Consider the following 72,089-nt stretch of genomic DNA (forward strand, 5'->3'; position numbering starts at 1 on the left):
TGCCATCATCTGTTCTAGCTAATCTCAACAAGGAAAAGTATGGGGAAACTCAGATATCTGCAGCTTTCAGAAATTGGTTTATCTGTTGCCAGGCTAACTGAATTATTTATCAATGACTCAGCACATCTCTGATGTGAAGCCATATCACACGAATTTGAAAGAAGTTTTTATTTATTTCTGCAGCCAGGAAACAAACCCAATTAAAATTAACAATTTGGAAAGATTTTTGTTTCTGAAAGTAATGAATAATTTCTTCAATATAAAAATTCAGTCTCTGCATTTTGTGAACCACTTTCTACTTGGACTCTAATGCATTTTCAGTATTCACCTTTTCACATGTTAAATGGCATGAATGGCTATTAAATGCCCATGTGTCATAAATAAAATCTCCAGAGATATTAGAATAGAAAATAAAGCAGAGTGGAAAATAGCTGAAGCCACACTTTCTCTTTCCTAACAGAACCTCAGTTTTGTTTAGGTATGTACTTCACTTACTGCTCCAGAGGGAGTTCCTATTTGCCAAAGGAATAAGGGCATAGAATTTCTCTTGGTTATTCTTGATCCACAAAGGTCATATGACCTAGTCATGTGACTAATCAGAATAAATTTTATTCCATGTTTTGAAGAGAAGTTGCTCTGTTTGTTTTACTAAACAAGAAAATAAGTATACACAGTTGCTGTTGGCATTCTCTTGGAAAGAAGTTGTTGTTAAAGAAAGCAAAGAGATGGATATTCTATTATATCATGGAATCACTGCTGTTTCTATACTTGACCCTGCACTATCTCTAGTCTTCCTGGTATGCAAGAAAATATATTTCCTTACTGTCTAGGAAAGTTTAACTTAATATCTCTTATCAAAAATATTCTTCTAAATAACATGGAAGTATGTCATTCTTTCCAGTTTGGCCTTGACTCATAGTAAAATATTTTGTTGCTGGACTGAGTTTTAGGCTAGAATAGGATACTCAAAGTTAATGGTTCTTGTCTACATTGTAAACAACAGAAAATAAGTGCCCACATTTTGGTTTGTATAGTGTAATCCAATTCACAAAGCGTTTACCAAACCATCTCAAGGAATGTCAGAATTTAGCATTGTTTCTAGCTGAGACTCCCGAATCCTCTAAATTATGGAACACCTCAGGACTGAAAAAAAACCTTCAAGTATTAAAATGTCAAAGCACATACACATACACACACACACACACACACACACACACACACACAAAATACACAGAGGCAAAGAATTATGAACTGAACCAAAGATAATTGGACTAAAGTACAGTAATTTTAGAATATTGAGATTCAAGAAGTAATTTGTATTATTTCTACTCTCTGACTATTGGATGATCATAGATGGTGGTGGCCTTATTGAAGTTTTCTGTACTGTTAGGGAATTGTGATTTAATTTCATTGCACAGCATGAGATACTGATGAAAAACAGAATGGAGATTATTTCTCTTAAGTGTGAGAAATAGGAAAAATATGACCTGTAATTAAACTATCATCAATACAGAGATAATTTTACAAAGTGAACTTCACCTTCACAAATTAGGAAAATGATAATCATTGATAAATAGTTGAAGATTCAGACTACGGTGAGATGATCAGAAGAAAGGAAGATGGAAAAGAAACAAAGTCCTAAAGAAAAAAAAAAAGCACAATATTTCTTATCTGTGTAACAGAATATCAAGATTACTATTGAATCCATAAGAAGGGTTCCATTATGACACGATGACGTAAGAGGCTTCCAGAATTCACCTCCTCTAATGAATACATAGAATCTACAGCTACACACAGAGTAAATCTCTCTAAAAGAAATCCAGAAACTGGCTGAGCAACTCCTACATACTGGGTGAAAAAGAAAATACCCACATCACAGGGTGAGCGATTTTCTTCACTTCTTTTGTCACATCTATATCCCTTTCACATCCAGATTCTTGAAATACTCCCTAAGGGGTCTTTTGCTCTCTTCTGCCTTCCAGTTCTTCCATTTCCACTATTTTACGTTGTTTTATTTTAACACTCTCCTAGCACAGTAATTTTTCTATTCTCTCATCCTTTCTGCATTTAAGAGTTTAGTTTGGTTTGGTTTTTGCCTTCACCCATTACTTTCTCTCCAAACAAGAAATGACCTACTATTTTCCTGCAGGCCAAGTCTATCTTAAGACTTTGTCCACATCATACTTTAAGATGAACAGAATGTAATACTACTAAGCAATTCAAAGTAATAAACTATCAATAAATGTAAATTATATCTAAACATTTGGAAGAATGACAGCCTTAAGTTAAAAAACTAACAGAGGCGCCTGGGTGGCTCAGTCGGTTGAGCATTCAACTTCAGCTCAGGTGATGATCTCGCAGTTTGTGAGTTTGAGCCCCATGTTGGGCTGTCAGCCTGTCACCGCAGAGCCCACTTCAGATCCTCTGTCCCTCTCTCTCTCTGCCCCTCCCTTGCTCATACTCTGTCTCTCAAAAAATAAATAAAACATTAAAAAAAACTAACAAAAGTTGGGTCAACTGGCTGTCTCAGGAAAGCATGTGACTCTTGGTCGCAGCGTTGTGAGCTCAAGCCCCACAATGGGTGTGGACCTTCCTTAAAAAAAAAAAAGACTTGGGGCACCTGGGTAGCTCAGTCAGTTAAGCATCTGACTCTTGATTTCAGCTCAGGTCTTGATCTCAGGATCGTAAGTTCAAGACCTACGTTGGGCTTAGTGCTAGACGTGAAAACTACTTTAAAAAAAAAAAGAACCATTAAAAAAATGTTTTAAGAGCTTTATCAAACAATTGCAGAGTGAAGACCTTATTGGATTCTGATTCAAGGTACCAAAATGAAAAGAATAAAATGTGAAAGAAAAACTAACAGAAGTTTTTATAAATTAATGTTTAAGCAATGTTTTGAAATGGCTGCCAACATTTTCAACTTAGAAATCTGTGTTTCTGTCTTTTTATAGATATCGGGAAGACCAGGGGGCACCTGGGTGGCTCAGTAGGTTTAGTGTCCGACTTCAGCTCAGGTCACGATCTTGCAGCTTATGAGTTCAAGCCCTGCATCACTGACAGCCCAGAGCCTGGAGCCTGTTTCCAATTCTGTTTCTTCCTCTTTCTCTGCCCCTCTCCTGCTTGTTCTCTGTTTCTCTCTCTGCAAAATATATAAACATTAAAATTAAAAAAAAAAAAAAGAAAATGGGAAGACCTGGAAACATTGAATCCACATTTTCAAATAAGCCTAGCCTTTGGGCTTAGGACCCAGTAAACTTTTACAACTTCAGTTGCACAGAGACCCCATCACTCTCCAATGTGTCTTGCATACAACCAGTTTCATCCATTTATGTTTTCTCTGCAGGCACATAGGTACTTGAGTTCATGACTGTGGTCATATCCTTTCCACCCATTTAGTGCTTTTTGTTTGTTTGGTCCTTTGGTCCAAATTCTAGTTCTTATTCTTGATGTGATTATTTTCATTGTATTTGGGCAAACTGGGAGTATCCTAAGATTACACATACATATCAATGGCATAATCACAATCTCACTGAAATGTCAAACCTAAAAATTTACCTGATACAAAAGGCAGTGGACCTAAGTAGAGACAGGTCATTACCATTCACCCAGAGACCCTGGAACTAATCACCTTTTATAAACATACAAAGATGTAATGAAATAATAAAAATACAGAATGCCTACAAATAATGCAGGCACTACTTTATGAATGATTAACCTTTCCTGGTTTTTTTTCCTCAGTTTAAATTTATTAAGATATCAAATCCTAAAATATGTATCATTGAAATCTCTGAGTATATCTTATTCCACAGTGGTATTTTTTCCCAAAAAGCTTGTCATTAAACACAGAGCACGTAAATAATTTTATTAATGATAATTCCTGCTAGTTTTTTTTTATTTCAAGTTTTTTAACGTTTATTTATTTATGTTAAGAGAGAGAGAGAAGGAAGGAGAAAAGGGGCAGACAGAGAGGGAGAGAGAATATCCCAAGCAGGCACCATGCTGTCAGTGCAGCATGAACTCGTGAACTATGAGATCATGACCTGAGCCAAAATCAAGAGTCAGATGTTTAACCGACTGAGCCACCCAAGTGCCCCTATTTCAAGTTTACATTTAAATTCTAGTTTATTAACATATATGGTAAAATTTATTTCAGGCATAGTTTAGTGATTCATCATTTAATTATAATACCTAGCGCTCATCACAATAAATACCCTCCTTAATACCCATCATCCAAGTACCATTCCCTGCCCACTTCCCTCCATCAACCTCAGTTTGTTCTCCATAGTTAAGAGTCTTTTATGGTTTGCATCCCTCTCTTTTTTTCACCTTCCCATATGCTCATCTGTTTGTTTCTTAAATTCCACATAAGAGCGAAATCATATGGTATTTGTCTTTCTCTGACTTATTTTGCTTAGCGTAATACACTCTAGCTCCATCCACATTATTGCAAATGACAAGATTTCATTATTTTTGACAGCTGAGTAATATTCCATTACTTCTTTACCCATTCATCAGTCAATGGACATTTGGGCTCTTTACATAATTTGGCTATTGTTGATAGTGCTGCTGTAAACATCAAGGTTCACATGCCCCTTTAAATCAGTATTTTTGTATCCTTTGAGTAAATACCTAGTAGTAAAACTTCTGGGTTGTAGGATAGTTCTCTTTTTAACCTTTCAAAGAACCTCCACAATGTTTCCCAGAGTGGCTGCACCGGTTTGCATTCCCACCAACAGTGTAAGAGGGTTCCCCTTTCTCCACATCCTCGCCAACACATGTTGTTCCTTGTGTTAATTTTAGCCTTTCTGACAGGTGTGAGGTGGTATCTCATTATGGTTTTGATTTGTATTTCCTTGATGATGAATGATGTTGAGCACATTTTCATGTGTTTATTAGCCATCCAAATGTCTTTGGAAAAAAGTCTGTTCATGTCTTCTGCCCATTTCTTAACTGGATTTTTATTTTTTGGGTGTTGAGTTTGATAAATTCTTTATATCTTTTGGAAACTGACCTTTTGTCTCATACGTTATTTGCAAATACCTTCTCCCATTCCATTGGTTGCCTTTTAGTGTTGTTGATTTTTTCCTTTGCTGTGCAGAAGCTTTTTATCTTGAAGTCCCAGTAGTTCATGTTTGCTTTGTTCCCTTGCCTCAGGAGACATGTCTAGTAAGAAGTTGCTGTGGCTGAGGTCAAAGAGATTGATGCCTATGTTCTCCTCTAAGATTTTTTTTTATTATTTTAATGTTTATTTATTTTTGAGAGAGAGAGACAGAGCGTGAGTGGGGGAGGGGCAGAGAGAGGGGGAGACACAGAGTCCAAAGCAGGCACCAGGCTCCGAGCTGTCAGCACACAGCGTGACGCAGGGCTCAAACTCAGAAACCAGGAGATCATGACATGAGCCTAAGTCGGGCGCTTAACCAACTGAGCCACCCAGGCGTCCCTCCTCCAGGATTTTGATGGTTTCCGGTCTCACATTGATCCATTTTTAGTTTATTTTGGTGTATAATGTAAGAAAGTGGTCCAGTTTCATTTTTCTGCATGTTGCTCCAGTTTTCTCAGCACCATTTGTTCGAGATTGTGTTTTTTCCATTGGATATTCTTTTATGTTTTGTCAAGTAATAGTTGACCATATAGTTGTGCATCCATTTCTGGGTTTTCCATTCTGTTCCATTGATCTATGTGTCTGTTTTTGTTCCAGTGCCATACTGTCTTGATAATTGCCACTTTGTAATATCACTTGAAGTCTGGAATTGTGATGCTTCCAGCTTTGCTTTTCTTTTTCAAGATAGCTTTGGCTATTCGGGATCTTTTGTGGTTCCATACAAAACTTAGGATTGTTTGTTCTAGCTCTGTGAAAAATGATGGTGATATTTTGATAGGGATTGCATTAAGTGTGTAGATTGCTTTGGGCAGTATAGACATTTTAACAATGTTTGTTCTTCCAATCCATGATTATGAAATGTTTTTCCATTTCTTTGTGTCCTCTTCAATTTCTTTCATAAGTGTTCTATGGTTTTCAGAGTAAAGATCTTTTTACCTCTTATTCCTAGGTATCTTACTGTTTTGGGTGCAGTTGTAAATGCGATCGATTTCTTGATTTCTCTGTCTTTCTGCTGTTTCATTATTGGTGTATAGAAATGCAACCAATTTCTGTGCATGGATTTTATATTCTGTAACTTTGCTGAATTTATATTTCAGTTCTACTAATTGTTTGGTGTAGTCTTTCGGGTTTTCTACATAGAGTATTGTGTTATCTGTGAATAGTGAAAGCTTTACTTCTTCTTTGCTGATTTGGCTTCCTTTTATTTCTTTTTGTTGTCTGATGGCCGAGGCTAGGACTTCCAGTATTATGTTAACAACAATGGTTAGAATGGACATCCCTATCTTGTTCCTGACAATAGAGGTAAAGCTCTCAGTGTTTCCCCGTTGAGTATGATATTAGCTGTGGATCTTTAAAAATCGCCTTTATGATGTTGAGGTATGTTCCTCCTTATCCATACTTTGTTGAGGGTTTTTATCAAGAATGGATGCTGATGTGCTGGGTGGCTCACTTGGTTAAGTGTCTACTCCTGATTTTGGCTCAGGTCATGATCTCACAGTTCGTGAGTTCAAACCCCAAACTGGGAGCATGCTGGCAGTGCAGAGCCTGCTTGGGATTCTCTCTCCCCATTCTCTCTGCCCTCCCCCCAAATAAAGCAATAAATTGAAATATATGGATGCTGTATTTTGTCAAATGCTTTTTCTGCATCTATTCACAGGATCATATGGTTCTTATCATTTCTTTTATTAATGTTGATTGATTTGCAAATATTGAACCAGCCCTACAGCCCAGGAATAAATCCCACTTGATCATGGTGAATAATTCTTCTAATGTATTCTTGGATTTGATTTGCTAGTATCTTGTTGAGACTATTGCATCCATGTTCATCATGGATATTGGCCTATAATTCTCCTGTTTAGTGGGGTCTTTGTCTGGTTTTGCAATCAAGGTAATGCTGGCCTCGTAGAAGGAGTTTGGAAGTTTTCTTTCCATTTCTATTTTTTGGAACAGTTTAGGAAAAATAGGTATTAACTCTTCTTTAAACGTGGTAGAATTCCCCTGGGAAGCCATCTGGCCCTGGACAGGTGCGTGGGAAATTTGTTGGGAAATTTTTCATTACTGATTGAATTTCTTTGCTGGGTATGGGTCTGTTCAAATTTTCTGTTTATTCCTGTTTTGATTTTGGTAGTTTGTATGTTTCTAGGAATTCATCCATTTCTTGCAGATTATCCAATTTGTTGGTATAAAATTTTCCATAATATTCTCTTATAATTCTTTGTATTTCTGTGGTGTTGGTTGTGATCTCTCCTCTTTCATTCATGGTTTTATTTATTTGGGTCCTTTCTCTTTTCTTGTGGATAAGTCTGGTTAGGGGGTTATCAATTTTATTAATTCTTTCAAAGAACCAGCTCTTTGTTTCATTGATCTGTTTTACTGGAGTTTTTGTTTGTTTATTTGTTTGTTTCCATATCATTTATTTCTGGTCTAATCTTTATTATTTCCCTTCTGCTGGCCTTAGGTTTTATTTGTTATTCCTTTCCTAGATCCTTTCAGTGTACGTTTAGGATGTGTATTTGAGACTTCTCTTGCTTCTTGAGATAGGCTTGTATTTCTATACACTGCTCTCTGTCAGTGCAGAGCCCGACACAGGGCTCCATCTCACAAACCGTGAAATCATGACCTGAGCTGAAACCAAGAGTCAGATCCTTAACCAAATGAGCCACCCAGGTACCCTCATAATTTTATCTTCTATATCACTGATTTGTTCCTCTGCTTCTTTCATCTTTGTTGTCATTGCATCCAGTCAGTTTTGCATCTGGGTTATAGCATTTTTTATTTTGGCCTGGCTAGTTTTTAGTTCTTTTATCTCTGCAGTATGGGGTTCTCTAGTGCCTTTTATGCTTTTCTCAAGCCCCACTAGTATCTTTATGATTGTTGTTTTGCATTATGGTTCATGCATATTACTTATATCTGTTTTGATTAGATCCCTGGCCATGACCTCTTCCTGTGCTTTCTTTTGGGGTGAATTCCTCCGTTTTGTCATTTTGTCTAGGTCACTGTCTTTTTGTGTGTTAGCATAGCCTGTTTTACTTCCTGCTCCTGAGAGTAATGGCTGTATTAAGAAGAGGTCCTACACTGTCCAGGGCCTGGTGCTTCAGGAAGTGTTTCAAAGTGTACACTCTGCTGTTGTGTTTTGGTTGCTCTTTCCCTCAGGTCAGTCATCTGCAGTTTCTCCTTGCCTACAGTGAGGAGTGTTTGGACCTTGTCCACTGTGTGGCAAGTTTTAACTAGGTATGTTTTTGTCTGTTTGTTAAAAGAGGATAAATATGATTTCCCTTAAAGCTGAAGGTTTGCAATACTGTATGATCAGTAGATTTGGTATGCGTGAGGGGTTTGTGCTAGTCTTCTGGGGGAGGGGCCTGCTGTGCTGATTCTCAGGCCAACTTGCCCTAGTAAAGATACACCTGTAGGGCGCAGGGAGGCAGGACTTGGTGTAAGTGGGTCCAGCCTCCACTTGGTGGTGCTGTGCTACTCACTGAAGGGTGTTGGTGCTGATGGGCCAGAAAATGGTGTTCCCCAGCTCTCTTGTCCACAGAGAAAGGAGTTCGCATCTGCTGTTGTCCAGAAAGCTGTCACAGAAGAGTGAACAGTCTCCCCTCTTGTGTCTCTGGCTTCCATCAGATCTCTGCCTTTACCCTGTGTCTGGGCTGTCTGCCTGCCAGACAGCACAGAACTCCTGTGTTTTATCTCAAGCACTCAGCTGAGTTTCAAAACTCTGAATTTTAGGGACCCGGTATGGTGTGGACCCTCACTGATCCTCTGGGGAAGGGTCTTGCCATGCTGCAGCTGGTGTCATTTAGTTCCAGAAAGGCAGTTGCATGATTGCACAGGGGTTGGAGTTTACGGTAAAGCACAGCAAAAAGCTGGCACCAAGGTTTGCTGCCCTCATCAGGTGTCTCTGTTCCTATGCTAATGAATAGGACAGCACATTGGTACAGGCCAGCTCTTTTGTCCCCTGATAGGCCATGCCACCTCTCCCAAATGTGCTCCAAGAAGGGGAGCTGTCTGTCCCAGTGTGACCCAGGGGATCCTCAGACCACACTGGCTGCCCCCAGGCCTCTGCCCTCCTTCCCCACAGAAGCACCACTATGCCCACCAGGCCCTGGCAGTAGCACGACTTTTAAAACTTGAGACTTTCAGTGCTACTGCTTATAAAAATTTGCAATAATCAGCTGCTCTCATTCTCCCAGTCAGTGGTTTTGGGGAAGTGTTTCTCTTGTGAAGTCTCTGTTTCTCTCTCCATCTCTCTCTCTCCTCTCTCTCTCTGAGATCAAGGCCCCCTCCCCTCTGCAGCACCTGGGATTCTTTTCTTCCAGGAATCATGTCTCCTCATTTCCTACCTTCTAAAAAATGGCTTATTTTCTCCCCCTGTTTCTGCAGCTTGTTCTCTCAGCATTCAGATTGATTTCTTGGGTGTTCAGAATGATTTGGTCTTTATCTAGCTGTGTTCCAGGGACAAGGCAAGCCTAGGGTCCCCCTACTGCTCCACCATCTTAACTCCTCTTTGATTTCCTGCAAGGTTAAAGTTACTCTATTTTTAAGGTTACCTGAACATTTCACAAGTCACAAAAATATTTTTAAGATTCTTTAATAGAAAAGTGACTGAAATAGATTGGATCAAAATAAGCTTCACCTTTCATCAGAGACTAGGCATGAGATATTTCCATTCAGATGGAGGATTTTTTTTTTTTTGGCTTATATTCACCTGATGAGTGAGATATGAAAATCAGATTTCTAGCTTAGCTAGGGAATTCTATTTTAGAAACCATATTCCTCTCATTTCTATTCAGTAGCACATGGAGTGAAAACAGAAACACTGCAATTAAGTAATCATCCAGTTTCCTCATAAGAACACAGTATGTTTCAGATGATATCAAGAAGACATGATATGCAATCCATAGGACTTAGAAACATAACATACCAGCATAATGTTTTGAAACCCATTGTCAACAATATTTACTAGGCATGGCAAAAGAGGGTGGGTGGTAAGAATTACTGAAAAGGTCTGGTAGCAAACACCTGTAGATTGCAATTTGAAAATAAATTTTCTTGTCATTAAAGAGAAATGAATTTTAAGTAAGCATGTCATTTGCTTAAACATTTCCATTGATTCACTCTTCTGGGTTGCTAGCCAAGAGGTTCTCATTGCACTGTGCATTGTAGCATCTACAGGGCAGAATATAATCATTTGCATTACTAAATTAGAGAGAAAATACTAATTAAATTAAGGTGAATTTCTGCTTCTCACACTAGTAGTAAACAGAGAGACGTCTGATTTGGCCAGGTATTCTAAGCCCAAAGAGAGGTGACTAACAATGATACACTTTTCTTAGACACACTTGGAAGGTTCAGATAAATTTAAACTCTGAGTCATCTTGGGGAAATGAATTAGGGTGAGGAGGGAAAAGAGAAAGTAGGGTGACATTGCAATCAGTTGTGCAATGGTGTTTACAAATGTTGGCCTGAATTTAGAGGTTTTGGAAACAGAGTTAAATTATACCAGGCCAGTGCCCTGAATGGCTCTGTGCAGTGAGGCACTTGTCAAGTTCCAGAATGATGCTTCCAAAGCATTCATGGCTTTTCCTACTGAACTAGGTCAGCGGTGTTTGGATATTAAGTTTGGTCTTCATGGATATTAAGCATCCTAAAGTAATATTTGATTTCTCTCTCCATGACATAGTCAAGGGAGTAATAAATTTGAGAATCTGAAGTATCCAGATTATTTTCTGACTTTTCTGAATTTAATAGAATACAGTCAGATACATTTTTACAGCTTTATCTCTAATGCAATTAAAGATAGTGATTTGAAACCTGCAAATAATGAGCATCTACTATACTTTGTGATTTATATTAATTATCTGATATAATCCTCACTATGTCTCTATGAGATAAGGTTTATTCCTATTATATTTCTTACTGTAAAAATGAGGAATTGGAGAGTTTAATTTATTCACAGTCAGTATGCTAGTAAGTGCATGATTGGGATGATTTAAATTCTGACCTGTCCTACTTCAGAGTATTTTAAAACATATATTGTAACACATTGCTGCTGGGACACTGATCAGCCATTTTTTAAATAAAAAAATTACAATAGAACAAGGCAGTGTAGAAAGTATTAGACAGGAACACAGGTAGCAACAATTTTTGAAACTTTTCTTTCAGATGTGTATGTATGTGTGCAGCATGTGTGTAATGATCTAAAATAAAAATGCATTACTTGCTGTATCACAGTAAAAAAGAAGTTTAAAAAATACTGCAGTCTACATTCTCAAATCAAAATAATCCGTGGTAATTATAATATGTAAAAAAAGAAACCCCCTAAAATAAAGTACCGTAACTGGAAGATCTGATTGGTAACTTCCTCAGCTTTACAGGCTGTGTGGGCTGCTTTTCATTTTCTCTTTCACTAGATGTATAGGCATATATCTCTCAGATGACTCTCTGGTTTCTGCAGTTCAGAGCCTGACCAACTACTGTGTGGCACTTAAATGTACACAAGGTCTCATTTGATACCAAGTAACACTGAGTTAGAGCTTATACAAATATTAGAGAGAGAATGCAGAATTTAAATATCTTTCCCAAAGTCACCTAACTAGTACAAGACAGAAATAAGAATCAGTTATAGACCCTGTGATGGCCTCTTCTGTCACTTCCATTAGGTGGCATATGGCAGGTGTTCCATGTACACACATTTTTCAGGCTCAGAGCAGAAAAAAAAAAGGAGTGCTTAAGGAGTGTGTGAGTCTTTAGTGCATCACTAGTGCTGATAACATGTGATGGCTTTTCACACTAGTAATAAATATATGTCCTTCTTGATCTGACAACACCAACAAAATAAATCGGCATAATCATTTAATTTAAAATGTATTAAGCAACAATTCTGGAGCCACAAAATTACCAGTTTTTCAGAGAATGAAGAATCTTTCAATAATCTTGACCTTAGTGGGAAGTAGGAAGGGGGGGGCAATGAAATTGGATGTATTGTAAATAAATACTAACTGACAGATAAGGAAACTTAATTCAGCAGTAATATATGATAATGAGGAGCTTTAATAGTTTATTACTCTTTATAAATATTCTCTCCATCTCAGCTATATGAAACATGATTTGTAAATGTAAGGATAATTTGATTTGGGTGTTCATTTAATTGATTGACCCAAATCCACACACAGGGAAATCAATTGTTTTGTAACTATATGTCTGTTTACTAATCTAGTCAATTTGAGTACAGGCCATGTGAAAGACAATACACAGGGTGATGCATAGTTTAATGCTAAATATGTTATAGGCACATATGTAAAAATAATCCAAATGTATATTTATACAGAATGTATTTGTTTAACTGGCTAAAATATAATTAGATATACAAACAAGAAATAAATGTGAAAAAATATCATAGCCACTGTGTTTAGGAAACTATAAGTGAGACAGGCATAAAATAATGTAATTAGCTATAACTCACAAATTCACAAGTGCTTTTGACATGGCTTTTCTAAGAGTAGTAATATAGCATTTAGCTACTACCAGCTTCGTTTCTATTTCTAGGAGCTAGTAACCAGGAGATGGAATGCTACAGGGTTATTGTTGGCAAAAGACCAGGTATTTCAGATGTCTGTACTCACTAGCAGGGCATGAGTTTTATGAGGATAAAAGAGTTGAGAAATTAGTCTCTTCTCTGAGAAAACACTAAATGGCGGATGACGCTGGTGCTGCAGAAGGCCCTGGAGGGCCCTGAAAGGCCACCTGGGCTTCAGCAGAGACGTCGGCAGTGGCATCTGCGACCCAGTCCAGCTATGGTCTGGATCGAGGTTCCCCAGGGCAAGGTTCAGGACAAAGAGTGGGTCCCCATCACCAAGCTGGGCCACCTGGTCAAGGACATGAAGATCAAGTCCACTGGAGGAGATCTCTCTCTTTTCCCTGCTGATCAGGGACTCTGAGATCATTGACTTTTTCCTGGGGGCATCCCTGAAAACCGAGGTTTTGAAGATTATGCCCGTGCAAAAGCAGACCCACGCTGGCTGGTGGACCAGGTTTAAGGCATTTGTTGCCATGTGAGATTACAAGGGACAGGTTGGTCTGGGTGTTAAGTGCTCCAAAAAGATAGCCATTTCCATCCCTGAGGCCATCCTCCTGGCAATCATCATCCCCATCATCCCCATGCAGTGAGTCTCCTGGGGGAACAAGATCAGGGCAAGGCCCACACTGTCCCATGCAAGGTGACCAGCCGCTGTGGCTCTGTGCTGGTGTACCTCATTGCTGCCCCCAGAGGCACTGCCCAAGAAGCTACTGATGATGGCCAGAAATGACACCTGCTACACCTCAATCAGAGGCTGCATTGCCATGGGGAGTAACTTCACCAAGGCTACTTTTGATGCCATTTCCAAGACCTATAGTTATCTCACCTCCCACCTCTGGAAAGAGACTGTTCACCAAGTCTCTCAATGATGAATTCACTGACCATCTTGTAAGGTCCCTGGCTCCAGCTGTGGTCCCTGCATAGTTTTATATGAGAAGAATAAAGTGAATTAAAACCCGTTTTTTAAAAAGTTGGGAAATTATGACTCTATGTTTTATATAAACTCATATCATAGTTGCAATAATTTATCACCAAGCATCTCGTAATGCAGCTGTAATGTAAGAGAAGACACCTGGATTTAGAGTCAGAAGACTACATTGAAATAAAAGAACTAAAATTTACTAGCTGAGTAACCTTGAAAATTAATTAGGCTTCAATTTCTTCCACTGAAAATTGTAGATGGTAATTCTTTTTTTACGGGAAGTTGTAATGGTAATTTGAGGTTGAATCATATAAAATTGCTGATATTTGATCATTTTTATCTACAAAAATGATAATTTCATTTGGATCAACCTAGTAGTAAGAGTTACACATTTATTGAATCTTCTGTCTTATAGGCACTTTGCTGTTTGACATGTTATAGTAGATTATAATAACTTCATTTTTTTTACCCCTCGCTCTATTCGGGCCCTTTGCAATAATCCATTTTTAGTGTCCTCCCATCACTAGTGGGCTTATCTACCCTGTCCCTTGAGTCTGGGCTCAACAACTTGACTTATTTTTGTCAATGGAATGTTAGCATGGGTGAGTGAATGCAGGGGTTTGAAGTGAACTTCAGCAGTGGGGCTTGTCTTCTCTTGCCATGTGAATATGTCCAGGATAGACCACTAGAGAATAAAACACATCTAGACAGAGTTAAGGACTTCCAGTCATTCCAGCCTAGGCCATCCTAGATCAACTGACATACAGCCCACTCCCACACCTGTTCAGACCAGGCATGATTAGTATAGCCAACCTCTAGCCAACCTCCAGCTATAAACTTTCAGTTATAAACCCCAGAAGATTTATATCAGTACACCTATTATTGTGGCAATAACTAACAGATACAAATGATTCATTTTATTCACACAACAAATCTTTACGCACTATTATCATCCTCAGTGGACAAAAGAAAACACTGTGACCCAGAGAAAAGTTCAGTAAACTGCCCAGGCTCAGAACACTGAACACAGTAAATAACAGAGGAGAGGTTTGAAATTAGGGAGTCTGGCTTCAGAGGCCATATTCTAACCAGTATACTGAATGGCTTTGTTCTTGTGAAGATGAAATGAGATTATTTTTTTTTCAAAGTGCTTTGTCAATGCTAAAGCACACTAAAAATATAAGTCATTATTATGAAGCTGCAACTCCTTTTCAAAGATGCTGTAAAATTTCAACTAAGTTTTTTCTTTGTCTCATAAAAAAAGAAACCCCAGGCAAGCACAAGATGATTTAAAATGCACTGTTCTTTCATATGCCAGTTACACAGGGAAAACTGATAAATGGTGAAATTTAACATGCCACCTTCCTTCCGAATCGGTGATAGACCGCTGCTATTTGCTAGGCAACTACCAAGTAAACAGAAAAATAAAGCTATGGTTTTCTTGGCAAGTGTCATTAAAAATAGATTAAGTTTACAGTAAATGCAATCTGTAGCATAGATCATACAAAAAACCTGAAGGGGAAATGAAGGCATTAATAACATATTTCTTAATTTTATGAAGCGTTACACACATCAGTCCACTGAACCAAAGTAACCTAGGGAAATAGCAGTGAAACAGGCATTTATTCCTCAGCTTCAAGGAGGCATGCAAACACAAATGGTGCAAAACAAGAAGCTGATTATTCCTGGAAATTGGAATAAACATAAAAAAGAAAAGTCTGGAGATGCTAATAGGCATTAAGTTTATGAGGTGTGACTTTATTTACATGGAAGATTCTCTATGGGCATGAATTTTTAAAATTCCATTTGATTTTTCATTTTTATATATGTCAACCCCCAAATTATTATTTTCTTCAAAAAATACAACTAGAATGTTATACTGGGTGAAATGAATAATGGGGAGAACTGAAGAGAAATAGGAAGAGGGACATCTTGATTTGGGAGGCTTTTGTCTGCAAGAGTCTTTTTTTTAATAAAACACAGAAATGACACTTTTAAAAAGAAAGAAAGAAAATGTGAACTTGGAAGAACAGAGAAGAAAAAAGGAAAAAGAACCAAAAAAATAGATTAAACATAACAGGAAAAGAGAGTTCTCCAGAAAGCATAACTAAAGACTTAAATGATTTATACAAAGCCTATTGCTTTATCAACGTCTCCAAAAAAATCCTAGGCTTGATTTAGCCATTTCCTATTTTAACCATTTGTTTCTCTGATAATTGTCACCTGTTTTTCTCTGTCCTCTGAAATAGGAAAGAGGAAAGAGGGAGAACACTCAGAAGAGTTTTGCTCTTGAGTGTCCTTCTCTGGTGTTCAGTTTTCAACACAAACTATTCAGTCATTCATTCATTCACTTCTACATTAACTAACAAACATCTACTGAGAGAAATGATAAGTCCTCATTAAGGGACGGGCATATACAAAGTAGGCTGAGAGAAAAGTCACCCTGCTTAATATGGATTTGGATAGCACTTTTTTCCTCCTAATCCCTACACCTTCGTGACCTCCCATTTCAAGTGAAGTTCTGAGTCTCTTCATAATGTACTTGATCAGATGATGTCACTTTGTATAATTCCTGCTGAATTTTACCTTATTGTCATTGCTTCAGTGTCCTAGCCTGTCAATAATTTTCAATCCTGACAGTTTAAACATACAATGCTATATGCCAATTTTTATGTATTCTTAAAAGTCATTGACAAAATTTCCCACAGGCCAAATGACTAAAGAAAAAAAAAGCCTGAAAAAATTGGCACTCTATTACATGGCTGCTGGGCATATAAATTGATACTACTGCTTTGGAAAACTGCTTGATTATTAAGTTGAACATGTGAATCCTTAATAACCCATCAATTATATTCCAAATAATAAGTACACAACAGAAGTGTGTGCACAGTTTATCAAGGGATCTGGACAAGAATAATCATACCGTCAATATTTGTAATAGTCCACCCTGAGAGCAAACTATATGTCCAGCCACAGTAGACTGGATAAATAAATTGTGGCATCTTCATATAAAGGAATACTATAAGGCAGTGAGACGGGCAAACTCAGTTTACCTGCAACATGGATAAATATCAAGGACATATGTCGAACGAACTAAGACAGAAACAAAACAACTACTGTGTATGCCCATTTTCCTGAATTCAAAAAGCAGACTAAATAAAAACTGTAATGTATCAGATGAATAGTTATGTAGTCAAGCTATTTAAAAAAAAAAAAAAGGAAACAAGGAAATGATTATCTCTAGGGTGAGGGAAAGTGGGAAGAAAGTGATGAAAGAAGCATGACAATTTCTGGCTTTTGATCTTGGTTATGGTTATATGGATGTTCACTCCGTGATAAATTACTGAGCTCTGCATATGTATTTGTACACTTTTGCATGTGTTTTCTTTCACAATAAAAACAGATTTAAAAACAACCAAACAATATTAATTAGAACATCATGTATGGAAGCACCCTGATTATCTTCTGTTTTATCTAAATTCCTTTAGCCTAAGCTACCATTAAACATTGTGCTTTTTTTTTAAATCGTTGCTTATAGAGACCATATCTTTCAAATAAACTACTTAAAGTCTTATCTAATACTTTCACCATTATTATTTTGTGAATAAGGACATATTAGCTTGGAATTGCTAGGCTGGAAATATATCTCAGAAGATAGATAGATAAGTCTCCTAAAATTAAAGACACTGAAAAATAATAACTAGGATATATGGCAACTCTTCTTAAATCTCCAATATTTTAATCATAAGTAAGAGCTAATTCTGAGGTGAAAGTCTTTTAATCACTTACAAATAAGTAATAACCATATTTCCTTAATCCTAAAACATATTTCCTCACACCTATGAAATCAGAGTGCATCTTATAATCAACTGCATCCTCAGTCTTTGTCAGCCTCGATCAAAATTAAGGTCTTCCAGAGAGAATTTTCATTTGCTTTTGCCAGCCAACTTGAGGCACTAACCCATCTGAGACCATTTTAAATTAAATTCTCTGCTTGAGGTTTCTTGGACCACACTGAAAGTGTGAATTCAGATCTCAAACTTGCGCGAGTAGTGACCAGTTGTTCAAATTTGCCACCCAGTGATGAGGTTGAAATGTTACGGTTCTTTTGCTGTACCTTTCTCTGTGGCCACTCTATTGAAATGTTTAGTTTTATACTGAAGCTATAGCCTTTGGTGACCCAGTTTTAGTTGGAGGACTCCTGTTAGACCACCTTTCCACCCATTCCCGGTTTTTCCTTTCTTATTGGTACCTACAATCTTACAATCAGTGATGTCTTAGATTATACAAGATACAGGTCACAAGTAGAGATTTGCTTTGTTTTCCGCAAGAAAATATTTAGCCTATGACTGGACAGGAAAATTCAGACTGATTCTTACATATATCATTTTGTTTAACCATGTATTCATTTTGGTCAAAATCTTGCTATATACTCTATATTGTAAAGTATTAGGTTGTAAAAAAAAATCAGCGAACTTACTTTGAGAACTGCAAATATTCCACAATATACTGCAGAATTATTGTTTCTATGTGAAATGCTTTGTGTTCCCTACTTGAATCAAAAGACCTGTGAATTCTCAGATTATACCTTTAGTAATGTCCCATTGCCTTGTACAATATTGGGCCAATACTAAAAACACAATAAAACTTACTGAATATTTGAAGGACTAAAAACAAATATGCAGTTTGCGCCAAACAAAGAAAACTTCTGTAAATAGGGTTATCTGTGTGTATGTGCACGCAAATGCAAAGGAAAGGTCAACATCTGGGCACAGAAGCAAACAGAGCTTCTTGGTTGGTCTTCATTATGAAAATATTTTGGCCTTGCCAGGATTAGATATTATGGAAGAGCGCTTGGGAGGGTATTGAGAATCCTATCTACAATGCTTGCTCCAACAGATTCAATTCACAGCGTTAGCAGGTAATAAAAGAAGCCTCTGGACCATGTAAGGGATTGCCCAGGCATAGCTAGGTGTACTGGCCATTTTATGTATTAATGCCAATCTCAAATAAATCACTTTTCTGGTCTGCTGTGGGAGGAAAGGATATTTCTGTTAGTAAGTGAATGGAGGATTACTGACTTGCTGACCTTTCCTGACTGTGATAAAAGACGACTTCTTTCCTTTCAGCAATACTTTAAAAATGGAAATTGCTCTTTTAAATGTACGATGTGAGAATGAAGGAGGGAGCCCACTATTATTCCATAAATAGATGGTGGCAGAGGGCACCCCTTGGGAAAGGGAGAAATTCTCATTAGGGCTATTCTTCTGAGAGTTGTCAGTATGCATGCGTTTGCATTTAAAGACTGGAAAAAGGAGGAAGCAAGTCCTGACCTGATGTATTTTTAAGACTCTATTCTTATTCCTGCAGCATTTAAATATAGTTTGTAAAATACAGCACTCCTAACTGCCTTGTGCTATGTTTGTTATGTGGATTCTTATGTCATTCTCCTGATGAAGGAGTCAGGAATGTAAAATGATTTTGCCTTGCATTATTAGATCCAAATAAAAATGGAAAATAACAAGGCATGCATTTTCCCTTGACCCAGGAAATGGGACAGTTGCCTGGTATTTCAAAAACAAATGGCTTTTGCTGTTCAGACCACAGGAAAAAAGACTGTGCTAAAGGATTGGACTTTTTGTTAAATGTGTTTGAGGATCTTTCGAAGGCCTGAGAAATTTAAACAAATGAGAAAATGATGATGTAGAGTATTTTGTGATACCAGATACTAAAACAACTAAAATGACCCAGAGAAAGTCCTGCCATATCCCTGAAGTCTTCTATGAATTTAGTCTTGAGGGTCCCCTTTTGCATTAGTACCCTTTGTCAGTACCATTCTTTTGTCTCATGTTCTGCATGCATGTGGGCTTCTCCAGATAATTTGAAGATACTGTTCACAGAAAGAAGGGATCATGTATTAGACCGGTGAATGCTTCTGGTTCTGACTCAGTTCGTCTTAAGGGCATGAGGCCATCTGCTGTCATCCAGACTCATAGAAAAAAATGTCCATCACAGCTGAAATTTACATCAATCAATAGAACTTAATTTTGAAATTAAATAGGAGAAAAAAAAACTCTCTAAGTAGATAACTTAGTCCCTGAACGACAGCTGTGAAGATGAGAGATAATTTGCCTATAGTATGTTGCACCAAGAACTAAAATATCATCCTAGTATGTCATTTAAACAGCTAAATATTTTTTATCTCATTGCATGAAGGAACAAGCCTCCTCTTGAAGGTGTATCTATATCATAGTGCATCTGATATTGAAATACATATTTCATCAGTGGATTTTCATGAACAAGAATATTCTTCTTCTTAAAATACACACACAGAGACAGGGATTTGCATTTAGGAGGACACAATAGCAAGAATGAGGGAGGTTTTACTCTCCATCCCTTGTTTAATCCTAGGTTGAGTTGGGAACATCAATGTGAGAGAGACTAGTCTTTGACCTTGGGTTTAGTTGTCTGTGCTTGTATATAACTACTTTTTCATGTGTGGAGCCACTTTGTAGCCAAAGGGTGATCCAAGAATAACTGTAACCATTAAGATGACTTGCTTACGCAGCAATTAATGGGTTTGCTGCAACATGCTTGATTCTACTTGAGCTTGATTTACCTGAGCCCACAGCAGCACTATAGTGAGGGTAATGGAAACCTTGGTTGATGTTATTGTGTGTGCGGTATTACTCTGAAATCCTCAAGATAAGCCATAAGTGCAAAGAAATAGGCAAAGTCAGCAAGACTGACATTCATGGAGAACACATGTGAATCTGGAGTTGTGAGGTGCAACAGCCCTTATGGGCTAATGGTGATTACCAATGCATTCTGGATGTAAGATGGAGGAGAAATTACCATGAGTGGCTTCAGAGATTCCAGGCTTTCATGCCATCTGATAATTTATCGGTCTTTCACTCTCAGCATATGACTTTGATCCTGGAAAAAAATATATACTGAGAAGAGAGAGTTCACATTAAAATATTTTCCCTGAGCTACATTGTACTGTGAATAAGACATTGTACTGTGAATGACACAACTGGAAGCAAATTTTGACAGGGAAATAGAGTGTTGGGCACCCTGGGTTGGGATGGGAAGTGTGTAAAGAAATCTTCATGTACTTCCCAATTCTTCTTTGGACATTTAGCACAACTCGAATATTGAACCCTCTAATAAAGGGTGCTTTGTCTAAAAGAAGTTCTATTGTTTCCAACTAAAACTGATTTAATCAAAACAGGAAATTATTGGAAGGGCACAGGAGTATTTCATGGAACACAAGTCAGCTTGATCTCACTAGGAACTGGTACTCCTTCATATCTCTGTGTCTTACATGGTCCTTTTTGACTGTTTCTCTCTGCGTATCTACTTCTTTCCTTTATTCTCTGTAGTTTTTCTTTGCATCCCTGCACACACCCCAAAACCCCATGGTTTATGCATTTTATTACTAGCTACATGCAGAGACCAATTCCAAATTAATGGGCAAGAGAAACAGAGGAGTCTAGCTTAAGGCAGGAACCATCTCTGCTGTAATTACCTCTGACCAGGGGGGCAGGGTCATGTGGTGCAAATACGGCCGCCTCCCAAGTCCACTATTGTTCTCAGAAAAATCATTATGGGTGGAGCATAGATTCCAAAGCTAATCAATTACACCAACCTGTCAGGCTTCTACTGTCATATCTACACAGACTTATACCACACAGTTATGACTAAATAGTAAAACTTGGAAGATCAAACTGTTTGATCTCCTTTTCTTATAGATAATTTTCCCCAATACTTACTCTTTGTATTTCCATTAAATTGTAAATCTAAAAATGTACCACTTCCCAAATAGATAATATGCAAACCATCCTAAGCATCTAAATGCATGAAATTTGTACATGTTTATACTAAGAAATCAAAACCAGGCTTAGTTTAGGAAAACAGCATGTTTTCCTAACATGTTACACATGTTTTCACCATCCAAATAGCACAATAGTCAAAGAAATCTGAGGCCAAACAGTGTTTTTGGTTTGAATGGGCATGAGAAGTCTTAATTGTTGCCTCAACTTCTAGAGCATTTCTAATTCAAAAATGTTATGCAATCACTGGCAGCAAGAGGTTGCTGTGTTTAGGATCATACTTGAGCTTCCTAAAGCTCAAATACCTGGCTAACTATATGCTAATGACTTTTGATACACATAGGGGAAAAAATAATTTTATACATGCCTGAAAAAAATGGGAGAAAGTAACTCACAGTATTCCATATCTTGAAAATTGGCTAGAAGGGTATGTGCTAAATATTAAGGTTTGCACAGAAATATTCTGAGAATAGATTTCCCGAAATTCTGCTTCATTAAGCAGCATTTAAAAATATCAAGGTCTTCAGAAAATTTAACTGGAAATTTTATGTGAAATACATAAGGATTTCTATATTATGTCAAATTTATGCCAAAGTTGTTCCAACAGTGAACAGCATTCACAGTTGAATGAGAAACATAATTTTCATGATCATGAATGTTAAAAGTTTTATCATTTAGGGAAGCAAAATTTCCCACCCCAAAATGTGTCTTTTGGCATGTGGATTACTTTAGGCTCATTGTTTTTAAGAAATAGAACACTCAAGTTGTTTTCTTCTTTGACTCCCCCATAACTGCCTAAAAGGATTTAGAGGATATGCTTCAGGAGAGAGCTGTCCCCATACATAACTACAGTATAATATGAACTAGGTGTGGTGGACAGGGAGGAACCATAGCAAGTCCTGTTTCATCAGATTGTCCCATTGTTTCTGGATGGCTCAGCAAATATTTGTTTACCAAACATTTACTTTCTCATCTTCCTGTGAACTTCCTTCCTTCCCTTTGTATCCCCAGACCCCTACCCACTTTTCCTTAGCTCTCGAGGGCATATAAGCCTCAATTGCCTGACTGCCTCTGGTGTCATAGTCTTTTAGAGTCCCCATATGTACGTAATGAAATTTGATTTTCTCCTGTTTATCTGTCTCATGTCAATTTAATTCTTAAGACCAGGCAGGGCGGGGGACAAACCTTGAATGGTAGAGGAAAATTTTCCTTCCCAACAATTGCAATTTCTCACTTTGCTTCTTTCAGACACATCACTATGCAAATACTTAACATACTTGTAATAGCTAGATAATGTTTATTAGAATCACCTAAATATTAAAAATTGGAAAACTTGTTCTTGATGTCAGGAGTTGCCACACTACCAGTGAGCAGTGATATGGCCACAAAGGGGGACTTACTTTCCAAAAACACTTTGATATAGAAGTTTGTCTAGGAGAGGTTGCCAAGCATGAGCGCATTATGTCTTTTCAGTTAACATATGGTACCAAAGACCAGCAAAGTAGTGTTTCTTCTCCATTTAACCCTTAAAAATTTAACTCCCCATTCATAATAATCTTAAATCTGTTCAGACTTGAAACAATATCTTTGAACTCTTCTTGTGAACCACATTTTCATAAAAAAAATTAAATAGGCTGTGTGATATTTCTTATTTTACCTTTATAATGATAAATTCAAAGCAACCAAGGGGCACTCTTAAGTACCATCATCACATCTATGTAATGTGTAATTATATACAAATTAGTATATATATGTTTAGATACTATTTTCTTCATTAATTCTTGTCACATGCAGAAATGGAAGTATTCAAGGTTTTTGCTGGTTTGATGACATGATTTTCCACGTACCTGTTCCAAGTTTCTTTTATAATCATTATTCCTATGAAGTCATTCAACTTGGAAATCATTTCTTGCCAAAACTGAGTTTCTCTGGTGAACCACTCAACACGGCTTTAGTTTTATAAAGAACACCATTCTTTGTGTGCTGTTAATCTTGGCTTAGAAACACCACATATTATTCTTCCCACTTGAACAGTTCAGCTCCTGTTCTCTTAGTTATACTTTGGAACCATTAGACTTACTGCTGGAATATAAATGTATGAGTCACCCAGCTGGTGACTCTTTGAAAACAGATTTTCCAAGTATAGATATATGGACTCTCTCTTCATAGCAACATTCAGTTGTTCAAAATCTGAGGACTTCCCAGTCTGAAGACCTAACTCATGCAAGAAAAATAGTTGGCATTTTGTTAGGTGGCATTTTGTTACTTAGTGTGATTTTAACTTTGGCATTAAGTAGCTATGATACCATGTTCCAATAGTTGACATAGATGTTATTCAATAAGTTAGAGCTTCCTGTGAAAATGCTAAGCACATAATTCTAATTTTGATGTGCTCTTTTAATCTCATTTACAAATGCACTCCTGAAAAGCTGTTAGCAGAAGGTCATGAGAATTTGGTAAACCAGAAATCCAGGTATTTGGTGGATCATTCTACAGAATAGAAAGTAATTTCACTACCAATTTATTTTCTAACCTGAATGACTTGAAAACCTTCAAAATGGGACACCGTGTTGACATAGGATGGGCCTGATTTAATAAAAGAAACTGCTAACAGGCTATATGGCCATTATGGCAAAGCAAATTGAAATTACTTTCCTGTTTCATGTACACAATGAAATCCCTGAAGGCAAAGGATATTCCCTTGTCAAATCAGAATGAAGTTATGTCTCCATGTCTTCCAAATTCAGAGAAAGTGGGTCATGGATAATTACCAGGCAGGACATGTTTGTAAACATGTTTTGCTCAGGAGAATTCTGTATACAAATGAAAATAATTTATATTGAAATTTTAATCCATCAAATGAATGATGCTACTCCATCAAATTAGAATAAGGCCATTGAAAGGCAAATTTCCAAGATGATAGAAAATTTGTGAAAATGTTAGAATTTATAGTTGTTAAATATGTATAGTTTTGGAAGTTTGATATTAAATATAGCATAGGCTCGCAGATGATTTACAATATTTTTTGGCAGGAAAAAATACTGAGAACCTTTCAAAATTTAAGGGTTCATATGACACATGAAAGGATATCCTAACAAATATATGTAATTCATGTTCAAACTGATTTTATCAACACAAGAATGTTTATTCAATTATATGTGGTTCTATTTCTATCCTCAAGAAAAATTTCTGGCAATCATACAAGTGAATTTTATCACTTAATTTAAATTTCTTTCCAAGCACACTCACCATTTATATGTAAAGCTGATGCAAAATTTTGACTTTATGAACTCCTTCACATACACATGTGCATGTGCACTGAAAATTCAAAGTGCTTCTCTAATTAAAAATTAGAAATAGTGCAGGAAAGGCTGTTTTAACATACATTGCAAATGCTGAAAATGAAACAAAACCCAAAATAGAATTATCAACCCCTTGCTACTCCTGTTTCTAACTGTGTCAGTAGAGGCGGAAAAAGGATAGCCTACTCTGTTATCTCCTCCCAGTGCATTTCAAAACAAAGTTTCAAGTCAACATTCTTTCTTTTATTGTTCATATAACTCACCTGCAGAGGACAGAAAAGAATCTTGGGAGAGAATATGAAAACAACTAGTTTTAAAAAGTCTTACATAAATAAACATGTCATATTATGTTCTGTTTTTGAAAAAGTATATGTTATAAAGGAAAATGTGAACTGAAGACATGTAATTTAGGAACCTGTTAATGGGTCTACACAGTAGAGAAGACACAGGTCACACCACATCAGTGAAACCACTTTTATTTTTATTTTTTCCACGTAGATAACTTCATGTCAGCTACAAAAACCATGAAATGAAGAACCATTCGTGAAACTGCAAACTCAAAACCACTGGAGTGATAAACAGGTTTCCCCCAGAGGACTGTTAGAAAAAATAACCAGAATACCATGGATTCATATTTAAGTAGTAAACATGTCATATATTTAAAAATAATAAATATAGAACAGCAGTAGAGAAACTATAGCATCAACAGCATGAAGTATAATTTTATTAAGACAGATGAAATTTCTAGGCACAGTTTTAGGCATTAAAGAGGACACAGAGGCATAGGTTAGTGTGCGCTGCTCTGTACAAAAATACAGTCTGAATAAATTACATTGCTAGCCATACAATTAGACGTCACTTACCAGTCAGTTCATTGCATGTTTAATAATATACAGGTACATGCTAATCCATATATATCATTTATATTTCAAACACATAGGTCTCTCTATATTTGTCTTTTAAAATTTACATGTTGAACTTACAAAAAGCTAAATAGTTGTGCAAGAAATCCAAATAACTAGCCCTGCTGAGTACTTTATGCTCTATGTGTGTATGTGTATATATCTAAGATAAACAATGGATTTGTAGTTAACAGTTTTGCTTGTAAGAAAACATCAAACAAACCTAAAGCTGCAACGACATAATGTAGGTGAAAATTCACTTGTGTTTATTCTGATAGACAAAACAGTATTTTGGATGATCAACACCTTTCATGTTGTACTGAGCCTGTTAGCAATGAAATACTTTTAAATATTAGTGACAGTAGAAATATAGCATAGGGCTCTTCACTGGGAAGGGGGAAAAAGTCATATAAGAAATCTACTTTTCAGTGAACTGCAAATACGTGTGCCTATAACGTATTCTGTCATTTTCCAGCCTGTCATATTGACAGACAATGAAAACTTGCTAAGACTGGAGATGTGATATTGGTCTAACAGCACACTGCATCCTCTACTAGAACCAAGAAAAGTGCCTCATTGATGTCAGCACCAAAGTACTGTTCTTCCATTATTCAGGAATAAAGAGACTCTCTCACAATAGAGAGGGTGTAGGAGATGAAATCCCCATTCGACAAATACCGTATTTCTCATGCTGCCCTGACAATACGCAATTAACTGCAAGACTGGCCCAGATTTTATTATTTCTCAAGAAAATTGCTTCAAAAGATTCTATAATACTAATATCTTTCTGCAAAATTTCTACCCATAGTTTCTCATGATTCTATAGAGAATCATATACTTTAATAAAGGTTTCTCTCTAGGATGCATTTAATTCCTTTTGTCTGTCATTGCTAAAATAAGATTAAGCCTGGTTCTTGATATTTACTTTGTGATTCTATAGAAAAGTCACAAGATAAGGTTTTTTTTAAAGCATTTGAATAATAAAATAGTTTTTTTTTCTGTTGTTTTGGCAACAGTTCTTAAGACAAACTGAAGGCAGAACTCTGCTTTGGGAGGTACAGCAAATTATTAAATACTATTGATGTGGTCCTGCTCTTAACGGATTTTGCAATACAATAGAACATAAGTACGTTTTAAATGATTTTTCCAATGCTTCCTTCTGCAAAAGGGCCAAAACCAGAACATACTGTTTTAGTGTTTTTGTTAACAAAAATAACTATTTATAACTTTCATATTAGAACTGTATATTTGATATAAAAATATGTTTATAATTAAACTATCCAAATTTGTATATTCAACAGGATTAACACAAGTTTGCAGGGTGAGATTAGTTGCAAACTCATTCCCTATTACTGATATTTCCTTCCATTTGAACAGCCAACAAATGATTCCTTTGACATAAATCCATCATAATTGTGTACACAAATCAGTTAGCCCATTAGTTAACTCCAGAGGACCAGGTGATAACCAGATGAATTCTACTCCTCTACTGAGACAGTTAGACATTTATAGAAATCTATCGCTATTCTTTTATTTTTTTAATAAAGACATTTAAAGTACTTGAAAAAAGCAGCCTCCTATTTTACTGAATTTTTAACAAAACGATCATTCTAATTGCTACTCTCTTTTGAACTACAGTGCTTACAGAAGAATCATGAATTTTCAGAGTAACACCATTTCAGTTTTTCTTCTTATACAATTCTATTAAAACTTTCCAGTGAAACAGTAGAGAACATAGAGCAAAAGCTTTAAGGTATATGTACTTTTGTACAGTAAGTAAGTGTGAATACCAATCTAAGCCTCTTAACGTGTACAAGGTTAGTGTTCAAATCACTTCACTAGAGCAATTATTACTTTTACTTGTAATAGGCAAATGCATGTATAGGGCCAGGGAACAACTTATTACCATTTATACTAATGGTTCACCTTTATAAAAATATTTAAGCTTGTTACATACGCACAATTATTTGCTGTCATGTTTGGTAAATGACATAAAGGGTACTTAGGACAAAAGCAACTCATGCATATTTCTTTCTAGTTGCCCCAGGGAAAGTAAAGACTCCCAATTTTCCTCATTCTAGATATGGATGAGGCACAATTTCTAACCACATAATGAAAAGCACGTGTCTCCAAGTCTTGACTCCCTTCACAGGGAGCTGCTGATTGCCAAAGCATTGCCTCGCATTAAAATAGAGTATTCTTAAAGGTGGAAGTTGTACCATTAACCAATTACATTCAGAACTCCCATTAAGTGCTGAAGGGCAGTTCACTTTTCAAAAGCTCATTCAAGCAAATAACCAATGGCAAATGTACTCATTGGGCGGGGTAAGCAGGTGATAAAGGACTCCAACAGAGGAATCCTTGTCAGAGCAAAGGAACTTCTAAATGTTGCTTATGCCAGCTGTTCCCCTGCAGGCAATAGGAGATTCAGGCATTTCTCATTCCAACTAGCTTCTCACAATGGTTGCTGTCATACAGACCCTTCACTTGTCAAGAAAAATGACATGAACATATTGCAAGTTTGCAGCATTTGCCTATGTCTAATCAGCTCTCTTAATTTGTGCAGGTCCCTAAAATGAATGTAAAAGCTGGTTACAGTGTTGATAGCCAAAAGGCAAAAGATATTAAATCAAATGAGCAAACTGTTTGATGCTCCACAAGTGTTTTAGAAAACAGTGAGTTAGAAAAGATACAGACGTAATCCTTTTGTTGGATAGTTGGTTGTTTTGAAAATCTGAGACTGTCGATTCTAGTAGTAGTCTTCATAGTTCTTAGGGTTCAGGCAATAAAGGATGGCACCCCCAAACGAAAATATAGTTGCACCCCATGCCAGGCCATAACCCCAATTGAACTCATGGTAAATTTTCAAGCTCACAGTTTCAATGAACTTGATTGGGTAAAGGACCAGGCTGCAAACCTGTAAAACAACTGAAAGGAAAGCAAATCAAAATTAGAAAAATGTTATTTGTAGAAAATAAAATGATATAACATATAAATATATATATGAGAATTACTTTCTAATCAAACATAAAAGCCAAAAAATTTGAAACACTGCTTATTTCCAGATGGCACACCTCAAAACATTAACAATTTTTTAACACTTTCACAATATAGTAGCAATTACTCTTAATAATTAGTACCTCAGTATAATAGTATTTGATGAAATAATTAGTGCAATATAATTATTTGAGCATACAAAGTAGTGATTCGCACTTTACAAACATACATGTATAATTATCACTGTTATGGCATACAGTAGTCCCATACACTAAACTGTTCCACTATACAAAACCTGTAAATAGCTCCCCAAGAACAGTGACCCCAAATGCCAGCTAAAATGCCTGTGATTTATTTAAGCTCTTGAGGAATTGAGGAATTTGAACTCATTTGTACTAATGAAACTGGTCAACCTGTGATTCAAGACATGCTATTTCTTGCTGCTGATTCTCAATACCATGTAACTCAGCTGACCATTCCAGCAACTCCTACTGTGGATGTCTTTACTTATATTCCTCTGTTCAAAAACTATTTCCATCCTTTTCCTCTCATCTTTAAAAAGGGGCTCAAAAGTCATCTTTTTTCAAGAAGTGACATTTAATAATACCTTTGCATGAGATATAACAGATGACATCTATATATTCATTCTTCACCTACTTTCAAAACAGAATGAAATCAATGAAGGCCTGGGAGATGATGGTACTGAAAACATAAACTAATGATGGCTACTACAGTAGAGCACAAAACTTAGCTCTTAGTTCTTAGCTAAATCTTAATTTAGTTGGCTGTCAGTCAGGGCTAAAGAGAAACTGTGATGAGTCATACCTAATAAAATAAAACAAACCAAATAATCCGGAAAGGCAAGGGTGTTTTTTAATATATCTAAAATTAAAGTGGTATTTATCCTGTGGCTATTTCTATATGGGAGACATGGGATTACACAAGAGATGATGTCTTCCACTCAAAATCATAACTTCATGTGGGATCAAATATTATATAATTTCTATTGTATTTAAATCAACTTAACTATCATTTATGGGATGTGTCTGCCTCATTCTCTACCATATGACAGCTTCCACCCTCAAGTTACAATCTTTAAAAAAATCTGGGGTACTATGTAATATGTGACAGGGCTTGGCAAACTACCAAATCTGGTTTGCTGTTTCTGAAAAAAACTTTTACCGGAACACAGTCAGGCTCATTCATTTATGTATTGTCCGCACTACAATAGCAGAGTTGAGTGGCTGCAATAGAAACCATGTGGCTCACAAAGCCCAAAGTACTTACTATCTTGCCCTTTATAAAACAAAGTTTGCCACCCTGCTACATAAAATAAATGTTTGCTTAAAATGATTATTATTTAAGTCACCTTAAAGATGCTGTAAATTCCAAAAGTACAACAAAAATGTGAACAATTGAGACAAGAATAAAATTTGATATAGTAAAAAAGATACACTATTAATTTTTTTAAAAAGCAATAGGATGGATAGTGTGTTTAATTAAGCTGGACTTTTGCGTTTTAAAGTCTATGCTCATCAATTCTCAGAACCTATAAAAGATCTTTATTACCAATATGATTAATGTTCCTAGCAAGTCTACATTAATGGTCCTCTATTTCTAGTATAAAGCTGATGAACTCCAGAAAACCCCTGAGAGCATGATTCCACACAATCATTACTTTCTCTAAGGCTCTGACTAGGGGGTCAAGTAACCTTTCTGGAGCTGGGTATAAGAATTTGAAACATTTTTGCCATGTAACTCAACACTGCTCCAGATCGGCAGTGGCCTACCACACTTCCACACCATGGAGAGTGGATGGACAAGTAGGTCCGTATAAAAGGAGAATCTCTTGACATCCAAAATGGAAACCACACCTTGTTTATAGTTTAAAAATCTCAGAAAAGATTTTAAGTCCATGTTAGGACAACTGACAACCCATTATATAACCCACACTTCCTCTACTTACAGCCAGTAAATGCTAAATATGTGTAAATATGTGCTAATTTTAAAAAATTCAGCAGGCTCTGTGTCTTTGTGAGGGAAAGAGTGCTTTCATGTTTTAAATGTCTTAAAAAGAACAAGAAGTCAATTCCTATCAACCATGAACTACAGAAAACAAATTCCAAAGTTACTAAGTTTTTTAAAAAAGGCATTTCTCCTCAGGTTTCTCTACTCTGGTTGCTAATCAAAGGATGCCTGATCCTGCCAGGATGTGACTGAAATATAAGTGAATTAGGAATAGTAATTCATTTACTCATTCAACAAATTCATTCATTCAATAAGAATGTTTGAATGTTTCTAAAGTGATAGTTTAAGGCACTGAAAACAAAAGTTGCTACCCCCATTAGTTAAATAAGTACAGGATATGGCAGACATGATAATACAAGAAAGCAAAAAAACAAGATTGAGGGATACAGGCTGCTCTTTCAGATCAAAAGCTGAAGAAAGCCTCTTTAGGGAGGAGTCATTTGAACACAGTCCTGAATGAAGTTAGGGGTGCAGGCCACTATAGTGAGGAGTGAGCAATCCGGGTAGATGGCACAGGTAGCATAAAACCCGTGACGCAGGTGCATGCTGGTTGCAGTGGAGCATCAGTAAGGATGCTGTGGTCACAGGACAGAGAACACGGTGGCGACTGGTAGGTGAGGAGACGGAAAAGAGAGCCAGAGGCCCATTCAGGAATGGCCCTGTGAACTGTGTGCAGGAGTCTAGATTTTATTCTAAGTGTGATGGACAGCTGCTAAAGGAGTTTGAACACAGAAGCAATAACTGATCTGAATTCTATTCTAGAAGGGCTCTATGGGTTCTTTTGTGAGACAGCCAGTCTCTAGGGTGAGTTGTTTACCTAGACTGCTTTTAATATTCACTTCAATGTGTTTTATTTAGCAAGTATTTGGCCTCCATGGTATAATACAATGATATTATTTCCCTCCAGTGGAAAAGTGGAAATACAACTGCATTAGGCTCCACTGGCATATTCTCCTGAGCAGCTTTCTTAGAGATAAAACTTTATTGTGTTGTAGCCAGATGAAAATTACCCTAAAATGTTTTATGCGTCTGAATTATTTTTCTCTCTTTAGAATCACTGAAATGCATGTAATAGCAAAACTGAGGGGAAAAAAACATACATAAGCCTGCATTTGTAAATAACTTTCTCCATCTAACAAAAATACACATACACAGGTAAAAATGCCTCCTTGCCTTTTGTAGATGCTGTGGAAAAAAAAAAAAGAATACAAAAACAAAAAACAAACCTGAAGAGTTCAGGACTCAAGAAAATATCATCATACTGATATTTCTACTTTACCACCAATCAATGAAACATAATAGGCATTGTATGTGGTATTCTCTATGCTCTATGTCAGACGCAACATGAGTAAAGTTGTGGAGCATTTTAGAATTTGAAGGGAATGTGAAGTTCATTTTATACCTCTCTCCACTTGTTTGAAAAGAGGCAACAAAATTACTAAGCATGAAATTGGTGGCTAGAAGCATGACAAGAACTTAGAGGTACTAATTTTGTCTTATGTCTAGTTTTCTTTAAGGGGATATTTTTTAGTGTTTCAATATTGAAACAGAAAACATTCAGTATTGAAATATTCAACATTTTCTTATAATGGGATATTTCAACAAACATTTATTGGATGTTCACTGTGTAGTAGGTGAAAAGGGGTAAGACAGATAGAACATGGCCCTTGACCAGTCATATTTCATGCTCTATGGTGGAAACAGACACACAGGTAATTATAAACGAATGTATTCAACACTAATAGTAGAGGCATGTTCACTTATCCATTCATTCCATGTTTACTGAACTCAATATTCCAGACACCATTTTTGCCTGGAGAAAGAAGGGAAAGCTTCTGAGAGGAAGCACCATTTGAACTGGATGGGACTTGGTCAGCAGACAAAGATGAAAACACCTCTAGGAAAAAGCAGCAGCTTGTACAAAGCTTAGCAGTATAAGAGGATGTACCTATAGAAACGTCACAGGGTTGGAATAAAGGCTACATTCACATAGAAATGTTTGGTTCAGACTCTAAAAGGCTTAGTGTGTCATAAAAATAACAGATTGGATTCTATAGGGAGAAATCTCAGAGATTATTTTTATTTTTTTCTAGTAAAGTATTTTTAAATTTTTTTTCAATGTTTATTTTTGAGAGAGAGAGCGCGCGTGAGTGGGGGAGGGGCAGAGAGAGAGAGGGAGACACAGAATGGGAAACAGGCTCCAGAATGAACTGTCAGCACAGAGCCTGATGTGGGGCTCGAACTCATGAACTATGAGATAATGACCTGGGCTGAAGTCGGATGCTTAACCAACTGAGCCCCCCAGGCACCCCTCTAATAAAGTATTTTTTAAATGTTTGTTTATTTCTGAGAAAGAGAGTAGGGGAGGGGCAGAGTGGGAAGAGGACAACAGAGAGCCCATGACAGGCTTGAACTCAAGAACCATGAGATCCTGACCTAAGCCTAAGTCATACACTTAAATGAGCCATCCAGGCGCCCCTCAGAGGTTAATTGTAGATGCTGTCAGCACCCTACCCATAGACTTTCATCTTCATCACCCGGGTGCATGTCAGCCCGACTTCCAGCTGTGAGCACCACCTGCCCTTCTTGGCCTCACTTTTCCTCTGGCCACTAAAGCTACTTTGCCTGATTGTAGCCTGGTGCTCTGAGAAATTAACACTGCTGTCTCCCCAGCATCACCTTAGCCCTTACCAATGACTCTCAGAATTCGGTTTCTAAATACCCCAGTTCCCTAGTCCTTCCAATGAAATAACTCTGAGGTGTCTGTTGTAAAATTGGTTTCCAGAATTTTTCCAAGAGAAGCTCCAGCTGTGTACAGCAACAACTGGTTTGATAATGTACTCTTTACTGGCTCCCTTCCCTTCGCTGTCTCACCTTCTGTTCCCTTCTTTTACCTCCCAGATTAAGTGTTTGCACTGTCTTCTTGTCTTAGGTTCTGCCTCTGGGGAAGCCAAAGGGAGAAGCAACAAGGCCAGATTTGTATTTGAGAACTACACCTCATGCGTTTGTGTGCAAGATGGACTATAAACTGAAGAAGACTGGAGAAGGAAGGCACTTAGGAGGCTGGTCAACGCATGGACACAGGTCAGAGAATGGGAAGAAAAGACGATAAAAGATAAACTCAATAACTGGATTCTAGGAAAGGGAAATGAAGGAAAGTCATGTACACATTTTAAGTCGGATATTAAAATTTGAAAAATAAAGTAGGGTAAGTTCAAATTTGGGAACTGAGATGTTCTACATGAGGAAGAGTTATACCCTCAACTAAGGCAGCAATTGTGGTACATAAAAGAAACTATAGAATTAGAAGATAATTTAGAGACAGAATTGATAGGACTTACCAGCCAAGTCCCTAAATACCGAACTTACAAAAAGAAAATGGCATTTTGGAGAATGAAACATTTGCCCATAAAGGGTTAATATGAGGTCGTCTCCTTTTCCTTTTGAAATTTCATCTGTAACTACTGAGAGTTGTAGTACATATGAAATTAATTACTGCACTGATACTATAAAATGTTCTAGCCAGAGAGTAGTTTCATACTGATAAAGATCTGTGAGTAGAATTCCTTTTTAGTGTGAAATCTAAACTGGACACTGATTTTTCTGCCAAAATCTAGACTGAAAATACTTTCAGCCACCTCATACGTGTGACAGGATGGTGAGGAGGGCTGCAAAACACAAGCCTCTCATCAGATATAGCTCAGAGGTGGAAAGCAGTTACAGGACCCTGGGGAGGGGGGAAATCACTATTCTGTATAAACACTTAATTGCAGAAGGCTTTTTGCACATAAAACAGAAAGGAAATATCATTAATAAAATTAGTGGGGATTCCGTTATTTAAAATCTGAATTATAAGACTGAGAATTCTCAATTTGTACTAAAGGCCTTTGAAAAATGGAAACAATCATCCTAAGTCCCCCTGGGGAATAAAAAAGATCTGCAAAACCAGACAGTAAAAGAGGAGGACTCAGAATGATGCAACTCCTTTAATTTCACTAAATGTTTAGTGAGAACTAGATGCCAGTTATCATAATCCCATCATATCTCACTGATCATTGTCAGTTACACAATAAGAAGTGGGCTACAGTCATCTGTATTGGAAACTTGCACACTTTCATGATGTGCTCTGATTGAGTCATGTTGCACTGATCAAGTTGTGGACTTTATGACATCTCCCATTGCTTACTCCCTTGGGTGTTGCCCCCCAAAAAATGGAGTAACAGGAATAACTGGATGGACTCCAACTGCAGTGCACAGTTGGCAGCTGCATTCAAAATTCAAGGCTGATTCTGCACTTCTTTTTCTATGTGTTATATGTAACCAAGTAAAGACGACTTGTGAACCCCCATGTGGACTTTCAACTGAGATAGATGCCCTGAACTGAAACCCTGGCTCTGCAACTTACCTATTGGATAACTCTGGGGAATTACTTGACCTTTCTGAACATATTTCTTCATTGATAATATGGGGAAAAGAAATACCTCATCTTATAAGAGAGTATATACTGAATGTCTAGCAGTGCAACACATGGTAGGTGCTCAATTCATTAGTATTGCCAGCATTGTTATTACAGATATCTTATTCTGAAGTCTAGACTTCTAGGACCAGTGAGGGAGTTGTGGAACATGGGACAATGTTTTATTTTTTAATGTTTATTTATTTTGAGAGCAGGGTGGAGGGGCAGAGAGAGAAAGAGAGGGAGAGAAATAATGCCAAGCAGGCTCTGAGAAGTCAGCACAGAGCCTGACAATGAGATCATGACCTGAGCAGAAATCAAGAGTCGGACACTTAACCAACTGAGCTACCCAGGCACCCCGGGACACTGTTTGAGATGGGCTCAGTGATGACTATCTCTCAGCAATTCTAGCAACTATTCAGGCAGGTAACAAGCCCACCCTAAATTAAGGACTTCAGAGAAAAAGGGAAGATGAAAAACCTTTATGAGATTTAATCATCAGCTTTTAGTAAATACCCTTGGAGTACATAATCTAACACCAAAGTAGTACAGTTACATACTATAGGTGCTCAACATATATTTGTTAAATAAATGAATGAAAACATGAATAAAAGAAAAAATAATTTTTACTATTACTTTTTCGACCTCTTTTTGGTCTGAGCTTTGTGCTCACATGAATTTTACTGCTTCATAAACTGCAGAGAGAGAAATGGTTTAAGAAAAATTGGATTATAGTTAGCTTGTTTACATGCCTGTTTTCCCTGTCAAATTATAAGCCACACGCCTTAGTCATCTTTCCATCATTGATTCAACTATCTATTAACCACCTCGTTGTACCAGGCAGAGCACACAGTACTGAATGAATTATATACTCCTGTGTAGAAATGTTTCCAAATGGTAGCGCTATGCTTGTTTTGACTTTATGTATTGCATGTTTCAGCAGAAGCAAAGATTATTTCTTTGCTGAGACAGATAACAAGATCCGTGTGTGGACACCAAGATAAGGCTTGGTATTATTTGGGGGAAAAAAAAACCATTTTGAGAAAAGAGGAGAAACACAGACCATTTTCAAGCAAACCAAGATGAGCAAAAAGGTAAAAGGACCCCAAATAAATATTTACAAAGAATCACTAAACGCAATTACAAGTGAGACAAGCCAACCAATAGAGTAAGTATGTTTACTATGAGGCAAGCAAAATCAACAGCCATGATTTTAACTAGCATTGTTTCAAGTAGGCAGAGTTCCCAAATTTGTTAATCTTCTACCCAAATCAATAATGGATTATTATGTGTAATGAGTATCTTTTCCAAAATCAGCTACTGGCAACTCTTTAATGGTTTCTCAGATGGCAGAGAGAAACCTTTTGTGACATGTTTCAAATCACCAGTAAGTTTTACCTTGCTTATGTCCAAAGTGAACACAAAACTAATGGTTATTTCAAAAAAGCTTCCATAAGCACAGTGTCAAAAGAGAATGAGTAAAATTATATCTTAGCACATGTACATTTTTAAAATGTAGCAGTATGATGCTCACTTGAGCTCTCAGTGGGTAGAATATGAATATATGAATATTGCTGTAGGGATTCCTTTCATTATTTTATAATTTACTACTACTTATAGTAGCTAGAGCTAAATAAAAATCTTTATTTTGACCAGGCCCAGTACCTAATAACTTATATTCATCTATAGTATACTTTCTGTTAAAACCAGTACTTATTTTCACATTTTCATAAATTTTGCTATACTTGGGAAACATACAGAGCTTCTTTAGAAAGAACTAGGAGGAAAAAAAAAGAAATAACTAGAAACTCCTAATTATTTTTCTAAGCATGTTTATAATAGGTGCTATAAACAACTGGATTTCTATGTAGATTCTGCATATGCTAGTAGGTGGTAAGTTAAAGTCTAAACGAGACCGTAACTAGGTAGCACAATAATATTCCATATTTATAAGAGAATGTCTAAAGTACCTCTATACCTTCCTAAAATCAGAAATATCTGAGTATTCTAAGAATTATTCAAAACATAATTCCAGTTTTAAAGAATGGTATATCATTTCAGAACAATTTATCAAGAAATTCTATTATGATTAATTATCTAATCACTATGTTAATAAATCCTAGCTGCAAAGACAAACTTATACTAAAATTAAAATAACTAAAGTTATTTCATTCTAAAAATAGAAATAGCCACGAGAAATCCATGAACCAAGAAATAAACTAAAGAATAGTGATGGAATCTTTAGGAGAATTTTCAGGTTTACCAAATGATTCACAATACAGTTCTTTATTACACAGGAGATCAACAAAATGATCATAGTATGGTCACTGCCTATGACTTCAGAATATTTTTTTCAGAATATTTTTTGTAATAGTGTTTTCTACTCTTATTAGAAAGTATCTGTGGTGATACTTAGCTAGTTTTATGGGTCTCTTAATACAGTGTACCCTCTGTAATAGTTACCTAATAAACAGCTGAATGAACAAATCATTAGCCAATGAGCCATGTCTAAAATTCAGTAGTCTCCCAGCCCCGGCTCTGCTGGTAACTACTATGTAATCTTGAGCAAGTCATTTAAGAGATTTGAATTAGCAGTTCTTCCAGATTGCTTTAGGCCTTTGGACCTTCATTTTTATGACACCTACATTATGATCGGTCTTTGTGGGTATAAAAAATGAACACAAACAGCAGGGGGCAGCAGAATACTTCTGATCTTACATTTTTAGATCAAACTACCCTTCAAATACTGAAATTTCATCTGTTCCCATCTTTAAACAGCCTTTAAAAAAAAAAAATCCATCTAATAGCCTAGATGGTTCTGTCAGTGTCTTCATTATTGACAGTCACGGGGGCTTATTTTGCAGTCTTCAAATCAGATGTGACTGACAGGGTAAACTGAAGGCACCAGAGGAATATTTCAGTTTGAATTGAACAGAACAATATATTCAAAGCTATTCTTACAAATGAAAATTAAAACACATAATAATGTGCTGGACTTTTAATCTTGTAAACCTCCTTTCTAAATAGTTCCTTGATTTCAGCAAAACTTCCATCTTACCTTGGTTGATATTTTTATCCAAGCTGTGCTTCATAGAATGATGGTTGTTAAGTTAATGAATATGGCATTGACCTCATACAACTGAATTATCTGATGGTTCGAGTTCTACATTATCATTTTTCATTACAGCCATGTTTATTTCCAAATGGATTTATACATTTAAGGCTATCCATATTGGAATGTTTTTCAGTTTCATGTCAGAAAACAATAATGTTGCCTTAAGATCACCAAGGGGGCAGTAAAAGGAGTGGAAAAAAACTGAATGTGAAGACTGTTCGTAAACACATCTGCTGCAATTCGTAAGGCAACAGCCCTGTCAAGAACTATTACTTATTCATGTTTTAGTTAGAAGTTTAGAAATTGCCACTATGCTCTGTGAAATGCTTATTTAACACACTGAAAACTAATAATATGATAAACCCTTAGCCAATTTACCTTAAAATATAACAAATATCTCTCAATTTGTATGTAATGCAGCAACCACATACTGCTTTTGCATGAGAAGACAGGATGGTAGAAAGGTTCATGAAACTTTAATATCAGTTTGAAAGTAATAAATATATATTTACCTGCTGCAAAAAGCATGACAGCAACAGGTCTGTAGAAGCGCCTTCGAGATCCCACGCAGATAGAAATCAAACCCACCAGGAATGCAATAAGAATGATGGCAGCACCACCTAAGAGTAAAGCCAGGGTAGCAATCTGCCAATCTGGAAAGAAAAGAAGAAAGATACTGCTTTTAAGCAGTCAGTCCTCAAAGAATCAACACAACTATGTTCACCTTGCTGCATCTAAATACATGTGATCTTACTGTGTGCTAAGCGTCCTTTGGGAATTGAAATTTTTTACAACAAAAATTATAAATATGCTTCTTCAGAAAAGTCTATTATGCTAAGCTCAGCAGTGTTTTTAGAGCAGGGGTTTGCCATGCTTTCCAAGGACTCTATTAAGCCTTCATGGTAAATTTGGTATCCTTTCCATAACCTATTTTGATTACTGTTGTTTTCTATTGAGCTAAAGTTCACAAATCTTAAATATGAAAGTAGAGAATGTGATGAAATTTTAGATATATTCATATACCCATATAACCACCATCCAGATTAAGGTCTAGAACATTTCCATCACCATGGTTCCTTCATGCCTCTCCCTCCTCCCCACTCAGTATCACCCTCCCACCCAGGCTAGTAATGGACATCTATACCTCGGATTTATCTGTGCCTATTATGTAAACGGCATGAACTCTTTTGTGTCTGGCTTTTAAGTGTGTGATGTTTATTTTTTTAATGTGCATTTATTTATTTTGAGAGGCAGCTGTGCTAGGGGCACAAGCGGGAGAGGGGCAGAGAGAAAGGGGGAGAGAATGAGAGAGAGAGAGAGAGAGAGAGACAGAGAGAGACAGAGAGAGAGAGAGAGAGAGAGAGAGAGAGAATCCCAAGCAGGCTCTGTGCTGTTAGCGGGGGGGGGGGGGGGGGGGGGGGAAGCTAACCTCTGTAGGGCTCGATCTCAGGAACCATGCATGAGATCATGACCTGAACCGAAATCAAGAGTTGGATGCTCAACCGAATGAGCCATGCAAGTGTCCCTGGGATATTTATTTTGTTTCTGGCTTACATGTCTCTGATATCCACCCATGTTGTAATACATTCTTTCACTCTTTTTTTTCTGTCCTTTTTTGTAAAGCCTGCCCTTTCGGTACAAAAACAACAAAAAAACAAAAACAAAAAACAAACAAAAATCCCCACACACACCAAGTTTATATTTGCCTTCTCTTCCTCCCTTTCTCTAAAACAACTCCCCCAGCAAATTGGCAGCAGGAGAATTTGTCGGCTGTTTTTTCTGCCTCTCTCTCATTTCATTCTAATCTTACTGTGGTATTTACTGCAAGGATGGTTTGTGAAATTAAGTATTCCCAGGGAGCCAGAAGGTACTCTAAATAGCTGACATGCCCTCTTCTTCACTCATGCATGGAAACAGCAAGCATATATTGACCACTTACTATGTACAGGTCTCTGTACATGGATATTTTGTCTCCCATGTGCTGAGTGAAAAGTAAACCTTACTTAAATGCATGTGTCATTGCTTATAAAGATGTAAAAATAGCCTGACAGAAAATTGGCCCATTTCCCCTTCCACAGAAGAGTAGAATGTTCTCTAAGAAGAAGCAAAGTGAATATATGAAAGCACTACCCAGCTTAGGAAGCATCACAAAAAAATGATACTGTCCATAACATTCTTCAGCAGGGGTCCTTTGGAAGTCCCAGGCTGCCTCTTCTGCCCTTCACTTTAATATATGTGCAGAAAATGAAAACAAACTTTAATCCATAGTTAAGTTGCAATGTAGTCTATCTAAAGTCAAGAATTCATGACATTTTGATGCTGCACTCTGAAATTATCCCTCAAGAAAGCTTCCAAAGTGCACACTTTACCACTGTAGGATAAGGGACGAGTGGAGGAACCTACAATTCCCTAGGATTTTCTCCTTTTATTTATACTCGTATTTCTTCACCTCAAGAGTCCTCTTCCACATCCTTTCCTTTTAATAAATTTTGGATTTATAACCAGCACTGAACTAGAACTCACAATGTATTCAGGAAACAAACAAACAAGGGGAAAAGAGAAAAAAAAATCCACACTTCTTAAAATATAAAGGTGAATCACAAGAAATTGGAGAGTATTTTTCAGCCATCTACTTGTAACAAAGGCATATAACTTCAAACAAAAGTATATCTGGCTTTCAACTAGAGTTTAAAAGGATAGCCATACTATGGCTTTTTTGTTCCATAACAGCATGTAGCTTTGAATTTAAAAAGCCAAAAGAATAAAAATTTAAAAAAAAATTAAAAAGCCAAAAGAATAATCCTTACATTTGGAAGTCTCTAAATTTCTTTGAAAAAGTTTATACATAGGACAATTATTTTACACTTTAGCATAATAGAAATTGTTCTGAAAACGTTTAAGTTGAAACTTCTGAAAAAGTAAAATTTTCATTATATCAAAGTGTTTGGGGCACAAAAAAAAAAATCCATCCGTTCATCCATCAGATTCTTTAAAAGGGCCTATGCTGAATATTTTCTAGTTGGACCATTATTTTCATAAAACGATCATTACTTTTAGCAACTTTCTCCAAATTAAGAATTTTAAAGAGTTAATTTTAAGTCAAGATACAACTATTCACTCATTTAAAAAGTACCTTAAAAGATTGCTTTTTTCTGATAAGCTCTTTCACAGCCCAATACATATGTATAAAATACCATCCATTTGACTGCTTCCACTTTTCACTCAAGATAAAAAAGGAATTGATCTTGATCACTTTTCTCTACTTTAAATATCCTCAAAGAATAGCTAAAATACAGGCATTTGCATTTTGTGAAAACAAACTAAGACAGAAAAAAATAGGCAAACTTTCCCTATAAAGGGCCAGACAGTATTTTCAGCTTTGCAGGTCAGGGTCTCTTACAACTATTCAACCTCTGCTGCGTGGTGTGAAAACAGCCAAAGATGATATGTAAATGGATGAGCATGGCTGTGTCCCAATAAAACTTTATCTACAAAAACAGGTGGTAGGCTTGCTTTGTCCCTTCAGCTAAATTTTGCAGACCCGTGGTCTGTACTTGACATATCATTTATAAATGTTGAAGGTTTTTCTAGGTAAAGGTCTTTCAGACAATAATAATTTCATTATGAAGTCAATTTGATAAGTGACTAATACAGGAGTGCAAAGTGATGCCTATGCAATTTAGCAAGAGAAAAGTACAAAAAAATCCTAGTCACAAAATGTCGAATATCCTGAAAATGGTAATACTTTATTTCATATGGGAAACCAATAAAATGCACCAGAAGCCACCAAGAGAATAACACTTATTAAAAGGGACTAGGACCTAATTAGGAAGGGGGGTTCTTACAGCACAGGAAATAGTTCTAAAAAGTAAGTAAATACAACCAGTTCTGATTTTCCTCTATGTCCTATATTTATTTTTAGTACTGACATTTGTGGCTAATGAGGAAGTCATCCTAGACATAAAGTCAAAAAGGCATATTACCAATATCACACTGTAATATTGCTACCCTTCCCTTTGGCCCATAACCACAGATAATGCCTGTTCAAGCAGAGAAGCCATTTTATTTTACAAAAGACTAGAATTGGGCCATGTCTGCCACCGCCCTGGCCAGAAAGCTGGGGCTTACACTGAAGTACTGAGGCTATATCTCTGGTACACAGTGCCAACTTTTGAGATTGTTGTCATTATATCCATTTGGAATGCTTCACTCAGGCAGGTTGCCCAGGACCAAAGCTTTAACTCGATGATCAGTTGAACATCAATCAGGAAGCTGAAAAATTGATTCAATATGGCTACCATAGTCAGTAAGACCTAGGGCACTTTTCACAGTTCATCACTAGGTACCCTGGAGCTGAGAACACTGTCTCTTTCCATCAACAGCTAGAATCCATTGTCCACATATTAGGACCGGCCTGCTTTACGGGTGAGCTATAGTCAGGGACTATGTAGATCGGCCTGATACCATTTCTTCTTTGTTGCTGAATAATACTAGAATATGGGGGATTATAAAAAAACTGAAAAATAGTTTTAGAGATACCTACTAATGGCCATTAAAATAATATACGTTGGGCTTCATGTATACACATATATTTACTTATTTACCAAATGTAGATTTAACAAGATATATACTACAGAACTTGAACAATTTTATGGTAACAGTATAATAAGTGACCAGAAAACTTGTCTCTACACTAATGGTTTATCCATTAGAAGGTGTGCAGGACACAAATACTTGCTATCCCATATACAGTGTTTGCAAAACAAATTAAAATGTCATAAAATTGTCAATTTTCAGCCCTATTTCTTTAAAAAAAATCATCTATTTTAAGTTCTCATAATTGGTTCATTTCTATATCAATCTTAGTTCCACAATTTTATAGCCCTCACAGCATTTAGTCAGGTGATGTGTTGAGACTACTTAGAGATTTATTACTCTGCAATAGTTTTACACATTTTTATAAATGATGAACTGACACTGTCGTGGAGCAGTGAACACAAACCAGCTCCACAGAACCTCAATGGCCGTGGTGATATTTTACAAATTGCAGTGCTGTGCACAATTAAAACTGGTCATTGTTCACTGTCACGCCAGTTGATTTGAAATGTGAGTTTGGTTTCCAAGATCTCTGAGAACAAGTGGTAATGAGTTTTGATGACAAAATGTACCTCCTTGGTCTAGGAACCAGTGAGGACTCAAATGGGCTGAGATGTATCGAATCAAACCTAAAATGAGCTGCCATGGTATACGGGGAGTATAGTAGTCCCCCTCATCTGCAGTTCTGCTTTCCATGGTTTCAGTTACCCCGGGGGTCAAAGGCAGTCCAGTCTGGAAGCAGAAGCTCCTCCTCCTAAGGGATCATCAGAAGGTCAAAAGTAGCCTAAGGCTATATTACAGTGCCTGTATCATTCACCTCACTTCATTTCATCATGTAGGCATTTTATCATCTCATATCATCACAAGGATGAGTACAGCACAATACAATATTCTGAGAGAGAGCTTGCATTTACGTAACTTTTATTATAGTATATTGTTATAACTCTTCAGTTTTATAATCTTAGTTATTGTTGCTAATCTCTTACTGTGTCTAACTTAAAAATTAAACTTTATCACAGGTATATGTAAATAGGAAAAACATAGTATATCTAGGGTTCAATACTACCCACAGTTTCAGGCATTCACTGGGGGTCTTGGAACATATCCCACACAGGTAAGGGTGGTGGGGAACTACTATATTTTGGCCAAACTGACACAATGACACACAGAAGGTATTGGAAGTGCACCTATGAAAGCCAATGCTCAAGATAAGCATGTGCTTCTCTACTAGTGCTTTTTCCACCAGAAAAAAAAAAAGGAAAAATATAATAGGAATGAATATATATAATGTTATACTTTCCCCTACAGTTACAGAATAAAAACTGGGCAGTCCTTATGTCATAACATCAAGTCCAGCATTAATATGCAACTCAGGAACTAAATTCAAGTCCTCTTTCAAGGTATTTTTATTAGCTGGCACCAGAGTTTCCAATGTCTATAAATGCTTTAGTATTCTGCAGAATTGTGCTGACTTACTTTACAGTCTAATACAGGAGACTGGTCTGAAATTGCTGCTGCATTATGAAAATTCTATGGGCCACATCATAATTGCCAAATTGGAGAATTCACATCCCTTTAGGGAATTTGTGGTCAAATCTACTTCCATTTTTCAGTAAAGGCAAAATCTTAATGACAATACACCTTCCATACTTTTGAACCAAGGTCAAAGGCACTACACCAGTGCCTAAAGCTTTCCTCCACCCACCTTATTTCAAAACCTTTAACTTGTCAAACACTGCCTAATTTATTTACCTCTGCAGGTATTGCTTATACGTTGAAATTAGTTCTACCTTCTGTAAATCCCTGAGCACACAACTGTCACTTCTTCTAGGAAATTAGGTAAAATTTAAAAAGCAACGAAGAAACAGATTTTTAACCTTATAAATTCAACTCCCACTGTTCCTGTGGGTAGTATTTTCCTAAATGTATTTTAATGTTTTAATATAGGGGTATCACTATTCAACAGTTCTCATCCCAAATTAAAATACTGATTGTTAAAAAAAATAACTTTTATAATCACATTCAAATTCGCCAGTCACTTTTATTTTCACCTTTGAGTTTTCCAAAAAGAGTTACATTAATCAAAATGATATCCATTCGTACAATCAAAATCATTTACCGTTCAACCTCAAAGAGAGAATGATCTTTCCCTATCATCTTGATACCACCTCACAGCTCATCCCTAAATCCTCCCTAATTCACCCACATTAGCTGTATTATTCAACTCAAACCTTCGGTTCATCCAGATAGTTTTTATTCACTTGTAGGACATATTTATAGCCAAACATTTAAAGTTCTTTTCATTACATTGGTGAGAGCTCAGAAAGCAAAGTCACTATTGCCAATTCCATTTTATTATCAGGAACTGGAAATAATGGGATGGTTTATACTTATTTAAGAGGAAAAAAGCTCCCATTACAGAATAACATGTCAAACCCAAATTCTCCAATATCTCCATTTCTTCACAGAAGGCCATGTCTTTTTCCCAAATAGCTCATCTCATTAGAAATTATGGCATTTAATTATTTCCATCAATTGCACTTTAAGAATTTATTTTGAGATTAATGCTATATACTTCCGAGTTGGACAATAAGTCCATATCCTCATATATGAAAAATTGAATTGAAATGGTGCTGTTATTTTGTGGAAAAGGAAAATAACTATTGACTTAACAGCCAAAATATTTCCAGAAGTATCAAATGATATACTTGAGTTTTTTAGTCTGCATGTGGCAAATGAAGTGGAAAACCAAAACCATTACTGAGGGAGTTGAAACTTTGTTTTCTTGGCTAAATTGCATTCTGACCTAAATCCATCAGTGTTGCATTAATTTCCAGCTACTCCATGAGACGTAGACACAAACAAAGGCCGGAAAAGAAGAATTCCGATTCTCATTTCAATAATTAAAATGACAATGTCTCTTCAAGTAAGTAATAATAGCAAATCTAACATTCTTCACGTGCAAACAGATGTTTAAAGCAAACAACTATGTGTCTTTTACAAAATGACAGTATAGACACTGCCATGTGCTGTGCAAAGTGAAATGGAATTTTAGAAAAGGACCTACTTGAGGTACAGTGTCAATCAAGTTGCAATGATACAAATTAGAGTCCTACTCCTCAGGACAATTTATAAATTAAAAAATGTGTCAAACTGCAGGGCGAACCTGATTTTAAGCACATAAATGACCCGGGGTAACTACGCAAATAAGTGATGCAACAACTTTAATGACCAAAGTGCAGGTCAGTTTTGCCAAAATTCTGGAAAACTCTGGTTGTCCAAAAATGCCAGACAAGTTACAAATTTTTAATTTATGACAGCTTCGTTCAAGTCTCTTGAATTATTTTGTGTTGATGTTAGAAAAATACACATCTCCTTTTTTTTTAACAAATAAAGGGTCGTTTTAGCTGCTTCACAGAATTCTCTTAGAAAATTTGGTGAAAATGCAATTTATCATCTAAATACCATAACATATAGGGTCTTTTCCCCAAAATAAGACCATTATATACAGTGCTTAGCAAAAAGCCCTTCTTTTAAAGCATGTTTCAGAATTTAGATAAAAAAGAAAACAAAAAACAAAACTACACCATCACCACTAAGGACTGTTGTTTCTTACCATGTTAGAAAGCTTTCATTAACATTTGATGGTAACTAATATTATCTAACAGGTACTGGTATTTCTCAATAGTAATTCCTAATTTTGGTATTTCCAGAGTTGTGATGAGCCTTCCCTACTCTTAGGAAAAAACCTACGAAGGTTGCAATTTTGTGATTTAGAAAACTTGGATAATTATCTGGAAAAGCAGGAAGACCCACACACGGACGAGGACACGCAGGAAGAGAGACAGGAGAGAGAAAGGGAGAGCGAGAGAGAGAAAGAAGGAGAGCGAGAGAAAGAGAGAGAGAAAGAGAAAGAGAGAGAGAGAGTCTCTCTCCTCTCTCTCTCTCTTTCTCTTTCTCTCTCTCTTTCCCTCCCCCACCCCCTCCCCAACTCAAACTCCTGAACTGTGAGATCATGACCTGCGCTGCAGTGGGACAGTAAATTGCTCGCTGCCCGCCAATCAGTACTCGATCTTCCTCTAAGCAACTAAAAATCTTCTGTGATGGGTTTAGAGTAGCTCCTAATAGTCAAAAGGTAGATGGAAGACAACTAGACAGTCACCCATGATCAGTATTAAGATACCTTCTTAGTAAATATGGGAGGGATAAAACTAGTAAGTTAGTGGTTTCCTGTTACCAAACTTCTTTAGAGATCTCTTCTATCCCTCTGCAGAAGTTGAACTTACATTTCCTCCTTTACATTAGTTTGTACATTTATATGATTTTGTTAATTTGTTTGAAGGAAAGTGTTTCATTCATCACTTTACCATCACCACCTGGTGCAGCGCTAGCTAACTGGCTAACTGTACCAGGATAATGCCTACTCTCTGCTATTAAGTCAATGACTATATTTTAACAAAGTTAACTTTGGGTACGTGTGAGACGTTAGGAAAGAGGAAAGATCATTTCTCTCCTTAAGTCACCTAATGGTGCTAGGAATGGACACCAGGTTGTATTCACAAAGTATTATGGCAACATTGATCAACTTTTGGTTTAGGGACCTTAAAACATGAGAGCAATAAAACACCTTTTGATGGAAATTTGAGTTGTTTGTGGGTGTGCTTTTATACACATTTAAGGATATGTCATGTCACTCAGGGACCCCAACTTCTGTGTTTAAACATCTTCTTGCTAATAAACATATATTTTGAAAAGAGAATTGATAGGTGACATGTTGAAACATGCCTCATTAAACTATCATTTAAAATCTCCCAGTTAATAAGCTAGTAGAGACAAAAATAATCTCCTAGGTATTTTTTCTTGGTGCTCTGGGAGCCATGGAGGCCTCATTTTTATAGGTTTTCTATTTTGTTTTCTTTTTTAATGGGAGTCTTTGGTGCCAAAAGAACGAAGACTACAACAGAATAGAAAAGTGATGGTGTACTAGTGTCTTAAAATCCCATACAAATATAGAAGCAAAAAAGGGTAAGGAATGGTGTCCTTGTCTAATTTTCAAGGGAGATGATCCAATACTTTGAAAAGACCGGTAAGATTTAGCTGTCAGTGCCTTTCACATATAAGGATGAAATTCTAAGGAAAAATCCATCTCTTTTGATAAGTAAATGTATCTTTTTAAAAATAAGGTCAGAATGCAGTAAAAACTTGATCTAGTGAAATTTATATTCATTTAATCAATTTAAGAAACTTACATGACTGCTTTCCACATATTTTTCAATTGTGATTCAAAGTAGAATTAAACAGATGTTTTAAAGTATTCTATCACAGGGGCGCCTGGGTGGCTCAGTTGGTTGAGCATCTGACCTCAGCTCAGGTCATGATCTCACAGTGGTGAATTCAAGCCCCATGTCAGGCTCTGTGCTGACAGTTCAGAGCCTGGAATCTGCTTCAGATTCTGTGTATCTCTCTCTTTCTGTCCGCACCCTCCGCCCCCGACTCATGCTCTGTCTCTCTCAAAATAAAAAAAATAATAAAAAATGAATAAATAAAGTATCCTATCATGGAGAAATTTAAAGAAAAACAAGTTTTGTTAATTTTTAAGGACTAGTCATGACAACAATGTAAATTTAATGATAATAAACATCTAAAACTTAACAGACTTATCAACATATGAGTCTATTTGAAGACCTTAAATTCTTTGTGAAATCAAATCTTGGATGATAAATAACCTTATAAAAAAAGTAGACATCTAGGGGTGTCTGGGTAGCTCAGTCGGTTGAGCGACCAACTCTTGATTTCGGCTCAGGTCATGATCTCACAGTTTGTGAGTTATAACCCCGTGTCGAGCTCTGTGCTGACAACTCAGAGCCTGGAGCCTGCTTCGGATTCTGTGTCTTCCTCTCTCTTTGTCCTTCCCCTGCTCACATTCTTGTCTCTCTGTCTCTCTCTCTCAAAAATAAACATCAAAAAAATTTTTTTAAGAATTTTGAAATATTTTCTACCCCAAATGTGCTATGATTCTGCAATTCAGTATATGGGCAATTACCAGGACAAGAATTATGTTATTAAAACAAGGGAAAAACAAGCAAACAAAAAACAATGCTGCAACTCCAATACCTTTCTAGCACTACAAAACATGGCTCCTGTCTTAACTTTTAACATTTTAGGGTCCACGTACAAAGCATCTATCTCATCAGACTCATACAAAACTTTCTTTAAAAAAACTAAAATTTTATCAACAATATGAAGTAGCAGATTAGGTCCAGATTCTTAATCGGTTTGGGGCTCGGTCATTTGAGACTATAAACCAAAGACTATAAACCACCTAGAGAGGGTAGAAGTTCTCTATTTGTAGACAGAAGGCTAGTCCCCGGGGAATCCAGTCTCCCAGCCATTTCCACCAAGGCGCCAAACCCAGTGAAACCATTTGGAAGAGGATCCTGCAGTTCCAGATGTTCCAGTCCCCAGCCATTCAAGTCACCCTTAGCTATGCCCCCAGATATCCCAGAGCCCAGATAAACCATCCTCATTATGCCCTATCTGAATTCTTGGCCCACAGAAGTCATGAGCATAATAAAATGATTGTTGTTTTATACTACTAACTTTGGGGGTGGTTTGTTTCCCAGCATTAATAACTGGTACTCTTTTGGAAAAAAATCTGTCTCTACCACTGATTGAAAAGTTGGTAAATTTATAAAAACCCAGAAAAAAACCTGTCTTTACCACTGACTGAAAACTTGGTAAACTTATAAAAACACCTGATCTCTTCAATAACATATAGGGATAACATTAGCTACCTTGCAAGTTTACAGTGACACTGGGAATAATTGAGATGTCTGCTGTGTAACACTACTGACAAAATAGGTAGCTATTAGAAAAGAGTTGTGTGATCATGATCTACCAAGATCAATGTTAAATGCTTGGTAATCCATAGCAAAATTTAAAATCAAAACTAACAGCACACTTCATTATTCAATGCAAAGATAGTTTACCTTTTAAGTGGGGGGGGGGGGATTCCTCAATTATCCAAAAAAAATCTGCAATATTTGGGTTTGTTTTTCTGAATACATAATAAGGAGGAAACACAACCCTAATAAGCAGGTACTTTTACCTATATAATCTTAATGACAAACCATTTGAAGACATTAAATTGTATGAATTCACATGACTGGTCAAGCGGCCAAGTTCAGGGCAGTTTTAATCCAAAGTTTTATGTATTGTCCAAAACACTACTCTGCTCTCCCACAGGATTAAGTTATAATTTAGCATTGTTCATAGACAAGTTTACAGTGGTATTTAGGTGACATATTCCAGGGAGTTATTTTGAAGCATCTACAATCCTTTTCACTAATATATCTAGTAGTACTGGATGTATCTATGGTCTTGCTAAGTGGTCTTCCTATTAACAGAAACTTGAAAGAAATTCCTAAAATATATTTCTGACAGCAGGAAAAATCTATTGCTTGAGATATGCCTTTGTTTGTTTTGGTTTTATTGTGAAATGGTTTATGAAAGGCAAGGCTTCTCACACACTCATCAAATCCCTTTGCTGACAAAGACTGATCTAAATGGTTCCCTGGAGATTACAATCATTCTATAAATGTGAGCAAAAGAGGAACTATATCTGCCCACAAATTAAAACGTCCTTTGTAAAAGTCAATCTTGGGAGCTTGAAAATCTTAGGAGACGTTAAAAGAAAATCATCAAGAAGATCGTGAAAGAAGTAATACCTGGTTTTCTTCAGTTTATTGAGAAAGTTTTGGTGCTAGGTGCTACTCTTCATGTACTTTTCCACCCATCTATCCTGTGCAGGTTAAATAAAACTGCATTTGTTTTACTTAAGTACTTTTTCGGAAAGCCAGAAGAATATCTAACCATCCTGACCTCCAGGCTTGAGGAGCTATTTGTAAACACTCATCAATATCAACTCATACCAAGCAACAAGCTGAACCTTTCCTGGAGTACATCACATTGTAAGGTTTCCCAATAAAATTCTCTTTCCCAATGAACGTATGGATTCAAAATATGCACGGATGATATACAACTGAATTCAGGATCACTATACCTCTGATTTTCTAAGATTTGCAGGTGTTTAGGTAGTTTGGTTTATTGTAAACTACGACCTAAGACGGGTTTTCTTATATTGCCTTTTAAAGTAGAATTTTATACTACAGTTTTAAGAAAATGAGCTACATATATAGCACTCTTAAGAAAACTTCTTGTCAACTAAAAATAATAATATTCACCTGTTATTAGCACACAGTGCACTGCCATTTCAAAACTGCCAGTGACTCATGCTACAAATGTAGCTATTTTTAGGACAGTGCACAATGATGTTAACAATATTCCTTGAAAAAGGCACTATTTGATCAAGTATTTCATGGACGAAAAAGCTGGATAGATTTTGTAGATGGAAAGATGGATAAATGCACTTGTTATATCCTAAAATCACTCTCAGTAAAACGTGTTCATTTGGCCATCTGTATGTCCTTGCTTTTTGCTTAGTCAATAAATCACACAGACATCAAAAAAAGCAATCTGCTTTATATGAAATAGCTATACATATTTATAAATTTTCAAGAAGAAACATAAAACCACCCTAGAGGTTACATAGTATGTGTGATGTGGAGTTTAGGGATCAGCACTCTGCAACCACTTGGATTTGCACTAAGGATTCTTTTGTAATGGCTGTGGCTGTGAAACCCTAACAACTGTATTCTAAACCAAAGTTATCAAAACTAAATGTGACTAAGCAAAAGCCACAAATATGAGACTGCCATTTAAAAAACACAGGATTAAAGATTTATTAAAAGGCTGCCAAAATCAGTAGTGGGGAAAACTATCTTTAGAAATTCTGTGGCCGGCATGTGAGTACTACCTATTCTAAACTTCCTAACAAGCATACTTTATTATTATTTGTTTCCACAGCGAATGACAGTGTATTAGCCTGTCCTCTCATCTGTCCTTTTGCAAAACTTATAGCTTTGGATGAACGCCTGGACTGTCCCCCATACACTGAACTGGGACACCAGAGAAAAGCATTACAGTTGACTGACACCGGATTACTGGTTCCTACTAGAAATGCTGACGCAGCCTTCAACAGACCAGCACACAAAAGGCATGTTTCTGCTTTCGCTTAAAACCATAAAACGGGTATAAGCAGCAAACAATGCATATTTGGTACCAAAATTAAAACGCAGCTTTAAAAATAACGGCTGAGGGAAAGTTTCCCTAGGAACTGGGCCTAAGTAGGACATATTGTCGTCAGTAGAAACATTCCTGAAATTTCCCTTCTGTAAATACAAGCTTGCCTCTTCATAGCAGTTTTAATTCTAATTAAGACAAAGGTTTTTAATTAAACCCTGAAGATGCTGGTGAAGGGCCTTCGGTAAAATTGTCCTTGGTGGTTCCTGTCGAGGTAATTCATTTCAAGAGACAATGAAGTGGATCTCTTAAAATCTTCAGAGAAGACATTTCCCTCCCTGCTTTCTGCTACTCCACACAGCAAACAGACTAAGCTGCCTGCCCTTTGGAACAGGCAAGAAAATTGCTCCTTTCAATTCAAGCTTCCCTCTTCATTTCAAAACATTTGTGGATAGAACGTTCAAGTTCACAGAACATTTTAAGAAAGCACATTTTGTAAAGTGGGGAGATGGAGCAATTTTCCATATTTTGTTTCCTTTCCTCCTGCACCCCCCACCCACCACCTTGGAGAGGAAAAATGAACTGCTACTACATAAAGAAAGTCAAGAACTTGTTCCAGTTAGCTTCAGACAAAACCATCTCTATGCCTCCCACCTCATTTGCTCACCAACTATACTTTTTCTGGGATGAAAACTATTTTAAGCAAAATAAAACTGAAGCTGATTTTCAGGAACCCAGATAGAAATAAATGCTGTGGTGTGAGTTTCAGCAAGAGGGTAGAATAACGGGGGGGGGGGGGGACAGCAACGGTACCTGCCTCCAATTTCTACCTTGTAGACAGACCTCTTATCACTACATTGGCATTAAGCTTGGGTCTCCCTATTTCCTTGCCCAGAGAGGAGAAAAAGCTGAGATAAGGGGTATGGAGGCAATTAAGCGAAGATTAGCAAACACTGCATACCGTTCAACAAACTAGAGCTGGCTTCTCCCCATTCCCTACATTCCTGGCCAAGAGAAAAGCGTACAGGTCTGAAAAGAAAATAGGAGTAGAAGCTGGTTTCTCTAACCTATCTGAAAAGTCTTTATGCAATCAGGGGGCTATTATTTCAGGAGACAGGAGAAAGGGGCAAAAGATTCACGTTGCTAAGGAGACAAGCTGAAGCTGGCATTCCTACATAAATTTCCATTTCTATTGGAGAGGGCAAAGAAAAGATATTCTCTCCAAAGTTTATTTGGATCCCCTGGTTACTGGAGAAAGGCATTTTACCAATTTATTTTATCTTTAGTTGTAAACAACCAACCCTGAAAGAATTAAAAGACCTAAATGTTGACCTCCTGCTGCCAACCAGTCCCCTCCACAGTGAATTAAACAACAAAGACGAAACCCGTCAATGGAAATTTTGAAGTAAAATCAAAGAAAAAGCCTTTTGTAAACACAAAATTAAATTCATGGAAGAAACTTAACCAAGTGAACTAATCTTTCTTAAAACAAGAAACCAAAGACAAAAGTAAAACGGATTTGTGTGGCATTTGTGCTATTTCAACTTTCTTGGAACTTGAAACGTTTCCAGGAAAGCTTCATAAATAGTCCCAGAGAAGACAAACTGTCACGAAGGAATTTAATCGGTTTCTTGGGGGGTGCCTGTGGGTAAGTGGGTAAAATCACGGGCAGGTCCTCTGCCTTTATTACTCTTTCTCAGCACTGACCCCAGCAGCTGAAGAATCAAGATTAGCAAGGAAAAGGGGTTTGCTGCAAGAAATCCGAAGTTGGAAGATTTCTGCTAACGGCATAACCGGGACTCAGGGGGAAGGCAAGTGGGGGTCAAGGAGAGTAAATTCCCCCTGAGGCTGGGTAACCCCAGTGACTATCCTTTTTTCCACCCTGCACCTCATCCATTTGCAGTTTCCAGTACTAGCTCAATACGCCACAACTTTCCAGGCATCTGTGAGTAAGTAGCTCATGGAGAAGAGAAAGAAAGGTCTGGAGGAGAGAGGAGGTATTCGGAGAGGAAGAGAAAGAAGGGCAACTCACAACCAACGACGTGTCACCAAAAAAGGAAAGGAAATTACGCCTGTCTTCCAACTTTCCACATCCCTCAAAAATTTAAGGAAATAAAACCCAAACCGCAACTCCTTGGGGAAAACCCAGACAAAGTGGAGTAGAGCTGGCAGAAACGTGGGCACGAAGAGGTAAACTCGGGCAAATTCCTCCTTGAGAGTGGAGGGAGAATAGAGTGGGGAAGAGCGAGCAGAGAACCCACAGCGTCTCGGCGGAGTTGGGGCGTTTATGCTGGTCTTTTTTTTTTTTTAAAGAGAGTGTTGAAGGCGTTGCGTTTTTAACACAGCCACACGGTTCTCGCCTTAAATGATAACAATGACCCCAAATAACATACGTGTTACTCCAGAGCCCAAGGAATGGACACGGGAGGACGGAGAGGGCGTGGGACGTCGCATTGGGTCTGGCGGCCCGGACGGAGGAGAGGCGAGGGGTGGCCATCAGGGAGGCGGCTGCAGCCCCAGGGTCCCCGAAGGGGCAGGCTGGAGCGGGGCGGACAAGGATAGGGGACCCAGAAGGTTGGGGAGGGGCGGAGAGGCGGTGGCCGTCCGGGCAGTGGGGCGCGGGGAGGTGCGGGGCGGGAGGCAGGGGTCGCGGCGCGCCGGGCCCTCACCGCTGCTGAGCGTGGACTCGCAGTGCCAGATGTCCAAGCTGGCGGGTTTCCGGCAGGACTCCCACAGGGACAGGTAGTACTGGTGGTCGGCCGTGACCCAGGCCGGGCTCAGCACGGCCCCCAGGTCCAGACACAGCGCCAGGAAGATGCACACCAGCCCGACCAGCTTCAGCGGGGTCAGCACCGACACGCGCACCTCCTCCATGCCGCTGCCCGCCGAAGCCATGCCCCGGGCGCCGCGGCCGCCCGCCCCGCCGGAGGCGAGGTCGCCAGGCGGGTCCGGAGAGCGGGGAGCCCGACCTCCTCTGGAGGGAAGCAGCGGAGCCGCCGCGCACCGGGAAGGTGGGTCTGCGGGGGCTGCCGGCCCGGGTGGGGGTCTTCGGCAGCGGCAGCTACGGCGATTCCGCCGCGGACCTTCGCCGCCAGCCCCGCGCAGCGCTCTGCTGGCGCCCGCTCCGCCCCGGCGCGGTTCGGCTCGCTCCGCCCCGGCCCCGCCCCAGGCTGCGGGAGGCGGTGACGAGCGAGGAGGGGCGGTGAGTCCGCACCCGGGCGGTGTCAAGCTCCGGCTCCCGGCTCCGGGCTCCAGAGGCTCGCGAGCGCCCCGGCCCTTGCCAGTGCACGAAGCCGGTCCCACTTCTAAGAACCCCCTTGCGTGGCGCGCGCGGAACGAGTTGTCTCCTCCACGGTGTCCGGCACTCGCCGAGCCTGGTGCGAGCCCTTCACCTACGACCGGCTACGCAGGACGATTCCTTGTAGCAGCTTGGTCTCCGGCCCCGCCCCGGGCCGTTCTGGCTCCAGGGTCGCCTCACTTCCCCCCACCCCCCCTGCGGTCACGTGGGTTTCCTTTTCTCAGGGAGCCTGGGTGGGTCCTTTTCTGGAAGGCGTCAGCTGTGAATCCATACGTTTCTTGGGCTGTGGCTGTTACAACAAAGAACGGTACTCTGTGTCTCTCTGATGTGAACTTCGTCCTCCCCCCAGCCAATTTCTCCTCCCGGGGGATTTGGAGGAAGGAGGAGAAAAGTGACAAAAGACATTTTAGTTCTCTTTTCAAGCCCAGAACGAACTCAGTCTCGGACCCAGGAACCCCGCAGTTTTTCCTATTTCCTAACTTTACCACAGTCCTGCTGCCGCTTCTATTCTCTGGGCTCACGTCCTTTTGCGCCCCCTATGAAGGGCAATTGATCTGGGAGCGCAGGCGCTAAAACGGGGATGAGAGCTGCAAATTGTGAAGTAAACCTTAACTTGCTTTTCTGGTGCTCTGTTCTTTGCGTGTTGACTAAAACCTTTTTTCATTCGGCTTTGCACTGTGCCAAGTTGGATCTGGATCCCTCCCAGGTCATTAACCTGTTCCTGTGCTCCGCAATACCCACTCCAGGGCCTGACGTAGGAAAAGTGGCATATCCTTAGGCAATCAATCTACATATATTTATTGAACACGTACTGTTCGAACTGAGGATTCAAGCCAATAAGACCTAGCCCCTGTTCTTAATGAGATTCACTCACTCGTTTGTTTGTTTTTCTATATGTGAGGAATAAACACCCCTACAAATTGACTTTCCAGTTCTGTAATTGACTAGTTCAGCTTGTGCTTGTGCTTGTGTGTGTTTATTGTATCTCTTTGACTACTTTCCATTTTTCCTATAAAAGAAGCAATTTATTGAATAGACCATTGGGGATGGGGATGTTCCCAGATCTTTCACCATCTGGAAAATTTGGTAGAAACCCAAAATAGTGGTTTACATCTAAACTAAAGAATGAAAGAAATGTCTTCTCTCTTTTACTGAAACACTGTCCTTGGCACTGAGGGATTTCATACTTATCTGTTGCTAACAATTTCTTTCCACATCTTTCTTGTAACCACATCTTTCCATAGGGCTGACTACATTTTGACCAAAGCAACATTTTGAATATAAGAAACAATCGAGTTAGCGTCAAATGATTTGAGAATAAGAATCAACACAATGTAAAATAAAAACCCATGTTTTTTTTACATCAGGAAATTAGAAAACTGGCAACTTTCCCTTACCTCTCATTTATGATATATAGTGCTCTTACAAAAGAATGCCTAGACCCCTCTGAGGTTCCTAACCTCTAACACCCAATAAGCTCCTCAGTCTCCCAACCTCCCAAGCAGAAAGAAGCCTACATGCTTTTCTATGAAAATTGATGGAACACTGAAAAATTAAAAACCAGAATAATTAATACAGATGACCAGTTTTGTGATATTTTTCTTTTAGCTGGATTTATGTTCATAGGTTTATAATGTACATTTGAAAATAATACTTAAGAAAATCTCTTGACCATGCCTCAGAGTTATAAAGAAATCTTTTTTCTCCAAGTTCTATCACCTGCCCTTTAATAACTTTTGTTTCCAGCCAACCAATATTTTTCTTTATCTTTGTTTCCTCTAATTAGAGCTCCCTTCCTTCTCCACCTCTACCCTAGCTGCTCCACCTCTGCCCACCCCCAACACACACTCCTGTTGCTTCATTTTTCTGGCTTGTGCTCAATTGCTTACTGAATGAATCTCTTTCTTTGTACTACCTACAAAATTGTCTCTGTACTCCAAAATTAGAAAAATAAGACATTTTTAACCACAAAAACCCAAATTCTCCTAAAATACTCCATTCCTCTGTTAATCATTTTTACAATTTGCACAACATAATACAGATCTACCATCCTTAATTCTTACTTTTGAAATATGAAAAGCTTTCAGAGGCACCTGGCTGGCTCAGTCAGTTAACTGGCATGATCTTGCAGTTTGTGAGTTCCAGCCCCACGTCGGGCTCTGTGCTGACAGCTCAGAGCCTGGAGCCTGCTTCAGATTGTGTCTCCCTCTCTCTCTGTCCCTCCCCTGCTCACGCTCTGACTCTCTCTCTCTGAGGAATAAATAAACATTAAAAAAATAAAATATGAAAAGCTCTCAAGACAAAGTATTTTCTTGTTGTTTTCGTAAGTTTGTAGCATACTCATTTGGTGTAAAAAAACAGTTCCAGACTAATGTGAGGCTATTCATGGTTTTGGTTTATCCACATCTAGCATGAATAAATATGCAGCCATAGACCCTGTTGGGTATTGTGTAAATTTACAATATATGTATCATACCATCCTTTAAAGATCTGAAAAAGTCTGAATTCCTCAACACAGCTAGCCCCAAAAGTTTTATATAAAGGATGGTGGACTTACATTTACCCTAAAGATGGAAAAACTAGTGTGGAGGATTCCAACAATTAGTAAACACTGAATGAAAACTACAAAAAAAAAAATAGGTAGGGGTGCCTGGGTGGCTCAGTTGGTTAAGGTCTGAATCTTGATATTGGCTCAGGTCATGATCTCACGGTTCATGGGTTTGTGACCCATATGGGGCTCCATGCTGACAATTGACAGCACACAGCCTGCTTGGAGTTCACTTTCCTCTCTTTCTGCTCCTCTCCTGCATTCTCTCTCTCTCTCTCTCTTTCTCTCTCTCTCTCTCTCCTTCAAAATAAATAAACTTTAAAAATTTTTAAACTTATAAAAAATAGTTAATGAACTGGAAGTGGGCTGGGAAGTGTGTATGGGGGGCAGAAAGGGAGGTAGAAATGAAGATTGAAATAGACTTCTATCCAAGAAATGATGTGGGTCAACCTTGAACTGTGAAGAAAGAGTTCCTAGCTTAAAAGAATGGACTTGGAATCTCTTAGAAGCAATGCCTTTGTTGGCCTTGTACTAGATAGTGCCACATAAAGGCCAGAGACCTCCTCTTTTAGGACACCATGTCACTGTGGTCCCCCTCTCCCTAGATCTCAGGCAGGGCAAAGGCTAGAGGCTCTAACTCCATCCCATGGTATAGGAGCTCCATGAAAATTGGTGCCACAGAACTCTGATATGTGACTCTGTGTGAGTTGTATAGCCAAAGAAACACAGGGAGGAGTCATTCTCTATACCCCGAAGTAAAAGAAAAGATAAGTCCCATGCTTGAATCAGGCCAGAAAAATGGGGCAGCAATGTGAAGGGTAAAGTCTGATGGAAGAGACTGGGAAGTTCATTAGAAAAGTAGAAAAGAGTCAAGGTGGGAGTAGAGTAGAGAGTATGGAAGAGATGGAGAAGAAGAGCACATTCTAGACTTTGAACATATATTAGACTTTGAACATGAGTAAATGTCATGTCTGCGCACAGTCTGTCAGCAAAGGTACCATCTCTGCATTTGCTTAGCATGTGAAATGTACCGCTATTGATGTACAGCTACTAATGTTCTTTCAGCCCTGGGATGGCATCTAGATGCATACCGGTTAGACCTGTCTACTCTAAGGCACAGGAAGAGATAGAAAGCAGGGGAAAAGGGGTGCCTGGGTGGCTCAGTTAAACATCCAGACTTCAGTTCAGGTCATGACCTCATGGTTTGTGGGTTTGAGCCTAGTAGGGCTCTGCCCTGACAGTGCAGAACTTGCTTGGGATTCTCTCTCTCTCTCTCTCTCGCTCGCTCGCTCTCTCAAAATAAATAAATAAATAAACTTAAAAAAAAGAAAAGGGAAAATTATGAAGCAATTATTAAAAGATTAGAAATATGCACCAACTGTTTTTCCAATGTCACACATAATAATGTTGGCAAAATATTCTAAAAATCAGAAACAAAGGATACTAGTGGGTTATTCTATTTACTATAGTTCCATTCTCGACTTCCATGCTAGAAGGGTTCTGATGTGAGTGAAACCATGATATAATGAGGCCTGCCTGCTATTTATGATCATTAATAAGGTAAAAGAGAGTTCCAGGTTATAGCATATTCAGTATTGCGTTATTGAGATTTCTTGTTGCATTGTGGCAATGTTCTTGGTTTAGAGTTATCACAAAAAACTGTGACTAATAATTGCTCTTTCTGCTTTTATGAAAAAAGGAACATTGATGAAAATAAAGAATTCCACATCCAAACAAACTAAATTCTATCATTTGCTAATGTCTTTTCTGATTTAAAAATGTATGATATTGTTGAATCAGTTAGATTTAAGTCAATAATAGAATATTCACCATTCACATTATGTGTTGACGTTTTGATTTCAAGTTAATCGTTGTTTCATAATAGTACCTATGACCATAATAATTTACTCACCCCCAAATAAAGGAAATAAATCTTGGAAGTAAAAACACAACAGGCAACTGGAATTGAAGGATGATTAGCTTTAAAATAAATGTTTGTTGTAATGAGAGAAGCATGAGTCAGATGCCCAGGAGGTAGGAATACGCGGAAAGTTACAATGTTCCCAGTGGGACTAATTCTAAATGCCTTTTCCATCTTTTTCAAGAGTCTATTTCCTTAATAGTAATCACTTATAGGCACAAAACTTCCTCCACATTTATATTTTATTTGTATTCACTTATAGCTTTGTGGTTAAATGAACAGGTATTAAGCATTTCAAGCCCCTCATGACTGCATTTTTATATTTTTTGTTTCTTCCATTGTTTCTACAAGTTGAAGCTTTTGCTTTCCCTGAAGCAAGTACATGCCTACCAACATATTCTCGTCCTGGTGGAATTTCACTTATCCTTGGCCACCACCAGCGTGATACATCATTTCTACATCTCTCCTGGTGTGCCACATGCTTGAGGACTAAATTGAAAATGGAACCCTGGAAACCTCAGAAGTAGGGAATACTGTGGTAGGATGATCAAGTTTAGCTTGTGCTTGGTGGAACTTCAAGGGAATGAGTGTTGAAATATGATTTAGGTGTTAGCTTAAACACAAGCCAAGCGAAGTTAGAGTAGAGAAGAAATCATTATCATCAGGAATCACCCTGGGAAATTGCTCACCCTTTCCGTTGCTCTCTTTGGAGCTTGTTAGCTAAGCTTCCTCTGTAACTTTAGATTTTAGTCTAAAGCCATCTTGGCATATTTCTTGGTGAGTTTTCATGGACACCTTTTACCCTTGGACATTTGAATGAAGACACTTGAGACTAGATGGAAAAATTCTAAGAAATGCCTACTTAGGAACCCCCCATCTTCCCAAATTGCACTGCAACAGTGTCAGTTTTTCATCTCAAATGATGATTTGCACTGTTGTATGATTTCTCATGTGTTTATTTGTTATAGTATAAACAATATCAAAATTGTTATTGCTGGGAGCCCTTCCAAAGTGTTCTCCTGATAGAGACTACATATACACTGTAAGAAAGTTCTTTTTCATTAGAAAGTGTGGATCCCTCCTCCTCTCTGTGGCCTGAAGGACTCACATTCGCAACTGGGGAAAAAAAATGGACCCCAGATTCATAAATCTCAAGTACAGTGTTGCTCAAAGTGAATTGAAGGTAAGTCTGAAATTTAAAAAAAAAAAAAAAAAAGATTAGGTAGAAAGAGTACCTGGGGCAATTTATACTCATACTTCCAAGAAGAAGAATGCAGCTAAGCTATTTCTCTCTGGAATTTCCAAAAGGTGGTCTTAAATGTCAGCAATACGAGGGGATTGAGGCTGGTGGAAAACAGATCCTCTTAGGAATTATATTTCACTGTAGCTCTCACCTCTAGATTTCACCTTTTAAAATGTGTCTCTGAAATGACTGAGTAGTACTGCATGATTCGTCAGCAGTCTGTCAAAATTCAAAATGTCAGCTCATTCAGGTTCAAACAAATATGGGTGGAAATATCAGAACAATATGAAGATCATTGCTTTTTGTCATTCTGTGCTTCATTTTTTTTCAACTTTTCCTTAGCCTACCTGTTTCACTCCCGCCCCCCACATACACACACATACACTCCTTTTAAACTTTTTAGTCTTTAGTAAACAAGAATGGGAATTGCTTTTGATTTACCCAGGCCAAGGTTAAGATACTCACTCGGGAACCTAGTGACTCTATGGATTTGGGCATGCCATTTACTTCAACTACCTCTTTTATAAAATGGGGTGATACCTACATCATTGAGTTGTAATAATTAATGAGGTAATTTATATAACATACAATGTCTGCCATATGGTAAGCACTAATCATAATTATTATATTATTATAATCCAGATGTCAGCTAGGGCCTTCTGGTCCCTGGGAGATTTAGATAAACTTTGTTTGACTCTCCATTTTATGATCTTTTAGAGCCCCAAATCCTCTCCTAATTCCTTGCTTCTGTTCTCTGTATCTAGTTCTGCATCTAGTCGAAAGCACGATTCTACCCCTAACCAAGCTCAGTGCAAGTGTCAACTTATTAACCAATTTCCAGGAAAAAGACAACAAATAGTACCACTGTATATAGTTTTGAGTTATTAAACTGTGGACTCCCTGAGAAGTCACAAGTAAGTGGTGCTCCACTATGAAGAGTAAAGCCTTCCACGTCTTGCTTGCCTCATCAGCTCTGCATCTGTCCCACATATCTGTCGGTCCCGTCCCTTACTCTTCTCCCTATCTGCTCATTCACTATAGTCCATCCCTAGTACCTTCCATCCTTGCTATTCCAAGTGTGAGCCAAGGACGCCAGCAGTACTGGAATCACCGGGGAATTCACTAGAAACGCACAGCTCAGGCCTCTCCCCAGACCTAAATCAGAATCTGTACTTTAACGGCATCTGTAGTGATTGTGTACAAATTAAAGTTCGAGAAACATCTTATCTATATCATCTCAGTCCTCTCAGGGCTCAACTTCTATTACAAGTAGTGGTACCAAAGCAGATGGTAAGCAAATAAAAATGCACCGCTTTATGCCCTACCCTCCAACACGTTGCTGCCCAGGAGATGGTGTTTCTTTCATGGGCACTTCTCAGCAGGCTCTAATTGTCACTGAGTTTTGTGCCACTGGTAATGATTAGTCAGTGTTGTCAACATTAACTGGCATCAGTGTATTCTAGGCTCACTGGTTCTAAACCATGTTGTCTCACTTCTGAAAGCTGTAATTCTCAGTTCAGTCCCAAGATTCTTATCATGTGATAATTGACTGATGAAGATAAATGTTGACCCCTCTTCAAGTACACCTTAAAAAACAAGTTCAAAGATTGAGGAACACTGAGAGTGACCCCTGGCTTCTTGTGAATTCACTCTAAGATATTTATGCAGCTGCACAATATGTAAATAAACTCCTAGGAATCTAGAAGTAAAAGGCAAAAGTTCAATTATCCAAGTCATCTGAAAGTACATCAAGGAACAAAGTACAAAAGGGCAGCTAATCCCCACTGATAAAGACCATCAAATACAGATAGTCACAGGTCTGGAAATGATATCTGTAGGTAAAGTAAGAGGATGAAGCGGCATTGGTGTGGTTTTAAACTCTGGCCACTTTGACATTTGCTCTCCAACTCCTTTTAAATTCCTTTTCTTTAGCCAACCCAGTTATTACATTTTATATAGCCTTCTTAATTGACAAATCGACAAACAAGAAAATGGTGTGCCAGTGAACAGTGTTGAGCACAGAAACTGCCTGTAGAAGCAAAATTAAGCTAAAGATGGCATTTGAGGAACTTGACCTAGGGACATGATGTAGAGAGAGAGTGGATACAGGATTTTCAGTTTGGTTGAAAGAACTAATGTGGCAGGCAAGTAAAATTTACTTAAGAAATTATAGAAGCTCAGTTACATATGGATAGTTGGCAGTTCAAGAGAAAAACAAAACCCGAAAACAAATGAAATTTATTGATTACTAGAGTTGCCAATTAAGACTGAAGGACAGGCTGGTAACCCTCATAGGGACCCATGTTTCATAGCTGGCGTAGACTCAGGGTGATTGACACCACCATTCCATGTTTTGACACCATTGCCCGCCAGTGAACTAAGTGAAGCTGTGATTTCTGATAACCCTTTATTATTATTTCTGGACAAGGTATCACCAATTTTGGTAAAGCAGATTCCTAAGCACACTCAAAGAAGCACATGTTTCCAATATATTCCATTCTTCAATATCTATTGCAAGTTTTCTCAAAATGTTTTGAATCTTTTTACCAATTCGCTATCACTTTCATTTCAATCTCTGGACACATCTTTGGTCATACATTTTAATACTTTGTGTGCACCCAGGAGGGAGAGTACATATTTTGTGTCTGTTGTACGTGCTTTGGTGTTTCGATTTTTTTAACATGTTTTTCATTTACTGAATTGATGTGTGCTGCTGTTGTTGTTCATACTTTTTCTAGAGTGCATTTCTCTCTCAGAGAAACAAGGTTCCTTTCAGGAGAAAAACCAAATCTGGTTTTCATTCTTTGCTCGAGTTTCTGAGGGCAGAATTAAGTAATATAAGAGAAAATAAATATATTAAAGTTGTGCTTTGGAGTCAGCAAAACTAAAATGGAAATTATTTTAAAAGATTTGGTTTTAATTATTGATAGACCTGCTTCAAAATACTTTCAGTTATTCCATGCTTCTTAATTTCTTTTCAATTAGCATATCCTTTTGTATTCATGGTGTTTTCCTAATGATTTTCAAATTTTACTTTCATTCTCTAAGTCCAATGAAAGAAAAAGAAAAAGAAAGAAATAAAAACAATCAACAGATATTTCTTGGGGCATCTGGGTGGCTCAGTCAGTTAACATTCCAACTTCAGCTCAGGTCATGAGCTCACAGTTCGTGGGTTCAAGCCCTGCATTGGGCTCTGTGCTGATGGCTGAGAGCCTGGAGCCTGCTTCAGATTCTGTGTCTCCCTCTCTGTCTGCCCCTCCCCTGCTCATACTCTGTCTCTTTCTCTCTCAAAAATAAACATTAAAAAAAAAAGACATTTCTAAAGTATGCTTGCATGACTTGCTTTTTCCCATTTTAAAAATCTTACTCCTCTTTATTCCTTTTTCTGCTGTTGTCATATTTAGTCTCTGACATGATCCACTTTCTGACTTTTTTTTAGAATAAGCAAGCAGTGAATCACATTGTCTGAAAACATACACACACGCACACACAGCATGCACAGCCCATACTGTATTATTTGTATGACATCCAATCCTCGTTAATATCCTTGTCTCTCCCCAGGAAATATGTAGAACCATCTTTCCCTGAAGTATAGTCAAATTTCACTTGGATATGAGCAATTTCACCAAACTGAAAACTCTGCATATTTGGGGATAATGTTCCTACTGCTGTTTTATGAATGTGGGGCTGTTTTTGCCATTACCAAGCCAAAATCATGCTATCCAACAAGTCATCAAAACCAAATTTAGGACACAAGGTCTGACCAACTAACTGTTTTAAAGGAATGACTAAGCAAAACATTAAAAATCAGGGGTGTCCTGCAAAACCCAAACTTGGGATTGCTGAATCTGTAGTGCAAAACATTCATTCTGTCCTTGATCTCTGTTCTTGGTCAGACTTCATTGTTTAAGCCAAGCATTTGAGTGGTTTTCTCACCACTTCATTTTTCCTTCACTCTTCCAAATGGTTTTCCAACCATGCCCAAGCTTCTCATCCTATCAGCTAATGCTGTAGTGTTCAGTCTTGTAAGGTGCTTCTTGCGTTCCTATCATCCCTTCTGGGAGCTATCAGAAGTGTAAGATAGTAGATCACGTGCATAAATGATAATAATTATGGTGGCAATCATTAATAGTGCTTTAAACCAAAAGATATCAGAAGTTGAGAAATTAGTCTAGATTGAGTTCGAATTGAGTATACTCTGAATAATTTATTTGACAATGACTCCTTGAGAAGAAAAAGTATGGAAACGCATTATATAGGGGAAAAATGTGAAGCCTTTTTGGAAACAGCCAAGATATGTGGATACTGAAGAGTGAGGAGTTGGAAATGATTCCACCATGTATGGGTAACAGGTCTGTTTGAAAAAACCTGATTCAAAAGGCAATTTACAGAAAGTAGAATGGTGGTTGCCAGGGGCTAGGGGGAAGGGAGGAATAGGGAGTTATTGTTTAATGGGTTTGGAGTGTCAGTTTTACAAAATGAAAAGAGTTTTGGAGATCAATAGTAGTGACGGCAAGCACAATATTATGAATGCATTTAATTCCACTGAACTGTACACTTAAAAATGGTATATGTATTTCACAATAAAAAATTGGAAGAAAAAAGCAACAATTTTTTTCTTCCTCCAAGGTCTCTTTAAACATTTTTAGTGCGGGGTAATCTTCCTCCACTCGTTGAGATCTCCTACAGAGCTCATGGGTGTCTGGTCACTCTCAGGTGAAAAGGAGTCCCTTGGTCACATTAGGTGGCAAATACGATCTTGGTTCAGCAGTTATAATGTCCAACCTCAATATAATAACCCAAACTCCAAACTTTAGTTAGCACTAAAACCTCTTTGCAGCTCAGGCTTAATTCAGGTTAGATACGTAAGGCTACTCTTTTTTGTTTTTCTCTAAGGAATGCTGCTTCTATTATAGGTCTATTTTTATGCCATTGATCAAGTTGAGGGGTTTAAGAGATAGGGAATGGGTCTTACTTTATATTCTTTGTAAATTCAGGAATTGGAAGAGGGAGTCTCTGTCACCCGCACTCTGGCATCCCAATATCTGTTCTGTTTGGTACCTTATTTATATATGAGGCAAATTCCATTATAAGACCCTGTCACAATGTACTGTCATGTTTGGCCAGAAGGTTGGGAAAGAGAAAGGATACTGTGGCTATCATTCAGATGGCTGGTCCAGGACAGTCAGAGATTTAAATGTTGTGACACATGTGTACTAATGGCCCAGTGTGTAAGAGATCTAAGTCTCTCCAAATCAGATTTCATTGCACATCATTTTGTTAATATTACTATTAGCTAGGATTTATTGAGTGCCTACCAACTGCTAGCATTTTTGAGGTGTTTTGCACATGCTTTTTTACTTACTAAGTGAATACGACCACGCAAAGAGATAGGTGCCAGCATGGCTTTTCAGGTGAGTTGACCGAATTGCACAAAGTTTGAGTCACCTACCTAAGGCCACACAATTAAGTAGTAAAGCTGATATTTCTATTTTATGTCATCTGAAATTGATAGAACATCAAGATTGCTTCATTATTCCCAACTAATGTTTTCGTTTTGTTTTTGTTTTTGTTTTTGTTTTTGTTTTTGTTTTTGTTTTTGTTTTTTACAAAGAGGCCTAAAGCTATGTTATGCCCAGGGAACAAGAATTGAAAAGCACTACTGATTGCCTTCTGTTTTATTCCCGCTAGTAGAATTCAGTTCAGAACTGACCCTCCCTTCGCCCCTTTCCTTCCCCTGGCATTACTAACTGCCTTTCTTTCCACCTTGAGACTTAGTCTTTCAGACTAAGCAGTACTTATAAAAAACACCCGCCTAGCTCACTTTGGGTAAAGCATTATCTGAATACAAATACAAACCAAAAATTTGTGAGACTACTATATTAACCAAAGATGAATGAAAGCATCTTAAGTGAAAGACAATAAATGGAGGGAAACCTGTGTCTCCTAGTTCAGATATTTTTTATAGTGTCATACTTTATATATCATTTAACATATCATGATCTCATGTAAGAAATCTGTTTCTGCTAAACCAACCAATCAAATTAACTAACACTCTCTACTATCTTTGTAAAGCAAGCCAACTGATGCCCAAGGCATACTCAAGACTCAGGGCAAGTGGGCTACTCTATTGTAGTCCTACTCACCATGGAGATGAAAGTTTACCAAGAACTATTTGTGCTTATTATGAGACCAGTTTATAGTGCTTGTGCATGTTGTGGTAATTGTTGAATTAACTGTAGAAGAAGCAATGATAAAAATGGAAAATAATGAGACAAAAATCTAGATGCAGTCCAAATCCAGAATGACTCTAAGTTCTAAGGTCCCTTCATACTTAAAAAAACAAAACAAAACAAAACAAAACAAAAAAAACACCCAAACAACAAGATAGTTATTTATTCATGAAAGATATTAGGAGAGGTTCATCAGTGCATTCTTATTCAAAGGAAATATCTTGGGCCTATATCACAAAATTGGTAAGTAGGTGCTCAGTCTTTGAGGAGGTCCCATTTTACTTTGAAGAACAAGGACTGAGATTGTGAATGTGACATTAAGAACCACCACCACCCCAGGCATGCACACACAGTGGTAAAGTTGGATCCCTAGACCAGAGTATCCCTGTGTCCCATTAAGGATCCAAACCACCAAGGGCTTCATTTCAGCAGTGGACGAGCCACCATCAGAGAACCAGAGTCTAGCTGTGACTCCACAGGGCAACAATACAATGATGGTAGAACCAGATTCTGTGGTTCTCTCTATGGATAGATTTGGGGAGAATAATAGATTCTTTGGACCAAGTAAATTCTTTTTTTCTTGGTTAATGCTAGCTAAAGCCCTGAAAAGGGAGAAGCTGGACATACTGCTAATAAGGACATGTGAAATTTTAAGCAATTTGAAAAATAAAAGAGGGATGACCTTGTTTACATCCCAACCTGTTGAAAAAGGTCATAAACATTAAGTTCCATCTTGGGAAATGTTGTTAGATTGAATATAAAATGATCTAGTTACCTTTCCAAGACAAGAAATAAATTGATTTACTATACATTTATTTGCAAGTGTAAAAAACTACACATTTAGAGAAACTATGACTTGTATAAAAAGGCATTATAATATCTGTAATTAATTTAAGGTTATTTTCTTGCTTTTGATTCATCCAACAATTTCACTTACAGGTACATGTGCCAGAAAAATGCTTTGCAGTTTTTGATATTAACTTTACTGTTTTGATGTTGCAGTGGAACCAGTATCTGCACTCCGCTCCATCCAGGTTAGTTGCTTTTTGCATCACAGAAATCGTGTGAATTTGCCATTAAAAGAAGCAAGCCAAAGCTGGTAGATGGACCCTTTCCTCACTCATGAGAGAGCAGGGCAGATTTTGGCTTTGGACCAGAGCATTACTTGTTCCTGGGTAGTGCAGCAAGTACAGATAATGAAAGAATGTAAGAAGCTGTATCCTGAGGCGAAGCTACAAGAAACCACGTAAACAGATTTTCAACCCTACGGTGCCAGACCAAGAAGTAAAATTTAGGGATATGGCAGCCAGATGGAACCTGAGGGAATGACAGGACATGTAGGAGTTTGCAAACACTGAAAAATTCTCTGAGAAGAAGCAATATCTGCCACACATCTTTACAAGACATCCAGGGTCTTACACTGTTTAACAGGGAGCATTCACAAGTTTTCACGTGGCCTGAAGCGCAGTGGGGAATTTATCAGCTAAAGACATATTTTTCAGTTTTCACTGGGTTTGTGTACACTTTTTCTAACTTGTTGAAAACACCACCGGACATGCACGAGGTGAGGATGGGTATTGTAGTGTCATGTAATTAGGTCCTTAGAGGAGGTTATGTCCTAATCACCATAAATATTGTAAATAAGTTCCTCTACTCTAGAGAAACAAGTCTAGGGAAGCATCTGACAGATTCTGCCTCTGAGCAAATTGTCAACCCTAATGCCATTTTTCTTCACAGTCATGTTTTTTTCACGTCCAACTATTATTTTTATTATACTAACAAGCCAATAATGAATACATTAGAATATGGCAGTATGTGTCAATAAGATACTGCAGACGATACCATGTACAGAATACTTTTAATCACTTCTTGTGACTTAGAATGTGCAGAGAGGAAGAGAAACATAACGTTTATTTATTTTAAGGGTAATTTTTGGAAATAGAACGATAAGTGGTAAAAAGATGTATTTGTATTTCAGGTCCTAATATAACAACAATTTTTAAGAAATGCCTCTGTAAATATTTGTATTTAGCCAAATACTATGAGAACTTTGAAATTTTTCATTCATTATTCAGTTTTATATATAACTCTGTTTATTTTAATTTTTAACTGAAGTATAATTGACATAATGTTATATTAGTTTCAGGTGTACAACAGAGTGACTTGGCAATTATATACGTCCCTCATTGCTCACCACGGTAAGTGTAGCCACCATCTGTCCCTATACAACATTATTACAATATAATTGACTATATTCCCTATGCTGTACTTTTCATCTCTTTGCCTTATTTATTTTATAACTGTAAGTTTGTACCTATGATCAGATTTTTTATTATGTGTATATACAAAAGGGAGGCATATCAGTTTAACCACTAACATTTAAATGAGCGGTCATGTATCAATACCTAATTTAAAACAGATTATTAACACCTGAGAGTCCCCTGTATGTTCCTCCTTGGTCTCCCTTTCCTTTCTTCAATCTAGGTGTACTCACAGTCCAAAAATTTATATTATTTTTTCTTACTTTTATTTTATATTTTTACCACATAATGTAGTATTTACGTTTATCTGTTTTAGTGTGATATGAATAAAATGTTACAGCATGGCTGAATTTCTTTTCTGAATTTCACAAATGCTGATGCATGTGGTTGCTGGGTTTTTTTCCCATTGTTTCTGCTGTATAATATTCCAGGGCTTATTCATACAATGAAAGAATATTTGTTGATTCTCCTGTGGAAGCCCATAACAACTGATTCCATTTTTGCCTCTAAGAGCAATGCTGTTCAGAACATTCTGGTAAACATTGCTTAGTACATATATGCAAGTATTATGCACTAATGAGTGAAATTGTGGGTTATCAAGTATGCTTTTGTTTACTTTTCTTGGATAATACCAAGCTGTTTTCCAGTTTGAATTTCCAGCAGCAGTACATGAATGTTGGAGGAGATCATCTGGGGACATGACCATAGGTTGACTTGTGATCTGGATTAGGGCAGAGACTCCTCATCTTCCCTTTCCCTGCTTTTGGAATGTATATTCTACCCACCATTCCCACACTACGAGCTGTTCTAAGGATGTAGCCTTGAGAGAGTAAGGTGTTGTTAAGAACTTCTGGATGGTATATATGACCAAACCCTGTTAAAGCCTATGTGTAAACTTTAAGATTCTCTCAGGCAGTTGTGAAGATCTACTTGTCTTGCAGCCGCCCAAGGCAAGTTTTATAAGTTCCCTTGCTTATTAAACCTGCTGCCTACCATTCTGGAGTGGCCTGCCTTTCTCTGGTCTCTCCTCACCCTTTGTGCACAAGGGGCAGTTTGTGAACCAACAAATGTAATTTCTATTGCTCCTCTTTATGAACTTTTGGGATTTATGAAGAGCCTTAGGAGAAACATCTCAGAACTGTGTACCTGGAAGAAGAAGGAGGGAAACACTGATTAAAATGTGGGCTCTTTTATCCTGTGGGCTGAGATGGACTCATGGGGTATTAACTACACTGTATTTTTAGGTTTCACATGCATAAATACAAATAGGTTCATGCAGGTGACTCTTGCCAGTATGGTCCCAGGAGGGGAGAGGTGTGGGATGCAGCCCCAGGGGAAGAAGCTCCTGAAGGTAACTTTTTTTTTAAGTATATTTATTTGTTTTGAGAGAGAGAGAGAGAGAGGATAGAGAGAGAGAATATGAGCAGGGGAGGGGCAGAGAGAGAGGGTGAGAGAGAATCTCAAGCAGTCTCCCAGAGTGCTGAGCTGGAGGCAGGGCCTGATCTCATGAGCCCTGAGATCATGACCTGAGCTGATCATGAGTCAGATGCTTAACCAATGAGCCACCTAGGCACCGTCCTGAAGGTAACTCTTGAACAAAGTTATTAAAGGCAGCATGGAAATGGTTGCTGTAGCAGGAAATGTAGTCAGAGTTTATATATGAGAGTGGCGCAAGAGGTTTTATAGTTTTTGTAGTTTTTTGGTTTTGTAGGTGTCCTTTATCAAGTTAATAGCTCCTTTTTTATTTTTGTCAGCTTTAACGAAGTAAAATAAAGTAAACTTCACCAATTTTAATTATGCAATTCAATGAGTTTTGACTAATGTGTATAGTTGTATAATCTCTACTGTCATCACGATATACAACACTTCCATCATGCTGGTAAGTTCCCTCATGTTCGTTTGCAGCCACTCCCCCCTCACCCCACCCCACTCCCATCCCACCATCTAGGTCTTGGCAACTGATGATCTGCCTTCCATAATTAATGATAGAGGTTAATAATTCCCTTTTATTTCTAGTTCTCTAAAAATTCTTATTAGGAAAAAATGTTGAATTGTATCAAATGTGTCTTATTGATGTATTTAATGATCATGTATCTTTCCCTCCTGTAGTCTCCAAATGTATGAATTTTATTGATACTTTTATTTATTTTACTTTATTTGTATTTATTAATTTTATTTATTGTTTAATATTATTTATTGTCAAGCTGGCTAACTTACAGTGTATACAGTGTGCTCTTGGTTTTTGGGGTAGATTCCCGTGATTCATTGCTTACACACAACACCCAGTGCTCATCCCAATAAATGTTCTCCTCAGTGCCCATCACCCATGTTCCCCTCTCCCCCATCCCCCATCAACCCTTAGTTTGTTCTCTGTATTTAAGAATCTCTTATGGTTTGCCTTCCTCCCTCCTGTTTGTAACTATTTTTTCCCCTTCCCTTCCCCCATGATCTTCTGTTAAGTTTCAAAATAATTCCTGGGATAATACCAATTTGGCAATGATGATTTTATTTTACAACAAGACTACATTGAAGTGGTTGGTAGTTTGTTTGTTAGTAGTGCATCTGTATTCATGAAATGTTTCTAAAACTTTCCAAACTATAGTCTTTGAAAGGA

At 37.7% G+C, this 72,089-nt stretch overlaps 1 protein-coding gene and 1 pseudogene across 1 annotated transcript; one reads left to right on the plus strand and one right to left on the minus strand.

Moving 5' to 3' along the window:
• Positions 1–12,798: 12,798 nt before the first annotated feature.
• LOC101100371 lies at positions 12,799–13,601 on the plus strand (annotated as a pseudogene).
• Positions 13,602–25,196: 11,595 nt separating this feature from the next.
• Positions 25,197–55,405, minus strand: TMEM47 (transmembrane protein 47). The gene is made up of 3 exons (XM_011291679.3): positions 54,641–55,405; positions 38,747–38,887; positions 25,197–28,566 (listed from the first exon to the last, which is right to left on the minus strand). Exons 1-3 carry the CDS (start codon positions 54,864–54,866, stop codon positions 28,388–28,390), a joined length of 546 nt encoding a protein of 181 aa, XP_011289981.1. The 5' UTR covers positions 54,867–55,405; the 3' UTR covers positions 25,197–28,387.
• Between the last annotated feature and the right edge of the window lie 16,684 nt (positions 55,406–72,089).

Source organism: Felis catus, chromosome X (genome assembly GCF_018350175.1).
Source record: "Felis catus isolate Fca126 chromosome X, F.catus_Fca126_mat1.0, whole genome shotgun sequence".
Classification (NCBI taxonomy): Eukaryota; Metazoa; Chordata; class Mammalia; order Carnivora; family Felidae; genus Felis; species Felis catus.

Coding starts and splice junctions, on each gene's coding strand:
- TMEM47 (XM_011291679.3), bottom strand. CDS start 54,866: ATGGCTTCGGCGGGCAGCGGCATGGAGGAGGTGCGCGTGTCGGTGCTG. Junction 38,888..54,640: donor CGAGTCCACGCTCAGCAGCG/GTGAGGGCCCGG, acceptor TTTTCTTTCCAG/ATTGGCAGATTGCTACCCTG. Junction 28,567..38,746: donor TGTCATGCTTTTTGCAGCAG/GTAAATATATAT, acceptor CTTTCCTTTCAG/TTGTTTTACAGGTTTGCAGC.